Source organism: Rutidosis leptorrhynchoides, chromosome 4, assembly GCF_046630445.1.
Source record: "Rutidosis leptorrhynchoides isolate AG116_Rl617_1_P2 chromosome 4, CSIRO_AGI_Rlap_v1, whole genome shotgun sequence".
Lineage (NCBI taxonomy): Eukaryota > Viridiplantae > Streptophyta > Magnoliopsida > Asterales > Asteraceae > Rutidosis > Rutidosis leptorrhynchoides.
Window position 1 is genome coordinate 217,532,988 of NC_092336.1, and position 72,089 is coordinate 217,605,076.

At 35.8% G+C, this 72,089-nt stretch overlaps 2 protein-coding genes across 3 annotated transcripts; both read right to left on the reverse strand.

The window, feature by feature from the left end:
• Positions 1-34,129: 34,129 nt before the first annotated feature.
• On the reverse strand, positions 34,130-38,130 carry LOC139844500 (uncharacterized). 2 transcript variants are annotated; one of them, XM_071834725.1, is made up of 4 exons: positions 38,058-38,130; positions 37,781-37,936; positions 36,264-36,308; positions 34,130-36,180 (listed from the first exon to the last, which is right to left on the reverse strand). In XM_071834725.1, exons 2-4 carry the CDS (start codon positions 37,788-37,790, stop codon positions 34,130-34,132), a joined length of 2,106 nt encoding a protein of 701 aa, XP_071690826.1. In that variant the 5' UTR covers positions 37,791-37,936; positions 38,058-38,130. The 2 variants fall into 2 exon arrangements, with proteins under 2 accessions (XP_071690826.1, XP_071690825.1); XM_071834724.1 differs by having other exon boundaries at positions 36,264-36,335.
• Positions 38,131-40,847: 2,717 nt separating this feature from the next.
• On the reverse strand, positions 40,848-45,652 carry LOC139843314 (protein MODIFIED TRANSPORT TO THE VACUOLE 1-like). The gene is made up of 5 exons (XM_071833389.1): positions 45,256-45,652; positions 43,943-44,668; positions 43,178-43,336; positions 41,385-42,239; positions 40,848-41,268 (listed from the first exon to the last, which is right to left on the reverse strand). Exons 1-5 carry the CDS (start codon positions 45,460-45,462, stop codon positions 41,227-41,229), a joined length of 1,989 nt encoding a protein of 662 aa, XP_071689490.1. The 5' UTR covers positions 45,463-45,652; the 3' UTR covers positions 40,848-41,226.
• Positions 45,653-72,089: the final 26,437 nt, after the last annotated feature.

The following is a 72,089-nucleotide window of genomic DNA, read 5'->3' on the forward strand; positions in this document are numbered from 1 at the left end:
ACATTAAGAATCCTATAGAAACTGTTTGTTTCTATATCCTGTAAACTTTCGAGCTTAAAATATGAATGTTATTGAAGTAATGTTAGGAATTAATTCATGAGTTAGTATAATATAATGACACTTGATCAACGTGATTATATTACAGTAAGTCATGCTGAGTTTCTAATGAAACGTGATGATTCACGGATCATAACGTCATCATGTGCCATGTTACACGACTCTTACATTCTACTTAATCTCTAAACATATCAAGAACATAGCTTCCTGATAGTTCTATCTATTCTCAGTGATTCTGGTAATTTGACAAATCAAATCGTGCTATTACGTTCTTTCTCGTTTAGAACGTTAAGTTTATTCGAAACTCCATACTTACGAATTCTGGACCATTACTCGCTTTACTAGAGATCGAGAGGATAATAAAAAGGCAAAGAGCTCCAAAATATAAGAGAAAATATAAAGCCCAATAACAACACGAAGGTTACAAACTACGGATATTAATACGAATAGCAATATAAAGAAACAGTATAATTAAGAATAGTATCATTCCAAGGTAATAGTATAAGTAAACATATTTTTCTGGTGGAAGATTGAAAAGAAGGATGACAGAAAAGATAATTAGAAAATATTAAGGATTAGAACTGGATTAAGCATTTTCACAATCTTTTGGATGTATGAACTAAGAAGGAAAGTATAGGAATGATGAGGATAATGGAATAAAAGAGTTTAATTTATAATGAAAATAGCAGACAGAGTAATCGAGGCAGATCACCGTATTAAATAATAGAGATCTTAATCTCCTTATTAATCTCCTTATTCGCCGAAGAATCAAATCTTTTAGATTTCGAAGATTTTCTTTAAATCCCTTGAATTTCGGAATTCAACCAAGACAACGTCAAAAAGACACACCTTATTTTCTAAATTCAACCATGGCTAGTAAAAAGGTTATGATGAAACTTATCTTTCTCATTTCACTATTAAGTGATAGCTTCACTTGTACTCTTCGAATAATCGAATTATTTTATCTTTATTACTCAATGATGATAAAACTCTATTTATCAACTCATATTCGTCATGAAAACATTTTTATTGTTAGCCATGACCACCTCACTCAAATTTCGGGATGAAATTTCTTTAACGGGTAGGTAATGTGACAACCCGGGAGTTTTCGACCAAATTTAAACTAAATCTTTGAATGATTCCGACACGATAAGCAAAGACTATTAATTTGAATCTCAAAAATTTTGAACTTGTGTTCATGTACTCAATTACCCTCTGACTATTCCCGACGATTCATGAATAATTATTTGTAAATAAATATATACAGGTGTATATATAAATAAATGTAAATAAATATAATAATTGGAAATAATAAAATTTAATCAGTTGAATTAAGAATTATTATTATCAAGTATTGTCATTAAGAATTATTATTATTATTATTATTATTATTATTATTATTATTATTATTATTATTATTATTATTATATATATATCATATAACTAATAACATGTAACATTAATGTCTGATATAATGAATTTAATTATAAATTAAACTATAATTGTTATAGTAATATTATTATTACTTTCAATATTAACATTTACATTAGTATTATTAAAAATTATTATGAAAATGAATATAAATATAAATTGTTATATTATTATTACTAATATCATTGTAATTAGTATTATTATTAGTATCATTAATAATATTATTATTATCATTTTTATAATTACTTAATTTCTTATTAATATTAGTATAATTTTGATAAATATATTATTAATGTTATTATTAATTCTATTATTATTATTATTATTATTATTATTATTATTATTATTAGTATTCTTATTATAATTATTAATAAAGTTATAATATTAACACTATAAAAGTTCATAAAATATATATGTATAAACAGATATATATATATATATATATATATATATATATATATATATATATATATATATATATATATATATATATATATATATACAATCATATAAATGCAACTATATAAATATATAATAGATATATAAATAGATATAAAATCCGGATATAAATATACAGATATATTGGTACGAATGCAACTGAGATCATTGTGTTGATTTATAGAATGCAACTTTATATATAAATATTGATATAAAAATTATATATATATAAATAAATATGATAAAATACAGAAAAAGATGAGAAGTAGAGTCCAAAATCTGTTTTGCATCTTAATCGAGCTGTAATAGTTTTTGTTTTGTGTCTAAATCCGTTTCACATCAGAATCAAACGTATCATTTTAGAGTCAATCACGATTTACCTTTATTTTATTTATTTATTTCTGTTGTACGAATGCTTACTGTCAACCAAATTGATTATAAATCAAGTAAATTGTACAATGTTTGGATTAACTCATTCGACTCCTTCGTCCTCTATATCAAGTATCACCTTAATCAGTTTCTTTTATTTTATTTTATTTAATTAAATGTTTTTTTAAAAAGAAAACAGAAGTTAAACTCTGTTCTTGAGTCAAATTGTAAAAACTCAGAATTCGAATTAAATTTGAAAAATTAATAATGCAATTCTATTAGTAATCGTCTATTTATGCTTTCTGTAAAGATTCAAGGTCCAATTTCATCTATATAATTCTAATTCACGAGTCAAAGTTTTGGTGACAAAAAGTCAACTATTGTTCTTCATCAAAATTCGAGTTCAATTCAATGTATTGGATCCAATTGAGGTTACATAAAGTTTATACGTTTGATTTAAAACCATTTTTATGTAGAAACCTTGAGCTAAAACTTTTTAAAGTTTAAAAATGGATTTACAGTTCGTCGTTGGATATAAATGCTGTAACAGTCTTTTTTTATTTTTATTTTTTAGTTCCGTTTGGTTCAACAATTTTAATATATCCCAAAATCGTTGTTACAGCTTTTGTAAATCCTAAAAGAAGAAATTTAAAATGTTTATTAATGTTACTAATCTCTGGTCGAAGTTCCAGTTTGAAAGGAAGGATACAGTTTATAATTTTATAAAGATAGATTAGAATAGATAAAAAGCTACGGTGGAATGGTTAAGGGGTGTATAGGTGAACGGAAGGTCTCGGGTTCGAGCCCGGCTTTGGGCAGTTTTTTTTTTTTAAGTGGCTTTTGAAAGGTAGTTTCTATTTTAAAATTTATATTATTATTATTATTATTTTTATTATTATTATTATTATTATTATTATTATTATTATTATTATTATTATTATTATTATTATTATTATTATTATCATTATTATTGTTATAATTGATTATTGCTATTATTACTAAGTATTATAATTATTATTAGTATTGTAATCATTATTATTATTATTATCATGATTATATGTATTATAACCATTATTATTCTTATAAGTATTAATAACACACTTATTATTGTTAATTTATCATTTAAATATGATTTTTATTATTATTAGGATTAGGATTATTATTACTACTATTGTCATTTTTACTAAAATTTATCCACTGGTTATCATTAAAATTAGTTTTAGTACTAAGTTTCATTATTATAAATAGTTAGTATTAAAATTATCAATTAACAGTAATATTTGTAATATGATTAGTAAAATTTCTATTAAAAAGCATCATGTTTAATAAAAGTACCATTATTGTTAAGAAAAAATATTATCTTTATAAAAACTATCATTTTATTCTATCATTATTGTCAAAATTGTCATCTTTATTAAAGTTATTATTATTATTATTATCATTATCATTATTATTAGTACTATAACTATTAACATCCTTATTCTAGTACAATTATCATGAATATTTTCAAACAAAAGAAAATTTTATAAGAATATATTTATTACCTAAGTATACTAATATTGCATAATATTACGTTTTAACTAATATAGTGTCATCTATATTGATATAACATTAATTAAATTATATATCAACTGAACATTATAATATATAATAAGTATTAATAAAATTATATATATATATATATATATATATATATATATATATATATATATATATATATATATATATATATATATATATATATATATATATATATATATATATATATATATTAATCTTAATACAAAACTAAAGAAATATAAATTCGATTACAAGTAGATGTATTAATGAATATACAAATGATATAGGTTCGTGAATCCAAGGCCAATCCTGCATTTTTCAATGTCGTCATATGTATTTTTACTACAATATACAGTATTGTGAGTTTCATTTGCCTTTTTACACTTTATATTTTTGGGCTGAGAATACATGCGCAATTTTTATAAATGTTTTACGAAATAGACACAAGTAATTGAAACTACATTATATGGGTGAATGATCGAAGCCGAATATGCCCCGTTTGCTTGGAAACCTAAGAATTAGTAAACCGATCTACTAATTGACGTGAATCCTAAAGATAGATCTATTGGGCCTAACGAACCCCATCCAAAGTACCGGATGCTTTAGTACTTCGATGTTGTTTTTATCATGTCCGAAGGATTTCTCGGAATGATAGGGGATATTCTTATACGCATCTTGTTAATGTCAGTTACCAGGTGTTCACCATATGAATGATTATTTTTGTCTCTATGCATGGAACGTATATTTATGAGAACTGAAAATGAAATCTTGTGGTCTATTAAAAATTATGAAATAATTATTTCTGATAAACTAATGAACTCACCAACCTTTTGGTTAACACTTGAAAACATGTTTATTCTCAGGTATGAAAGAAATCTTCCGCTGTGCATTTGCTCATATTATAGATATTACTTGGAGTCATTCATGACATATTTCAAAAGACGTTGCATTCGAGTCATCGAGTTCATCAAGATTATTATAGTTGGATATATTATGAAAGAGTATGCATGCCGTCAACTTTCGATGTAAATGAAAGTTTGTCTTTTAAAAATGAATGCAATGTTTGTAAAATGTATCATATAGAGGTCAAGTACCTCGCGATGTAACCAACTAGTGTGAATCATTTGTAATCGATATGGACTTCGTCCAGATGGATTAGGACGGGTCTCTTCATGTAAGAATGATGTGTGTGTGGAATGGAGTTTACACTTGCATATATGTAACAAAAAAAAATTGAACTCCCTCCCCATGCTCCTAAGCCGTCGGCCTTTAGGCTCCAAAAGAGGATAGTCAAGTTTGTTCTTTCATGTGTGGAAGGGTGGTGAATGCTAGGAAGAGGTATAAAGTTAAATACATGGGAAGGTGGTCATGCATGCTTGAAACATCTTTGTCTCCTCACTTAACTAATTAATCTTTTTTATCCTTGATAAATCACTTGCATAATAATGGGCTCACTAGTTATTCAATTAAGTAATGTAGGGTGGGCCTTGATAGCTCAAGTCCAATAATAAAAGCCCATGTATAAGTATGCAACAAATTAGTAACAAGCTCAAGTAATTAACTACTTACATTAGTTAATTAGAAATAATTAATAATAATTAATTATGAATGTAAATAATATTCAAAATATTATTTGTGAAAAGCACGTGTCGAAAAGACGAGTCGGGGCATGGAAAGTCAATTACGGTGACAAGGAAAATGTATAAGAATACATTTATTAACACGCAAGTATTAATAATAAATATTAATAATATAAGTTGGAAAATTTAGGGTCGTTACATATATGAAGATGTTAATTGATAATTATTTGAATATATTTATTCACAAATTTGCATATGTGTTATGCATGAGAAAATAATTATAAAAATAGTTTGATTTATCATGAAAACGTTTTTCATGTTTTTGTATTAGTTATAATTAATATATGTTTCATTATGAATTTTAATACGACTTTAAAGATTTTTGTACTCTATGTAATTCATTATTTGTTATAATGAATTTGATTAATGATTATATAATGAATTGAAATAAATACATCATAATGAGTTTATGTAACTCTAATGAATATTATATTAAAACACGAAATGAATTCATCGTTAGTGTATTAGCTACATTAATATTAATTCATGATATATGATGAATCTAAATAAATACACAATTTGCGTACTTTATTGACTCTTGCGTTTTGTAAGACAGAGTCATATAATTATTTTTTATATAACTAATGTGTATTAACGATGATTTATTAAACGAACTTGTAATAATTAAAATAATGGTTTTTGATCAAATTAATTATTTATGTGAAAATTGTTACATCATTTGGTTTATTTCTATATGCGTTATAGAATTATGAGAAAAAGAAATCTCGCTCAAGGATAAAAAACTTTTCATATGCTCGAAATTTAATTTCATTTATGAGGAGTTAAGGATGTGTTATCTAAATAAATATGTAATAATGAAAATAAATTTTCACTCAGTTTGAAGGTTGTAATTTGTACTTTTATTTAAATTATAAACGTCCTATTTGGTTAATTATTTTTTGTAATAATTTTAACTCTGTACTTTCTTTGTGTTAGAAAGTTGTAATTTCTTTGATAATGATCAATCATTTTTGTGATGATTTTGATCAACTTTCTGTTTTGTTTGAAAGTAAATATTATATCTTGAATCATTTTTAAAGGTATTGTGAAATACTGAACATATTCACCAATTGTTGGTGTAAATAAACATTCAAATCGATTCATGTATGCTTGGTTGTCATAATTCTGTATTTGTTATAGAAATTAAAGAGAAAATCAAAGAAAAATTTATACGGGGATCAAATTTATTTTATATTTCTTTGTGAAATATTTAGCATATGAATTATTACTTAGTGTCAAATTTCTTGAAGAATATGTGCTATAATTTGATAACTTTGCATGATTGGATATGTTAGTTGTAGTTTCATAATAAGATTTGTGGACGATAATTGGAAACATAGTGAACTTTTTCTTCACGACCTATTGTGAACTACAATTTTGACATAATTTGATAATAGACAAAGTGTTTTGTATATATGAGTAGATATTAGTTAGTCTTGCATAATTGTCTACACATTAAACATTAGTTTAGTTGGACTTTGTGTTCAATAATGGCTTTTACATCCAACAATTTTATTGTTTAACTTAACTAAGATTATGAGTTAAACGTGAACAATTTCATAATAGAGCATAAATAACCAATGTGTTTGGAAGAGCAAAAGGCCCGGGATACTCTTACCGCATTTGAGATATGTATATGAGGAAGAAAATGAATCCATAATTAAGTGGGAGTGTGAAGTGTATGTCACTTGAAACAAATTAAATTATCACTCACGTTGAGTAATGCTTTGACTTTAACAAGTAATTATTGTTAAATATACACTGTAAACAACGGTTGATATACGATGATCAAAGTCTTACGCATGAACATTGGTTCAAGCTTTAATTATTTTCTTACCTCAAAGTTTGGAGCATCTGACGTTGCACCCCACTAATAATGAAAACATTAAGTTTCGTTTTGGATTGTATATGGTTATCATGGTACGTAAACTTTGTGTTTGCATCTTGTCCTCTGTGGATAATAGGTTTGAACATGAGAAACCATTTATTAAAGGATAACGAAATTTTTGTAGAGTTTTGATGAATTTCACTTTTTTAAGTGAAAATGGATATATGTGAAAAATAACTCTTTAGATGGAGTTGTAAAGGACGGTTCATACAAGTTATACTTGGATGATGATCGAATTTAGACCCTTACATGATTGTTCATTAAAACAATTCATCAAAACAAATATCTACGTGATATTGGTTTTCATTATTAATTTCACAAAATGCGGTTGAATTCTCTTTAAGAACAAGCTCATTTAATATTAGTTTTATTCTAAATGATTTATCGTTATCTAAGTGATAACTAAATAAAATTTCTTCACTTACAACTTCAATATGTTTGAATGAAGTAAGTATGGCATGCTAGTTAGTCATATTGACTAACAATACTTCTGCTTAGTCTACTATTCTTTTACTGGCTAGATAGTGATAAAGCAAAAATGTGCACTTGTAAGCATCGCCAAGGAAAAATCTACGAAAAATCATGTAGAAAGTAAACTAAATTGTTTATTCCATTGCACTTGACTCATTTGAATTATGTGGTATAATGAACGTTAGAGAAAGACAAAGGACATATTGTTAATAATTTCCTCGTGTTAGTTGATTTCTTGAATATCCAAAGCATTGGATTAAATTTCAAAATTATGTGAATTTTGTGGAGAATTAACTTCCGCGAAAAATTATTAAAAATATATACTCCGTATAAAGGTCCAATCGATGATGTGAATATCTTGTGATTAGTTCATAGCACTGTGTGATGCTAAAGGTATTACTCTAATAACTCTACAACAAAACGATGTTTTGAAAAGTTGGAATAAACGCTCCTCAAATTGGTTAGGGCAATGAAGGGGTAATGTGAAATCCCACAATCATACCTAATTGAATGTCCTAGAAAACTAGTAACTTCCACACCATATAAGTTATGGAAAGATTATGACTACAATTACAATGTCATAGGACATTAAGGTTGTGAAACATATATATTAAATTTATCAAATAATTTTTGGAAAATAGGTCCAAGAGGTGGAAATTTGTTTTCACCAAGTACGTTAACAATCAAGAAATTATATGTTCATACGTAAACACGTCAGTGGGAGTCTAACTCAATTTAAAACATGAGAATTGAGTTTCCAAAATCTCTAGATATAAATAAAGATTCATCTTTAATTAATGCCACATAATTATCTCATTCGAGTGGGAGAAATTTGAGGAATAATGTTATAGAATTTGTTTATCTATGCACGATTCCTCAAACTATTGCGAATGAGAATAATTCTAATTTGAGTGGAAGATTATGAGATACCAAGAATTAGTTTCAAAGAAATCTCAATTAAGTCAAAGAAGTTGTCGTTATAAACCCTATTCGATATGAGATTGAATAATAGAAGCTCTAACATGATATCTAAAAGACAAATGGATCAAAAATAATGGAATAAGAATTGGAGTGAGTATCCTATAGATACAAAGGTAAACATGTGGCAAAAGGCTACAACCAACAAGAAAAGTTTACTTTGTGAGAACCTCGTATCTTGTTATAATTTCACCAAGTTAGGTTGATTCTAGCCACAATGACAAACAATAGACCATGAATTACATTATATCATTGTAAATAATCTTAACTTCTCAATGAAGAACTGTAGCAAGAAATCAATGTGTAGATTTCTTCAACAATGGCCACAAACATATGGTTTGTAGATTTTTTGAATTAATCTATGGCCTCAAACAGTCTTTGAGAAAAATGATATATGTACTTTCACAATGTAATCATATCGAATGATTTCATTATGATCAACAAGGATCATGAGTATGTACTAATAGGTCTAAATGTTTATTTTATCATTATACGTTGATGATATTTTTGTGTCTTGAATCAATAAGAAGAGTGTTAGTGTGAGAGAATTTCACGCATTCTTGAAATTAGAATTTCAAGAGATTACTCAAGGAAGTTAATATCTCTTTCACAAGAGCTTATATTAACAAGATCCTTTCACGTGTTAAATAATCTCACTGACAATCTTATGGTGAATATTGAGCATAACCTTTTATCCTTAGACTCCAATATGAAATGAGCAAATGAAGTTTGTTGTTTATGCGAATAAGGTTGGAAATGTAGCGACCCGACCAAATCATGTTTGACGGCGCCGTCTACGTAGGTCCCATTACATGGTCATAAGTCTTTAAGACAAAGTTTGATCGAAAATATATCGCATTCATTTCATAAGTGTGGATGTTTCAAAGTTTACAAAAGTAGTTTCCATAACTAGTACATAACGATGTTTAAAGTACAAATGAAACACGTGCGACACAGTTTAAAGTAGTCAAAAGACGCTCCACATATGAAAGTATACTCGACATCCAAGCAAGTATCAAAAAGAATGTGCGGAAGCATGTATCACCTAAAGATCAAGGACCTGAGAAAAACATAGGGAATCTGTCAACGAAAACGTTGGTGAAATCATAGGTTTAAATAAGTAAGTGAGTAAATGTAAGTCGAACCACAAGATTTGCACATTGATAAAATAGTAATACATTCTAAAAGTTAATATTCACGAGCACCCAATTATCAAGGCTTAACATTCCGTCCGTTGAACCCCATTAATAGTACTAGAACAACACTGTTTCTCGAAAATATATTTCATCCGTAGACGGTAGCGAACCGTCCGAGATGAGGGTTTGTCAAACCCATATGGCCATACAACATAAGTTCACGCCTACACTTACACACTGCAAGAGTAACTAATGATAATCGAATTGAGGATTTTGTTCTAAACTCGTATGTAGAATGTTTGTTTTCCTCCACTTGTGTTCACTTAGTTCAAAAGAAATGTTTATGTTTTCTCATCCCAAATGTAAGTTCAAAAGAGTAAAAGTGGGATTATGATCTCACCTTGAGTGCACGTATGAAAAGTACTTCACAAAGTAACGTGTGCAAAGGATAATGCTAGTCTTGACCTAAACAAATAGGTCGTATCAATAACGGTAAACACGATAGGTCAAAGATATTCAATTAGTCCTATGGCTCGTTACGACTCGATTATGTAGCATGTGAATCAATTTGTCAAGTTTCATGCAAGATACAAGTATAGAAACAAGTTAGGAAGGTTGCATAATCATTTGGTTAAGTTTGATAAAAATCAAACTTTTGTCGGTCAAAGTCAACGAAAAAGTCAACACGTTCGGGTCGGGTCCCGAACTATTTTTCTGAGGTTTTTATTCATATATATAAGCATGTTAGAATAAGTCTCCTGTGAATCGGAGGTCCATAGCGTGCCAAACATTTTTATTATTTTGACCAAGGAGGTCAGAATCTGAACACGGCTTCGGTCGCGCCGCGACCCAGGATTGCCGCGCCGCGGCATTGGTCGTGTGCTGGTACCTGGTCAGTCTCAATTGTTCAAGTCCCAAATCAAAACTCTTTCAAGCATATTTTACAAACCGCTAACACTTAGAACTCGCACCTTATATCGTTAGAAAGCTAATTTGACAAGGAACCCAACTAAACACATTTCACCAACCGAAAACATTATTTGCAATAATCAACTTTTCAAATCAAATGATCAATCAATGCACACATTTAATGCTTCAAATTTTACAAGTGCACATTTATGATTCGGGCATTTAATGCATACATAAAACACGCCGTTTTGTAGATAATCAAGCATACAATACAACTAACTACTTACTAACAATAATTCATGGCTTTCAATGCATTAAATGTTCACATTCAATTCTATCAAACCCTAACCAACAACATCAAAATCACTAATCATGTTTATGAAGTTTTCTAAAACAACCTACACATCAAATTGAAGCTAGTGATGTTAGAAACACATTTAATACATGCATTTATAACATTTAACATCATTCAAACAACCAAATCACCAAATCAAACACACCAAAGTTTATGTTCATGCTAGTTACTTCAAATAACAAAATCGAACATATAAATCATATATTCATGTTAGACTTGAGCCATAGACACTAATTAACAACTTTATAAGTTAAAAACATCAAGAACACAAAATCTAGTGATTTTAGAAAGTTATCCAAACTTTATGAAATCAGTATGGAATCGAAGAGGAAGTTGCAAGGATTCCAAATATGTAATTTATTTTGTGAGACACCCGCTAGCTTGGATTTAGATGATGATTCTTTTGTTTGGAGAATTGAAAGAAAAATGGAAAGTATGAAGAGAAAAGGAAAAATGAAAATGAAAAAGATGAATGGATGGGAGTGGTTTGACCACTTTGACCTAGTCAAAAGTTTGGTCACGTGGCAAGATTGGTCCCTCAAGTTTTAATCGGGTGCGTGAATTACCTAAACGAGATAATTTAAAACGCGTATTAACGGAAGGTGTTATAAACATATAACGGACTTTAAATAATTAAACGAAAAAGTAAACGGAAAAAGGCGGGATGTTACATTACCTACTCCTTAAAATAAATTTCGTCCCGAAATTTAAGTAGGCGTAGTAGTCGTTGTTTCTTCCTCGGAATCTTGCGTTTTCGGAACCGGGAATAGATGAGGGTATTTCCTTTGCATTTGATCTTGCCTTTCCCAAGTAAACTCGGGTCCTCTTTTGACGTTCCAACAGACTTTAACAATCAGAATTCGGCTTTGTTTCAATGTCTTGACGGAGGTGTCCACAATTTCAAACGGTTCCTCCACAAAATGAAGTTTGTCATCAATAGTAAGTTCCTGGAGAGGGATGACGATATCGGGTTCGGCAAGATACTTTTTCAAGTTAGATACATGGAAGGTAGGATGAACGGAGCTCAATTGAGGTGGAAGATCTAAACGATAAGCAACGGTTCCAATACGCTCCAAGATTTCGAAAGGACCAATATACCTTGGATTTAGCTTCCCGTGTTTCCCAAAACGGATTACACCTTTCCAAGGTGCGACTTTTAACATTACTCGATCATCGACTTGAAATTCGAGGTCGTTGCATCGTTTGTCGGTATAGCTCTTTTGACGACTTCGGGCCGTCCTAAGCCTATCTCAGATTTGAACGATTTTCTCGGTGGTTTCGTGAATGAGTTCGGGTCCGGTGATTTGCACGTCGCCTACCTCGGCCCAACAAAGAGGAGAGCGACACTTTCGGCCATATAACGCTTCAAAAGGTGCGGCTTTTATACTCGCGTGATAACTATTGTTGTAGGAGAATTCGGCGAGAGGTAAGTGCTTGTCCCAAGCTTTCCCAAAATCGACAACACAAGCTCGTAACATATCCTCCAAGGTTTGTATTGTACGTTCACTTTTCCCATCGGTTTATGGATGATAGGCGGTGCTCATGTCTAAACGCGTTTCCAACGCTTCTTGCAAGGTACGCCAAAATCTAGAAACAAAACGGCCATCTCGGTCGGAGATAATCGATAAAGGTATACAGTGTCGGGCTACGATCTCCTTAATATAAAGTTGTGCAAGTTTCTCCATTTTGTCCGTTTCTTTCATGGCAAGGAAGTGTGCGGATTTGGTGAGACGGTCAACAATAACCCAAATAGTATCATAACCGCCCGTCGTTTTTGGTAGTTTGGTGATAAATTCCATCGTTATCCTTTCCCACTTCCATTGCGGGATCTCGGGTTGTTGAAGTAGTCCGGACGGTCTTTGGTGTTCGGCTTTGACTTTGGAACATGTCAAACACTTGGCAACATAAGTAGCTACGTCCCTTTTGATGTTCGGCCACCAATATTGTTCTTTAAGGTCATGGTACATCTTATTGGCACCGGGGTGAATCGAGTATCGTGACTTATGGGCTTCATCTAAAATAAGACTTCGTAGGTCCCCATAACTAGGCACCCAAATCCTTCCGGCAAAATATCGGAGTCCGGTTTCCTTAGTTTCGAATCGAGAGACGAGAATGTTCAAGAGCTCGTGTGAAATGTTTTCATCCTTGAGAGCTTCATCTTGGACTACCCGAATTTGGCTATTAAGGTTTGTGTGGATGGTGATGTTTAAGGCTCGGACACGAAGAGGCACCGCTCTTTCTTTTCGACTTAAGGTATCGGCTACTACATTTACCTTTTCGGGATGGTAATGAAGCTCGCAATCGTAATCGTTTAAGGTTTCAATCCACCTTCGTTGTCTCATGTTTAGTTGCTTTTGATCGAATATGTGTTGGAGACTTTTGTGATCGGTAAAGATAGTACTCTTAGTTCTATAAAGATAGTGTCTCCACATTTTAAGTGCAAAGACAACGACTCCGAGTTCGAGATCATGTGTTGTGTAGTTTCGTTCATGAATTTTGAGTTGTCGGGAAGCATAAGAAATGACTTTCATCATTGCATTAACACACATCCAAAACCATGTTTCGAGGCGTCGCAATACACAACAAAATCATTGTTGCCTTCGGGAAGTGACAAGATAGGAGCGGTGGTTAGCTTCGTTTTCAAGATTTGAAATGTGGATTCTTGTTCGGTTGCCCAAACGAATTTTCTTCCCTTATGAGTTAACGCGGTTAGAGGACGAGCGACCAAAGAGAAATCTTTGATGAATCTACTATAGTATCCGGTGAGACCCAAGAATTTACGAATGTGAGTAGGAGTAGTAGGAGTTTCCCATTTACTAATGGCTTCGATTTTTGATGGATCGACTTTAATACCTTGATCACTTACAACATGACCAAGAAATTGAACTTCCTTCAACCAAAATTCACACTTGGAGAATTTGGCATAGAGTCGTTCTTGTCTTAAAAGTTCAAGCACAAGTCGGAGATGTTCCTCGTGTTCTTCTTCGTTTTTAGAATAGACCAAAATATCATCGATGAACATGATAACGAATTTGTCGAGATACGGTTTGCACACGCGGTTCATAAGATCCATGAACACCGCCGGTGCGTTAGTGAGACCAAATGGCATGATAAGGAATTCATAACTACCATAACGAGTTCGGAAAGTGGTTTTGGAGACATCTTCCCCCTTAACCCTTAATTAATGATAACCCGATCGGAGATTGATTTTCGAATATACACAAGACCCTTGTAGTTGATCAAAGAGGTCATCGATGTGAGGAAGAGGATATCGGTTTTTAACCGTCAATTTGTTTAGTTCACGATAATCAATGCACATTCGTAGGGATCCGTCTTTCTTTTTAACAAACAAAATCGGAGCGCCCCAAGGTGAATGGCTAGGTTGGATAAAACCACGACCAAGTAGTTCTTGGATTTGACTTTGCAATTCTTGTATTTCGGATGGAGCGATTCTATATGGTGCACGTGCTACGGGTGCAGCTCTCGGAATAAGATCGATTTAGAATTCAACCGGTCGATGAGGTGGAAGACCCGGCAATTCGTCGGGAAATACATTGGAAAAGTCACTAACAATTGGCACATCATCGATATGCTTCTCATCGAACTCGACTTTCTTAACGTGAGCAAGGATCGCAAAACAACCCTTACGGAGTAGTTTTCTAACTTTAATGCACGAAACGAGGTTGAGTCCGGTGCAACTCTTATCGCCATAAACAATCAAAGGTTCACCATTCTCGATAGGAATTCGGATTGCGTTAAGATCACAAAGAATGTGAGATTTCGTTTTGGCTAGCCAATTCATACCGATTATTACATCGAAGCTTCCTAGTTCCATGGGTATCAAGTCAATTTCAAACTCATTACCCAAAATGTTTAACGTACACCCCCGGTAATATGTGTCGGCACTCAATAGTTTCTCGTTGGCCACTTCAATGGTATAAGTGGTATCTAGTGGAAGTGGTGGAGTGCTAAAAGAATGAGTCAAAGTCTTGGATACAAAACTCTTATCGGCACCCGAATCGAATAAACAGGTAACATAAGTGTTGTTGAGAAGAAACGTACCCGTGACTAGTTCATTGTCATCCTGGGCTTCCTCGGTGTTAATGTTGAAGGCTCGGCCGCGTGTGTTGGGGTTGGCCTTCTTCTTCGGGCATTCGTTCATATAATGGTCCGTTTGGCCACATTCATAACAAGTGACCGTTTTTGGAGGATTGGGCCCCTTTCGAGCGACGGGGGCAACACTTGTGCAATTGTTGGCCTTATGACCAACTCCTTGGCACCGGTGGCAAATTAGCTTACCGCATTCACCCGAGTGGTGCTTGTGACATTTGTTGCAAAAAGGTTGAGTTCCGGCATAACCTTTCTTGCCGTCGTTGGTAAAAGGCTTTTTGGTGAAGGTGTTGTTGTTGTAGTTGCTTGATGGAGTGGCTTCCCATTTCCTTTTGTTGCCACCCAATTTGTCCTCGGCCTTAGAAGCCGGCACTACGATTTCATCAACCGTTTCAATCAATTGGCGGGCCATGTTCAAAGCGGCTTGGTGATTAGCGGATTTGGAGGACATCACACCTTGTTTGATGCTCTTTGGAAGACCATCCATATAGAGTTCAACCCTTTGAGATTCGGGGTTCACGAGGTTGGGACACATCAAGGATAGCTCGGCGAATCGTTGATTATAGGCCTTGAGATCGTTTCCGACCGCCTTCAAAGTTCTTAGCTCTTGTTCGAGCTTTCGGGTTTCTTCGCGAGGGAAATATTCAACAATCATCTTTTCCCTTAAATCGGCCTAAGAGAGGGCATGAGCTTCATCGGTACCCACCGATTGTACATAGGTGTTCCACCATGTAAGAGCGACGCTGGCGAGAGTGTGGGTGGAGTACTTGACCTTATCTTGGTCCCGACAACCGCTTATGCTAAAGACGGCCTCCGTTTGTTCGAACCATCGAGTGAGTGTAACCGGTCCCCCGGTTCCATCATAAGTGTGAGGTTTGCACCCCATAAAAGCTTTGTAGGAGCACCCTTCGCTTGAGTTACCGGCCCCTTGATTGTTGTTGTTGTTATTGTTATTGTTGTTGTTGGAGGAGTGACCGGCCATGGCCGCCTCTACGGCGGTGGCCACCATTCGTTGTAGTGCTTGTTCGGGAGTTTCACGGCGTGGCACACGGCGAGGAGGCATTGTTCCTTCAAAACAAAAGAATACCGTTGGTTAGTATTCTAAATAATACTAACTGTGATATGGAATAAAGATAGAGAGAAAATTTTCCTTGACTCGCCTTAAATTCTTTATGTCATAATGTCGGAACGTTCATATGAGTCACCGTAATATAATCTCGGAAATTATATTACCCTAATTCATATGTGCATTTGACATTAATTCATATAGTCAAGGTGGCGTGTCAATCAAATTAGTCAACGTGAGATTAAGGTAGAATAAGAATAGATATGAGTAGGAGAGTTCGAGTATAAATGCACAAGTAGTCAAGTAATTCCTACGTCAAGTCTATATGCCGGTTGTAGCCTAGGCTCACCAATGCACCCTATGACTCGGGGTCGACACCAATGAACTCTAAATCCCTACAACCAATGCTCTGATACCATCTGTAGCGTCCCGACCAAATCATGTTTGACGGCGCCGTCTACGTAGGTCCCATTACATGGTCATAAGTCTTTAAGACAAAGTTTGACCGAAAATATGTCGCATTCATTTCATAAGTATGGATGTTTCAAAGTTCACAAAAGTAGTTTCCATAACTAGTACATAACGATGTTTAAAGTACAAATGAAACACGTGCGACACAGTTTAAAGTAGTCAAAAGACGCTCCACATATGCAAGTATACTCGACATCCAAGCAAGTATCAAAAAGAATGTGCGGAAGCATGTATCACCTAAAGATCAAGGACCTGAGAAAAACATAGGGAATCTGTCAACGAAAACGTTGGTGAAATCATAGGTTTAAATAATTAAGTGAGTAAATGTAAGTCGAACCACAAGATTTGCACATTGATAAAATAGTAATACATTCTAAAAGTTAATATTCACGAGCACCCAATTATCAAGGCTTAACATTCCGTCCGTTAAACCCCATTAATAGTGCTAGAACAACACTGTTTCTCGAAAATATATTTCATCCGTAGACGGTAGCGAACCGTCCGAGATGAGGGTTTGTCAAACCCATATGGACATACAACATAAGTTCACACCTACACTTACACACTGCAAGAGTAACTAATGATAATCGAATTGAAAATTTTGTTCTAAACTCGTATGTAGAATGTTTGTTTTCCTCCACTTGTGTTCACTTAGTTAAAAAGAAATGTTTATGTTTTCTCATCCCAAATGTAAGTTCAAAAGAGTAAAAGTGGGACTATGATCTCACCTTGAGTGCACGTATGAAAAGTACTTCACAAAGTAACATGTGCAAAGGATAACGCTAGTCTTGACCTAAACAAATATGTCGTATCAATAACGGTAAACACGATAGGTCAAATATATTCAATTAGTCCTATGGCTCGTTACGACTCGATTATGTAGCATGTGAATCAATTTGTCAAGTTTCATGCAAGATACAAGTATAGAAACAAGTTAGGAAGGTTGCATAATCATTTGGTTAAGTTTGATAAAAAGTCAAACTTTGGTCGGTCAAAGTCAACGAAAAAGTCAACACGTTCGGGTCGGGTCCCGAACTATTTTTCTGAGGTTTTTATTCATATATAAGCATGTTAGAACAAGTCTCCTGTGAATCGGAGGTCCATAGCGTGCCAAACATTTTTCTTATTTGACCAAGTAGGTCAGAATCTGGACACGGCTTAGGTCGCGCCGCGACCCAGGATTGCCGCGCCGCGGCATTGGTCGTGTGCTGGTACCTGGTCAGTCTCAATTGTTCAAGTCCCAAATCAAAACTCTTTCAAACATATTTTACAAACCGCTAACACTTTGAACTCGCACCTTATATCGTTAGAAAGCTAATTTGACAAGGAACCCAACTAAACACATTTCACCAACCGAAAACATTATTTGCAATAATCGACTTTTCAAATCAAATGATCAATCAATGCACACATTTAATGCTTCAAATTTTACAAGTGCACATTTATGATTCAGGCATTTAATGCATACATAAAACACGCCGTTTTGTAGATAATCAAACATACAATACAACTAACAACTTACTAACAATAATTCATGGCTTACAATGCATTAAATGTTCACATTCAATTCTATCAAACCCTAACCAACAACATCAAAATCACTAATCATGTTTATGAAGTTTTCTAAAATAACCTACACATCAAATTGAAGCTAGTGATGTTAGGAACACATTTAATACATGCATTTATAACATTTAACATCATTCAAACAACCAAATCACCAAATCAAACACACCAAAGTTTATGTTCATGCTAGTTACTTCAAATAACAAAATCGAACATATAAATCATATATTCATGTTAGACTTGAGCCATAGACACTAATTAACAACTTTATAAGTTAAAAACATCAAGAACACAAAATCTAGTGATTTTAGAAAGTTACCCAAATTTGATGAAATCGGTATGGAATCGAAGAGGAAGTTGCAAGGATTCCAAATATGTAATTTGTTTTGTGAGACACCCGCTAGCTTGGATTTAGATGATGATTCTTTTGTTTGGAGAATTGAAAGAAAAATGGAAAGTATGAAGAGAAAAGGAAAAATGAAAATGAAAAAGATGAATGGATGGGAGTGGTTTGACCACTTTGACCTAGTCAAAAGTTTGGTCACATGGCAAGATTGGTCCCTCAAGTTTTAATCGGGTGCGTGAATTACCTAAACGAGATAATTTAAAACGCGTATTAACGGGAGGTGTTATAAACATATAACGGACTTTAAATAATTAAACAGAAAAGTAAACGAAAAAATGCGGGATGTTACAGGAAATCCTTTGTACATTTTGAAATGTACAAAGTTGATTACTTTCCATTTAGAATGGAAAGCAATTAAAAAGCCATGAAAAGGATACTAAGGAATCTAAGTAGTAATGTTAGCTTATTGTGCTTTGACAAAAATTATTTGCAAACAAAAGGCTATACAGATATTGACTAGGTTGTTATCTCATGGAGTAACAAGTAGTAGTCATATGAAGCCTTATTTACAATGAGGGCTGATTTTTAATGTCAACTAAGGTTCAATAAGCTGTGTAGCTTAACCAATCTTTTGTGAAACTTGGAGTTTATAACAAAGTTATCAATTGAGTAATAGTTTACTCAAATATTTAGTACTTTGTAGTTAATGAACCTGATTTCAAGGTCCATTGTAAGTCAAGCACATAGTTATAAAATGCAACATTGCTTAGAGACATGGTTGCAAGAGTTTTACTAAATATGTAGTACATATCTATGAATGAAACGGTTGCAAATCATTTGAGAAATCCTTGCCTAGATAGATATGTTTATGTGACATGTCACATCTCAGGGGTTGCGTAGATTTTGAGATTGTATTGAGTTTTATTTTTCCCAACATATTTAGTGTTTAATATCCATGACAATGTGTTTGTCAAAACTTATATACAAAGTATTATTGTGAGAAAAGTATGTCGGACAGATTAGAGATCAGCCCACTCACATGGGTGATCGGGTCCGTCACTTTAGTAGTGACTGGTGAAGTAGCGCATTTTAAGTATATTGTCTGGGTGACAACTGAGCACAAACTTAAAATATTTGATGCTACAGTTGTAACGTTTACAACAATATGTGAATTATTTAAGTTTCACAGTATCTGTCTTTAATATCCAGATGTGAGTTCTTGTGAGAAAAATAAGTTTATATGAGTAGATGAGTGAACTCGAGTTTGAACATTGAGTATGTTTAAACTATCATCTGTGCAACATTGATTTGAAGACATACATCCATTGGGAAAAGAGAAATGTTGCAGCATGTGATTCATACCACATGTGATCAAGATGACCAATAAGGGAAATAGAAGAAAAGATCTCTACTTCTGTGTAATGTGAGTCCCTTGAGGTATTAGTAACCTCAATTAATGTCCTTATGACTTTTTCTTGTCTCTTGAGGCTTAATTTGATGTTTGCTATCTTAAGACGTTGCTTAAAGGTCATGTGTGATTCGACCTGGCAGGACGTTCTTAGAAAAGCAAGTTGGGTTAAGGCCAAAAGATTCTAAGAGAAAGGAAGATCATTTGAAGTTCACATTAATTAGTATTCACCGGCCGTCCAATTATCCCGTCTCAGTGACAAGTCTTAGTGATAAATGATATTTGGGAATACAATATGGTTTTATGAGTAAAACTGAGATCATGTGAGTTAGTAATGTGATTAATGATCTAGGATATTGCGTACTAAATCTACTCTTGTCACTTTGTTTTTGAGGCGCTATATAATTCTGACAGATGTATAGCATGTGTGCTCTCAATGTATGCTGGTCGCACGACCTATTTTTCTAGTATGAACTGTTTGCAAATTACACGTCTGTTCTCTCGAGATATAATGAGCATATCAATTCAGTTTGTGTGCGAGTGGGAGATGTTGGAACTTGGATCCATTCCGCCCACTAACTTCCGTAGTACTTAATACCATTATGTCGGTATTTATTTAGAATTAAGTACTCATTTATGCTAGTGTTTAATTACAATTAACCATCCATTAATATGTGGATTAATGGTGACTTTTCACTTGCTAAGTGGTTATATGTAATCACTATATAAAGGAAGTACATGTATACTAAAAGTATGATCTAACACAACTAGTATAGAGAGAAATTGACAAGGCAATGTTCTTGTCATGTTCGTGTATATTTTGGGGCAAACGAGATAAGGGAATCTTAGGTTGTGAATCTCGAAAGCTTTCTGTTTGTGATTGATTTTCTTCGACCGGTGATATAAACGACGATCCTATCCACTTCCGCTACTAGTTTTCGGGTATGTCTCGATTTATATTTATACTTTACATAATATAATTGATATCTATGGTTGTTGGGTTGTAAGTATAATTAAAAAAACTGTATCACGTAAGATGCACGCAAGGTGTTTGATGAAATGTCTGAAAGAAAACATTGATTATGGCATCAAGCAGGAGTAAAAGGCTTGCGTCCCCGGAAAGTAAGGTCGCAAGAGGCACCTTGCACCCTTTCGTCCACCGGGAAGCAAGGTCGCAAAATAGGCACCTTGCGCTGGCAAATTGTCAATGTTTGCTTTTTATGGGTTCTTAGTCAAAAAAGAGAGAAAAAATTGGCATTTTAGTGATAACCCCTTAATTTTAATTATAGAATTTTAATTTTTAATTATTATATTTTATATTATATTTTATATATATATATATATATATATATATTATATTATTATAATAGTAATAATAAATATAATAATAATAATAATATTTTTAACGTTTGAGAAATTTTAATTTTATGTATTTAAAGTATAAAGCGAAATCATTTTGCGGAGTGTGCAAATATATGCAAATTATAATTATATAAATACGGAGCGAAACGGGCAACGTCCGAGCTACCCCACTCGTTAGTTTAATTAAATAGCTCATACAAACTCTAAACTTAACTTTTTTACTAGATTTTAAATTTCATATGTCCTATTTGTGTCACAAAGTTTTCTTATTGTATAGTCTTACAAAGAACTTAAGTCTAAAACAAAAATAGTAACGTTTTATAGTTCTACACATGCATAAACATACAAATATAGATATATAGCACCAGTGTAAAGACCCTAATCTTACGAATGCCGATACATATAAATAAAGGTAACTTAAAAGATAAATGAGTGTTATTCTTATTCGAATTCAAACCATAGTTCAAACCAAAGTTGACAAACTTATTCAAAAGTACTACTAAACCAAAATAAGCTACTAAATCTTGAAGGAAATCTCTAAGGCAAGGTGCTAAGTTCACTCCACTCTACACTCTTCCCTCGTTCCCGACGCCCCCTTGATTACCTGTCGTATAAGAAGGAAAACAAAGAATACGACTGAGCCAAAGCCCAGTGAACGGATATAATGAATAACAGAGTATAGTATGACATGCAAAATTTAATTTCAAAACAAACTTATTTTCAAAATAACTTAGTTGCAAAACAAAGTGCGAATATGTATAGATCCACAATACCATATGTCATGATGCAAATTTCATAAAATAATGCACTAAGAGTCAAAACAAATAGGTAACAAAGTATCAAAATGAAATCATAGGGTAATTACTCCACTAATCATCCATATCGGTGACGTTTCGTATGACACTACGATGAACGTACACCGTCAAAACAAAATCCTAGGATCGATCCATACGCCTCCTATCAAAATATAATAATAAAGAGCTCGTACCAACCACCGGGTAATCAAAAGGAGACGCCGTAGATATAACAAATACACCGCTACGGTCGATGCCACGTTACCGGTGTCACAATAACGCGCCCATGGGACCTCCATGGATAGGTTACTCTTAGGCATATCTTAAAAAACCGTTTTAACCGACTTATTAATTATAAACGTTCAAATATTTTTAAAGTGACCAACAAACTTTAAATTATGTTTTAAAAAGGGTTAACGAAATGACTTAAATATTTTACACTTGACCAAACACATAAAATGTATATACCTTGTATGTCGTATTATTTTAAAATCACGTGCCAACTCAACCATTCGGTCTAACTTTTGTCACGAGTCATGTTACATAATACTTTAGCCCTTTACATATTAACAACTTAAACGGGACAAAACGGGACATGTAAAGCCACGTGGAATGAGGGACACTCGATACGAATCACCATACCACTCGTCACACACACACACGTTCTTTACTGGGATGTTTCTAACCTTTTCGGGACTGTTTTCGGGTTGTCCGGGACTGTTTTAGGGGCTGAAATTACAGCAGTTTCGGGACTGACTTTTAGCGACACTTTCTGGACTGTTTAGTGACAGTTTCAGCATGTTTTGCGACAGTTTCAGGCTAATTCGCGACAGTTACTGAGCTGAATTTTGGGCTGAATTCTAGACTGTTTTGGTTGAGGTTTTAAGACACGGTTTTGACACAATTTCCAAATACCAAAATACTATGATTTCCTCAATTAACAAACATAGGCAACCTCGTTAGTACATCCAAAATGAGAAAAACATAACACGATATATAGACTAACAAATATAACGAATTTTCAAAGAAGCATGTCATACCAATAATTTTATACACAAATCGAAACAAAGTTTTAAGAGGAAGATTTACCGAAGCGATCCTAAAACCACCTAGAATATCCGTACCTTATGTTGAATGACGAAATTTCAAGGACAACAAAATACCACCAATGATGCGATCACCGAGCCAAATCTAATGAATAAACACGTAAGAGCACAAAACGCATTCAGATAGGGAGTATGTAATATCCTTTATTTAAGTTGTGTTACCACATGGTTTTTTTTTTGTTTTTTTATTTTTTTTTTATGTGTTTATCTCTATTTCTTTTAAATATTACCCAAATACATCCACCTAAGTTCGTATTATCTTATACTTAAATTTGTTTAGTAACCTACATGTTATAAGGATTTAGTGAGTTAATAATAATAGTGACTACATGCAATTTAATTCAATTGCATCAACTGTTCGTCACCTTTTTGGCTAGACCTTAATGCCTATTTGTCATAATTTTATAAGTATACCCATATTAATATCTACAAGAATAGTCAGTAGCACAAATTTGTAAACCTTAATTTTATCAGGTTATAAATCAAGATACTCTTTTTTTTTTTTACCGTCCATGAAAACTATTATTCATACCACAACTATATCAACATACAAGTATATGTGATTTAGTTATACTACTCTGTTTTTAGACATATATATACAATTTTAGTCACAAATTCTATTTCTAATTAATAACACGACTTCTACATCCTTTTATGGGCTAGAAAATTTAAGTATGTTCTCAAAGATAGTCCCAACAATTTATATCAAAAAATATAGTCCGACACAATACAACTTTAAATTGTAATACACTTGGAACATATGAAAATTTTATACAGAATCTTGGGGAGGCATAAATAAAAACACCTAAATCCATTACTAAACATGTGACTACCATTTGCTTAAGATCAATATTTACAAAAGATACCTATTTTGTACCCAAAATCTTAACATCTCAACTTTATTATAATCAAAGCAATATGTAGTTAATCTAAACCAATAAGTTGATTAAGAAGGCCAATAAACAAATTATACATCAATAATAAAGATAGTGATTAGTAGTTACCTCTAAATTATATTCGTGTTATGACCGAAATTAGACCCGCAAATATTGTATTTCTTCAAAAATGCCTATATTCTCCTCCTCTTGATATTATAGTAGATTGTAGTGAGTAGTATGTCTATTGAGTTAGTAAATTTTTCATCTCATTTGATTTAACTAAGAGTGTATCAAATGGAATACTAGTTGGATATATAGTTAAATGAGACTTATCACATACCCTTCTAGTAAATGTGGCCAAACAACTTCCATCTACCCGATGGATTGACACTTCTCATTTAGTAATGAATTTATTAACTTGGTTTTGAATTTGGTACAGTGCAAGTGATTAGTATTTAATTTTAGTTAGTTTATTTCTAGCATGATACCAAGTTAAGTTTGTTTAGTATATATTTCTCACGTTCTTAACACTACTAAACAAGATATTTATGTAAAGTAATTTAACAATTGACTATTTATCCATTATCACTTAAGTATCTATCTTAGATATTTTATTTATTTTAGTAAGAGTTATTATAATTTGTAAGTAATAAACACTAGTTATGAGTTTTATATTCTTTAAGTTTTATAGGATATTACAACTCCACCTACTTAAAAAAATTTCGTCCTCGAAATTGAAAGAAGTTATAGAATCGAAACGCACCAATTAGCAAACAAATGAGGGTGCTCGGCCCGCATGGTTTCCTCGAGTTCCCAAGTTGCCTCGCTAGCAGAATGATTTTTCCATTGAACTTTAACGAAAGGGGTGGAGCTTTTACGAGTTACTCGCTCTTCGCGTTCTATAATAGCCTCGGGCTCCTCAACATAAGAAAGATCAGCTTGAATTTCAGAAAAAGGATATTGCACCACGTGCAATGGATGATAGTTGTAACCCCGCAACTGAGATACGTGAAATACGTTATGAACATGAGATAACTGTGGCGGTAATGCTAAACGATAAGATACTTCACCAACTCGATCCAATATCTCAAATGGGCCAATATATCGAGGACTGAGCTTTCCTTTCAAACCAAAACGTCGTATACCCTTCCAAGGTGACACCTTTAAAAACACCTTATCACCCATAACAAACTCTAATGAACGTCGGTGTTTATCGGCATACACTTTCTGTCTCGATTGGGCTTCCTTCAGTCGATTCGTAGCTATAGCGACCTTTTCATTAGTCACTCTAACCAACTCAGGTCCTTCAATCAGTTTCTCTCCCGTTTCATTCCAACAAACTGGCGCTCTACACTTTCGACCATAAAGCATCTCAAATGGCGCCATACGGATACTAGCCTGCCAACTATTATTATAGGCAAACTCCACCAAACATAAGTACTCATCCCAATTTCCCTTCCAATCTAGGGCACACGCTCGAAGCATATCTTCCAAAATTTGTATCGTACGCTCAGACTGTCCATCAGTTTGTGGATGAAAAGCAGTACTAAGCTTCAATCGCGTACCCCAAGCTTTCTGTAGCCCCTTCCAAAATCTAGATGTAAATCGAGGGTCACGATCGGATACGATGGACGAAGGGACCCCGTGTAATCTCACAATTTCTTGCTGAAAAAGCTCGGATAGCTTACTTACCAAATAATCCATACGAATAGGCAAGAAATGTGCCGATTTGGTTAATCTATCAATCACCACCCAAATAGCATCGTGCCTTTTCACAGTCTTCGGTAAACCACATACGAAATCCATTGAGATATCATCCCACTTCCACACGGGAATGTCCAACGGCTGCAACAAACCACTAGCACGTTGGTGCTCGATCTTTACTTGTTGACAAGTAAGGCACTTCCCAACATATCTAGCAACGTCTTTCTTCATGCCACTCCACCAAAAGTGCTGCTTTAAATCCTGATACATTTTGGTCGAACCAGGATGTATAGAAAAAGGTGAGTTGTGAGCCTCAGACAACAGAGCCTCACGAATAGCATCATCATTAGGAACACATAATCGATTCCCACACCAAATAACCCCATCATCATCTTCTCTGAACTCTTTCACTTTACCCTCTTCCAAATTTTGAAACACTGTCCACAAATCACCATCATCCAATTGAGCCTCTTTTATTCTAGTAATTAAATCAGACTCGAATTTTAGATTTGCCAACATCCCCGATGCTCCTCTTTTACTCAATCCCATATCAAGTCTTTCGAATTCTCGAATGTGAGTAACCAAACATGAGATACTACCAAATGACTTTCTACTCAATGCGTCGGCTACCACATTCGCTTTTCCAGGATGGTATTGAATGTTTGCATCATAATCCTTCAATAACTCGAGCCACCTTCGTTGTCTCATATTTATCTCTTTTTGCGTGAATATGTATTTGAGACTCTTGTGATCGGTGAAAATATCACAAGTTTCTCCGTAAAGATAATGCCTCCATATTTTCAACGCAAAGATCACAGCAGCTAACTCCAAATCATGAGTAGGGTAATTAACCTCATAGGGTTTCAACTGTCTCGAGGCATAAGCAATTACCTTACCATGCTGCATCAAAACGCAACCCAAACCATGCTTAGAAGCATCACTATAGATTTGAAAACCCCCACTCCCTGATGGCAATGCAAGAATAGGAGCTGATACAACTCATCGAAACTCTTTTGTCATTCCTCGGTCCACACAAATTTTTCCCCTTTCCTCAATAACTTGGTAAGCGGCAAAGCAATCGTCGAAAAACCTTCAACAAATCGTCGATAATAACCAGCTAAACCAAGAAAACTTCGAACCTCAACAACAGAAGTAGGTCTTGACCAATTTATAATAGCCTCAATTTTCGCTGGATCCATCATTATACCCTCAGCCGATACAACATGACCCAAGAAGGCAACCCGTTGCAACCTGAATTCACATTTAGAGAATTTCGCAAACAATTTCTTACTTCGGAGGGTTTCAAGTACAACACGAAGATGATTCTCATGCTCTTCTTTACTCTTTGAGAATACCAAGATATCATCAATGAATACGATCACAAACTTATCCAAATACTCATGGAACACACGGTTCATTAGATCCATGAAAACCGCAGGAGCATTAGTTAATCCAAACGGCATCACTAAAAACTCATAGTGCCCATAACGAGTGCGAAAAGCGGTCTTAGGGATATCTTCTTCTTTAACACGGAGCTGATGATACCCAGACCTAAGATCAATCTTAGAAAAATACTTCGAACCTTGAATCTGATCAAACAAATCATCAATACGTGGAAGCGGATAACGGTTTCGAATAGTAATTCGATTTAACTCGCGATAATCAATGCAAAGTCTCATGCTACCATCCTTCTTCTTGACAAACAAAACCGGCGCACCCCAAGGGGACACACTTGGTCGAATAAAACCACAATCTATCAACTCTTGCAATTGCTCCTTGAGTTCTTGCAACTCGAGTGGTGCCATACGATAAGGAGCTTTTGATATCGGTTGGGAACCCGGAATCAAATCAATCGAAAATTCAACTTCACCAACTGGAGGTAAACCCTGTAATTCGTCAGGAAATACATCGGGAAACTCTCGAACAACATCGATATTTTCAAGGGAAGGACTCTCGATAGACAAATTCTGAATCGAAGCTAAATAACCAACACAACCATGTGAAATGAGCTTTTGCGCCTTAAACGCTGAGATAACCTTGATAGACTTTACAGGAAGATCTCCATTAAAGACACAATCTGGTATAGAATGATTTCCAAACAAAATCCTCTTAGAATAACAATCGATATTCGCATGATGGCGAGATAACCAATCCATGCCAAGAATAATGTCAAAGTCATGCATGGTCATAGGAAAGAGATTTGCAGGAAACATGCAATCATTGAATTCTAAACGGCAGTTTTGATACACGCGATCTATAGTTTCAACACTACCCATTGGGGTAGAGATCGTAAATGGAGTAGACAACCAAGTTGGAGACACTTTCAAATATTTCGAGCTCTTAACAGACACAATCGAGTGCGTAGAGCCAGAATCAAACAGAACGAAGAGGGCGCGATGGTGTACAAATACATGACCAGTAATAGTACCTAATAACATCAAGAATGAATGAACAAATAACTCGAAGGAAATATTTTTAAAATGAATAGGGATCGGAATATACCTGTAGCGTCAGCAGCCTGAGCAGCAGTCATGGCAAAGACGCGTCCACCAGGAGCTGGCGGAGGAACCTTCGGAACAAACCCAGGTCTAGGATTCTTGCAATCCTTAGCTAAGTGACCAACCTCTCCACAAGCAAAACATGAACCCGCACTACGATAACAAACTCTTCCCGGATGATTCTTTCCACAAGTCCCACACGGTGCGTTGGCATTAACACCACCACTTCCATTACCCCTTTGCTGCCCTTGGGGACGGTACACTTGTAATTGACCACGGTTATTATTATTTGGCTCGTTGTCAATCCTTTGCTGATTTCCTCTATTATTCCAATTATTACTACGATACCCTTGGTTCCCAGATTGTTGACCCTGTTTGGTAGTCGGTGTAGGCACAGATCGTAGTGGTTGTGCAATCTTAACCCTCTTGTTTTTACCATCCTCATTTTTAGTAGCCAAATACTCAGCTCGCTCCATCTCCAAATTCCGAGCATAATCGGCTGCCTCAGCGACATCAAAACATTTCAGATTAATCATTTTAGAGCGGTAACGCCCATGAACAGCCCATTTGTACTTACGGGCTTGGTCCTCAGAAGACCCAGCAGCAGCACCAATCAAACCCACAAGCCTCAAAAACCTCTTAGTGAAATCATTAATAGACTCATCATTCCCTTGCTTAATATTCGCATACTCCCGAATCACAGCTTCTTTCTCCGCCTCAGAAAAGTACTGACGGAAAAACAACTCTTTGAAATCAACCCAATCTAATGAATCCTCAAAATCGATACCCCCTTTCGCTTGTCTCAAAGCGATCCACCAGCGCTGAGCATCCCCCTCTAGTTTATAAACAGCTAATGGCACCCAAAACCTCTCTTCACAACCAAGCACTCGGTATATCTTCTCAATGTGAGTGATCCAATTCTCAGCTTCCACGGGGGTACTAGCAGTGCTGAATGACAAAGGACGTTGTTTTTGAAACCGTCCTAACCAAACATGAATAGCATCCCCCGTTACAGCTTTCTTCTCCACATACTCATCCTCGTCTTCATGCTTAAAAGTCTCGCCACCTTGATTACGCATAGCATCAATAGCTTGAGCTATAATGTTGGGTAACAAATTCGTGATAGTTTGGTTAATCTTGTTATCTACCTCCTCCTCGGACATTCCCTTTTTTTTCGGTGCCATCTATGAACGAGATGGGGATATAACGGTTACGATTAGTACGAAGAATAAAAGAGAATATTCAAAGTGGAATTAGAATAATATAGCGGAAGGAAAATCCTAACCCAAAAGTCTACCCAAATCTCACAGGCCATAACTTAGGACTAAAGTTTCTACAGGAGGGAACCTAAGCTCTGATACCATCTGTAAAGACCCTAATCTTACGAATGCCGATACATATAAATAAAGGTAACTTAAAAGATAAATGAGTGTTATTCTTATTCGAATTCAAACCATAGTTCAAACCAAAGTTGACAAACTTATTCAAAAGTACTACTAAACCAAAATAAGCTACTAAATCTTGAAGGAAATCTCTAAGGCAAGGTGCTAAGTTCACTCCACTCTACACTCTTCCCTCGTTCCCGACGCCCCCTTGATTACCTGTCGTATAAGAAGGAAAACAAAGAATACGACTGAGCCAAAGCCCAGTGAACGGATATAATGAATAACAGAGTATAGTATGACATGCAAAATTTAATTTCAAAACAAACTTATTTTCAAAATAACTTAGTTGCAAAACAAAGTGCGAATATGTATAGATCCACAATACCATATGTCATGATGCAAATTTCATAAAATAATGCACTAAGAGTCAAAACAAATAGGTAACAAAGTATCAAAATGAAATCATAGGGTAATTACTCCACTAATCATCCATATCGGTGACGTTTCGTATGACACTACGATGAACGTACACCGTCAAAACAAAATCCTAGGATCGATCCATACGCCTCCTATCAAAATATAATAATAAAGAGCTCGTACCAACCACCGGGTAATCAAAAGGAGACGCCGTAGATATAACAAATACACCGCTACGGTCGATGCCACGTTACCGGTGTCACAATAACGCGCCCATGGGACCTCCATGGATAGGTTACTCTTAGGCATATCTTAAGAAACCGTTTTAACCGACTTATTAATTATAAACGTTCAAATATTTTTAAAGTGACCAACAAACTTTAAATTATGTTTTAAAAAGGGTTAACGAAATGACTTAAATATTTTACACTTGACCAAACACATAAAATGTATATACCTTGTATGTCGTATTATTTTAAAATCACGTGCCAACCCAACCATTCGGTCTAACTTTTGTCACGAGTCATGTTACATAATACTTTAGCCCTTTACATATTTACAACTTAAACGGGACAAAACGGGACATGTAAAGCCACGTGGAATGAGGGACACTCGATACGAATCACCGTACCACTCGTCACACACACACACACGTTCTTTACCGGGATGTTTCTAACCTTTTCGGGACTGTTTTCGGGTTGTCCGGGACTGTTTTAGGGGCTGAAATTACAGCAGTTTCGGGACTGACTTTTAGCGACACTTTCTGGACTGTTTAGTGACAGTTTCAGCATGTTTTGCGACAGTTTCAGGCTAATTCGCGACAGTTACTGAGCTGAATTTTGGGCTGAATTCTAGACTGTTTTGGTTGAGGTTTTAAGACACGGTTTTGACACAATTTCCAAATACCAAAATACTATGATTTCCTCAATTAACAAACATAGACAACCTCGTTAGTACATCCAAAATGAGAAAAACATAACACGATATATAGACTAACAAATATAACGAATTTTCAAAGAAGCATGTCATACCAATAATTTTATACACAAATCGAAACAAAGTTTTAAGAGGAAGATTTACCGAAGCGATCCTAAAACCACCTAGAATATCCGTACCTTATGTTGAATGACGAAATTTCAAGGACAACAAAATACCACCAATGATGCGATCACCGAGCCAAATCTAATGAATAAACACGTAAGAGCACAAAACGCATTCAGATAGGGAGTATGTAATATCCTTTATTTAAGTTGTGTTACCACATGGTTTTTTTTTTATTTTTTTATTTTTTTTTTATGTGTTTATCTCTATTTCTTTTAAATATTACCCAAATACATCCACCTAAGTTCGTATTATCTTATACTTAAATTTGTTTAGTAACCTACATGTTATAAGGATTTAGCGAGTTAATAATAATAGTGACTACATGCAATTTAATTCAATTGCATCAATTGTTCGTCACCTTTTTGGCTAGACCTTAATGCCCATTTGTCATAATTTTATAAGTATACCCATATTAATATCTACAAGAATAGTCAGTAGCACAAATTTGTAAACCTTAATTTTATCAGGTTATAAATCAAGATACTCTTTTTTTTTTTACCGTCCATGAAAACTATTATTCATACCACAACTATATCAACATACAAGTATATGTGATTTAGTTATACTACTCTGTTTTTAGACATATATATACAATTTTAGTCACAAATTCTATTTCTAATTAATAACACGACTTCTACATCCTTTTATGGGCTAGAAAATTTAAGTATGTTCTCAAAGATAGTCCCAACAATTTATATCAAAAAATATAGTCCGACACAATACAACTTTAAATTGTAATACACTTAGAACATATGAAAATTTTATACAGAATCTTGGGGAGGCATAAATAAAAACACCTAAATCCATTACTAAACATGTGACTACCATTTGCTTAAGATCAATATTTACAAAAGATACATATTTTGTACCCAAAATCTTAACATCTCAACTTTATTATAATCAAAGCAATATGTAGTTAATCTAAATCAATAAGTTGATTAAGAAGGCCAATAAACAAATTATACATCAATAATAAAGATAGTGATTAGTAGTTACCTCTAAATTGTATTCGTGTTATAACCGAAATTAGACCCGCAAATATTGTATTTCTTCAAAAATGCCTCTATTCTCCTCCTCTTGATATTATAGTAGATTGTAGTGAGTAGTATGTCTATTGAGTTAGTAAAGTATCTATCTTCAAAAATGCCTTTATGTAAAGTAATTTAACAATTGACTATTTATCCATTATCACTTAAGTATCTATCTTAGATATTTTATTTATTTTAGTATGAGTTATTATAATTTGTAAGTAATAAACACTAGTTATGAGTTTTATATTCTTTAAGTTTTATAGGATATTACAACCAGCATATGGAGAAAGAAAGGAGCATGAGCAACTAAAAAGAAGTAACCATAAATACCGTATCAAATTCAGTCTCAACCGTATTTCACCATCATGGGTCCCCTCATTTCGGAATGATTCTTACCAAACTATTCTGTTTTCTAGACCTTAACAATAAAGATTTGTATTGTTATAATGTACACGGAGGGCAGGGCATGCTTGATTTAAAAGGGGGAATGAGAATGAAAATGGAAAGGGAATGATAATAGGAATGCAGTGGTAATTCTCATTGCATTGTTGTTGTTTAGTTGGTACTTTATAATGATAATAAATCATAAGTTTGTTCTATTCTACAAAGCTTAAAACCTCAAAATAAATTCTTTAAAATTCCAGAACACGAAAAAGGAAATAATTTCATAGAAACTAATGTGCATACAAACAATAATTTTTACCAAATAAAAGTTAGCAAAAATACATACAAACGCCAAAGCAAAATTATATAAAAGCTTTTAGTGTCGATATAAACCTTTAACCATCTCTTTTATAACTTCTTATAAATCTGCTAATAAAAGTGTGTAAACATGAAAAACAAAATAATAACCAATCAATCACACACACAATCCAATAGGATTCTATTAACGTTAAATCGTTAAACAATAAAAAAAAAAAAAAAAAAAAAAAAAAAAAAGGACATTAATTTGTGAAACGACTTGATATCTGGCTGAATTTTTCTGACTAGTTAAATTTCCAATAGTACTATAGTAGTTGCTGTATAATATAGAGATGAAGAGAACGAATTTTTTTTAAATGTTCATGAAATATGTATGGTGGATAAAAAAAAGGAGATGTGCAACTAAAAAGGAGGAGGACATGTGAGAAAAATAAGTACTAGGAATGCATTCCTCACATTTTAGAGGGAAAATGACCCATTAACTACTTTAATGCAATGAGTAATCTCATTATAAACAACCAACCAATCTCATTTATTACCATTATCATTCCTTATAGTCTATAACCCCTTACCAAGCATGCCCGGAATTTATGTACTAATTAAACCAAGATGTTATTGTCTATTTTTATGTTGACCAAGCCGCAAGTCCTGATCGCAAACCATCCTTGCGTACCTTGCAACTTGCGACTGTCCGAGTACACATGGCAAGTCGCAAGGTCTGTGTGACCGAGAAACACGGGCATAACCGCATGACCGATACACGTTGGGTCACGACCTAAAATTTATCGGTCATGACCGATAAATAATAAGTCACAAGGCTGCAAGACAACCTCGAATCATTACATTACGTAGAACAACAATGGTTAGAACAATAACACTTCAATTAACTAAAAGAGCTCATAACACTAATCCAAAAGAATCGGTTTTTACACAAATTTTAAACATCACATTAATCACCAATTTCAACAATCCCAGAACTAGAAGACTCACCAACATCTTCAAATCTCACCATTTGTTCAATCACTTTTCCCCTGTTCCCAGCACCATCAACCACTTTATTAAACCGTTCGACCCAAACATCATAATCAACCGTATACGGTGTTCCAACAATCCCAGCAATATAATCAGCAAACGCTTTCAACAACGACGAAACTTCACCCAAGTACTGTTGAATCACCCTTTTCCGCCACCATCTTTCCCGCCACTTCAACGCCGACTCAATCGAATCAACCTGCTGTTGAGTCGCCATTTTCCCGCCACAAATGTAGAAAAGAAGATAAACTAAGCTCTCTGCATCGGATGAGGGACACAGTTTACCGTGTTGTAAAGCATGAGCTGACGAAAACTGTAGATTCACAGCTGGACACGTGTCTTTATCGTCTAAAACTGCACGGCCCCACGAAACTAAAATATACAAACCATTTCTAGTTATAATATTTTCAGGACAAATGTCGCCATGCTGGACGTTTGCTGACTTGGCACTTTTTAGAGCCAACAAGCAGTCGCGACAACAACGAATCGCTTCCTCTGAAGTAAACGGGACACATTTCGTTGATACCGGCTCGCCTACAGGGTGTACAACTAGTATCGGTGTACCGCATAACGGATGATCACACCTCCCTTTCGGGCTCTGTCGCGTGCAACTACCCGAATGTAAGATTCTTCCATTAGCAACAATTTGAGGAACGTTTTTGCTACAAATTCCTTGATCCCTGAAAATATTCAAGACTTTCGTTTGCCGTTGAACTTGATACCATAAACTCATATCTTCCCATGAAGGTTCTAATCGGGTCGGGTGGGCCCCCACGTATAACATCAACGGTTCAGTAGGAAATTCTAACGAAAAAGCTTCGAAACAACACCCATTCCATCCTTGTAACAATTCATGTATCTGAAAACGATCTTGAAGATCTTCAAGCTCCAAGATTTCACCTTTTTCGAGCTTCAACCGGTGATCTTGATCATGTTTGTTTTCAACTTCAACAATTTCTGAATCATGGGTAAAGGGTATAATAGTCTTTTCACCCTCACCAACTAAACGCCGCTCGATCCTCCGTTCTTGAAGCCGACGGTTGTGATCTGTTGCTAATGAAAGTATCGATCTTTTTGATTCCCCACTCCATTGAAAAACAGAGTAAAATGTTGCTAAAATTATCTGCAAACATCCTAAATCTTTCCAATTTGCATTTCCCAATTTGTTCCATATTCGATCCACTTGAGAAACGTTAACTTCCGCATGGTTTCGAATCCAACTCACCATCGACAAATACGGATCACCCGACACTAATTCAAGTTTTCCCAAATCGCCCTTGAGTTTAACGACCCCACCAAAGTTGGAATCAAGAACTATAACATAAACGCAATCGCAGCTACCAGTTGCATACTTGCTTAATGTTCTTGAAAGCAATATACGTGCACCATAAAATATCGCTTCACATATAGAAGACGCTGATAATGTCAACTCGTTTTCGTCAGTAATTTGAGGTCTAAAAACCGAAAACTGAACCACCTGGTCCCAACGTACATGTGGGTCAGACTCATTTCTCGACACTAAAGCGGCCCCACATAGAGAATCAACTCTTCTTCTCAAAATTGTTTTTTCAACCGTATAGAATTTGGATCCCGAATATCGAGGACAGTATACAGAAAATGGTGATGCCCCATTTTCGTCCCATAATGTATGCCATAAAGAATCAGAAATCGCGTGCAAAAAATCTTCGAGTGCTAAAAATTCTTGTTCTTTTGAGTTGTAATTAGATTGAGGGGAGCAGGGCATACGATGTAATTGTTGAAACAAAACAGATTCTAATGCAAAATCGAGGTTTTGTAATTCGTCAAGTAGAAACGGTGATTTGAAACCGTGATTAATGTCATGTGAATTTTCTAAGATCCATTCTTCAAGGTGTTGTGTGAATAATTCAACGTTGGTGAGGTTTCGTGCGCATTCTTTAGTACCTTTTAATGTTTGTTTTGAGCTCGATGCGCTACGTGAAGAAATAACTGCATTTGGAAGCATTTTTAATGGATTAATGAAAGTTATAACTTTAATAGATTATATAACTATTTTGACTAATCAAGCAAACCTGATTCAGTCTTTCTGAAACTTCCATCCAAACTTTGCCCACTACCTGAACCCAAATCGTATTGATGTGAACCTAACAAGAAATAAAATTATCAAACAAAGATACTAAAACACCGTATATATGTCTAATTAGGGGACATGAATACGGCCGAATAATATGTTTACGCCGATAATAGGTCAAGCTATGTTAGAATGTTAGATTGTTACATACATTGTGCTTTTTCACATGTTAGTTGTAATGTTGTATACTCTTCAAAAGTATCAAACTGTCCTTTCTCCAATACATGTTGATCTATAGACAAATAGGTTCCAGAATAACTACTAAACTAGAAATTTAGTGATTACGAGAACATCTTAAACATATATCGGTCCCACTGACTTTCACAAACACATTTGTGGGGATGATGAACCTCAACAAGGTACAGTAAAATCCAGTGGCGAAAACAGAAATGTTTTTCACCGGGGGCAAAAAAAAAAAATTTGGGTCATGAGCTTTTGGGTTGGGGGCAAAATCTAGAAGCTTTTGGGCAAAATATGAAGCCTTTTGGGGGCAAAATCAAATTTTAAGCCTGAAAATTTCAAATCCACTGGGGACAAAATCAAAAAATTCGAAATTTTAAGCCTGAAAAAGCCGAGAAATTTAAAATTGACAGGGGGCATCTGCCCCCCCGCCCTATGCTGTTTCCGCCACTGGTAAAATCTCTGACCCGTTATGCATTTGACCAGAAATAATAAAGTCTTCAAGCATGGACGGCCCAAAGCTGGATCAGTTTTTTTAAGGGCCTAAGGGCCTTTTTTCACCTCGTTCTAGGTACTTAAATTCTCGGGACCGGCCATGTCTTCAAGTTTAACGCGCTACAAACCTTATCTGTTTACTTAACCGTTCCAAGATACTCTGGTGATTGGGGTCCTTATATCCTAACAAGAGGTCTCATGTTCAAACCTTACTAGCAACATATCTTGGGTAGCCACGGAAAGGGTCGGACACGGTCCATGTAACCCAATTAGGTTGCGTACATCTGAGCACAAATATTTGTCTCCATGGATAACGTGAACAGAGAACTTTATTTGTTCGTTAGAACTATTGGATATCTTATCAAGAATAGCATTTTATTATTCCCATATTGCACAAGATCAAAAACCTGAAGTCACTTTGTTTCTAAAGTGAGTGAAAATGTAAAATGACATTCTGAATACTTAATTTCACTTGCAATTTAAACTTGGACACTGTTCACTTGACCCCCTGAATACCAAAGTGACATTTTGAATACTTATTAGGGGTTGTTACAGTATCCCTTTAATGATGCAAATGAGCCATTGGAGCAATAAATGTGCATATTACCTAGCTTACCCAATCCACTAGCATTTAAAAATATGAAAGTAAAAAACTATAGCTATCAAGAAACTGTAATAATAAGCTGAAAACCAAGTTGCTTGCATTTAACAAACAGATAATAAAAAGTAAAAATCCTCAACTTGTTAAGAACCCAAGTGGAAGTAAGCTTGCTAAGAACTGACCTGAATGCATATTGGTGTCTGAAAATGTGAAAAAGTTTCAAGATTTGCAAACCCCACAATGGGTTTGGTTGTAATTGCAGTACTACTTGGCATATTCACCCAAAACTAGATGTAATGAGTCACCATGGAGCCCAATGAGGCACAAACAATGAACCCCTGATTACATAGACAGATAGATATATATTATGATTATGAGTGGTAGAAGTAACATGCCAAAAAAGAAATATATAAATGAAAATGAAAAAGGAACAAAAAAGAACACAAGGCAACAGCTTACAATGATGAAGATGATGATGACAGTGATGGTGCTTCCCACTCTCAAGTCCACCTACAGTCACACCCACATTAGGTTTTTGATTTTTATTTATAAATATAAATTATTATAATTATATAATTGTATGAAAAAGGGTTTTGATGGGTTTTATTTGTGTTTTTCCTTGTTAAAATTTTAGCATCCAGATGTGGTTGGTGGTTGTTTGGTTTTGTTTGTAAGATCCTTGTAGCTTGTATGTTTTTTGTTCTTTACCAATTTTTGAATCTTTCTTTTTAAGCTCTCTTGATTCCTATAAGACCCCATTTTCAAAGATAAATTTTAAAGTATTTTTAGTCACAGTTTTCAAGGTTTGTAAAGATTGAGAAGGTTTAATTATTTTTATTTTTTTATTTATAAATAGATTAGATTTTCTTTATAAATATGGAGATCTCTTGTGGGTAAAAAATGCACTCAATATGTGTGATTGTGGTTGTCTGGTATTATGTTTCAACTTTTTAAGAAAAATAGATGAGATTTTTTCGCATTAACTAATTGTTGTATACTAGAGAAAAACTACACTTGATTTTCAATTACAAAAAAAAAAAAAAAAAAAAAAAAAATTTAAAAAAATGTGGATAAAGAGGGATAAAATGCATATAAATTATGTTCATGTTTTTCCAATTTTCTGATATACTTTACTAAAGTTAAGCATGTGCATCCAATCTAATATAAGTGCAAATAAATTTGACATTTTAATATTAATATTAATATTAATATTAATTAATATTAAGATAATTAGAGATTAGAGAATGGAGGTGGATGTAATTGGAACAAAAATAAGTTGACTGTAAAAACTTGATTGTTTATTTGTGAAACTTAAATATACTTTTAAATTAATAAAATCGGAATCTTTAATTAAATAACTACCAATATTTTGGATTTATTTTGTAATTGCAATGTTGAAGATTGAAGATGAATACAAAGGAATATATTCGTGCTACTGGTATGTTTTGTCCCTATGGAACCTTGTTGACCGACGAAATTTCTGTGTATAAAGGTACTAGTAAATTTTGTGTTACTTTAGGTCTATATTATTTTATATATTTTTTAAGGGCGAACATATGATATAAATATAAAGTTTTCTAACGACATCTCGAACTGTATTTAAAAGATTCAGAAACGTTTCTTTTGTTTGTACATAAAAGATAATCGCTCACTTCGTGCAGATAACCACCATAAATTAACAAATTATACAACTTCTTTATGCTTCAATTTTTCTTTTAATGACAGTTTTAAAGACTGTTATTAGAAAACTTCTATTAATAAAACATAAAAACTTACCAAAATAATTACAAAAGCTTAACAAGTCAATCGTTTTAACCAAAATTAATTCTACCTATATGTTTATGCCAAGAAAAAAGAAAAAAACTGTATGGTATCAGAAATTTGGTCTTTTTTATAATTTTTCATTGAAAGGAATGATATTTCGATGACGCCACAACATTCATAAAGAAGCTACCACAATCGTAAGCAATCACATGTTCATACCTTGATCCGTGCTGTTAGAACTCGTCCATTCCTTCAACTGGTTCCAAACATCAAACCATAAGTTCGTAGATATACGCACATCAATCCATTTCTGAACCATTCTCCGCATATTTATTGCAACTGAACATTGAAAGAAAATGTGATCATTATTCTTCACTCTTTCGTTCCACCCCGTACATAAAATACAATTCATCTATCTCAAGACCTCCAAAAGAAAGATATATAACATCAAAAACCTCTATATGATTGTCTAACCAAAACTTAAGGGCCCGTTTGGTAGACGAAATTCAAGTGATTCCCATAGAATTGGAATTGAATTTCATTTTATAGCAATATAGCATGTTTGGATCACATATTCCAAATAATTAAATTCTTTATAAATCTTTACATTCCATCATTTCAGGAATTTCTTTCTTTTAAAAGTATGATGAAATTTAATTTCATTATTTGCTTGAATCTCAAAAAGACTATAAATTAAAATATATGTTATACAAAGTTTCGTGTTTCGGTTTACGATTTCGCGTTACGCATTTTCAGTTCTCATTTATGTTGTGCGTTTCAGTTTAGCGTTTCAGTTTCGCATCATTTGATTTCTGCAACCTTCAACTTTTCATGGAAATATTCTACCTTCCTGTGAACCTATAGTCACAGCCTCTTGAACAACATCATCAAATCCCGGATGCTCCATCCATAAAATAAAACAGTTTGATGGTTTACCTTTATAGGGAGTCTACATTAAACATTTCAAATTAATCAAGAACCTTTTGGGTTACTAGAAATCAATCTAACTTTCTCTTCTTTGTACCCGTCTTATTCATCCAAATGAACCTTTGACCCGAAATTAGAACTTTAATCATACTTAAATCCGCGATGTAGTTAATAAAATAATCAGCTTCAATACTATCAAAAACAGTACCACGTCTTCTTTCTCGAAATCAAAAGAAGAGCCGATTCCACAACGAGTACCAGAGTTCCTATTTAAAAGAGAGAACCTGCTGCCTTTTATCAGAGACGGTTGGAACTCATAAGCTTATATGTTGTACATGTTGGAGGACCTAAAATGATTGTCATGAAGCATTGAGGACCTGAACCGACACTGCCACCTGTTATCATCACTTTCACCACCGTATGTCACATGTATTTATAACAGTATGTTTGAATGCTTCTACTTGTTTCGTTCGAAAAATATACATAAAAAGCACATATACCATGTATTAAAAAAAAAAAAATACTTGGTTTTTTTCCCTGGCATATAAACAACACAAAGAAAAACAACACTGTAAAACATTTGAACTCACAACGCCTTCTTCAAATGCCAAATCCAGAATAGTTGGCACACTTGTGTGCATTATTGAGTCATTATGTCCTGTTTTTAACAATTGAGCAGACTCTAAAGTAATGCAGGAAAAATTAAGGTCAACTTCTTGATACATATTCAAATCCGAAAATGAAAAATGGGATCAGTTCACAACATATCATTATAAAAAAAATGCAACACTCGCCCACTACTGAATCTTTAACCACGATTACAGCATCAATCCATCAACTTTGACTCCGACTCAGCCAGTTACAATATCTATACGAGAATACTCGGTATATACTTTTCCCAATTAACACCATTCGGGTATAAGAAATATCAAATCTTTCAGTTTACCCTTTTTGGGTCACGAGCTGCTGCAATATGATCCTGCAAGACCCACAAAGAAAAACATGAAAAAAAAAAAAAAAAAAAAAAAAAAAAAAAAATCTTGATTACTGCCCTAATCAGCTTGAATGGGAAATTTCAAGAGAGCAAAAGCTTACGGATATAAAATCAAACGCTTTGGTATCATCTTTCTTAGAACTATTCATAGTTGAAGTAGGAGCTTGACTTGCAATAATCGGGTTAAAAATATCCGGATGAGCTGAAGAACCAATTGTTGGATCAATATTATGAGATTGTAAATGTAAATTTAAATTCCCTGTTTGTTGCAAATTTGATAAAAATTGCTGTTGCTGAGCTAATAGGTTGTTCATTGCAGCATAATTCATAGGTTGAGATGCAAATGCAGGATTAAACATTAACCCCGAAGATATAGCATTATATATATTAGCGTCCATCGGTAGTAACGGATTTTGACTCATCCCTTGTGCCTGAAATTGAAGCATGTTACTAAAAACATCATTTTGATTCGTTTTGAGTGTAGAATCCGAAAGTAGTGTTTCGAGTGGTCCCGTATTCGAGGCACCGTTTTGCAACGGCGATGACTCGTTCCCGTTTACAGACAAACCAGCCATCAAGTCGTTAACGTTATCGGTTGACCCAAATATATCAAATGGGTCTGGTACACTTTCACTTGGTTTGTCAATAGTAGCCATTCCTGAAAAGATATCAGCTGACTCGTGTTGTTGTGTATTGGTTTGATCAAGAAAGGACACATCAGCAAACGGGTCATCATTGTTTGTAGGTTGATTGGTGTCCACGTCAGCATCATTAAAAAAATTATCCATCAGAGATGTGGTAATCTTGTCACTTGTTTGAACAATGTTTTCGTTTTCATTTGGATCATTGGTGTCTATTAAGTTTGGCATCTCGATTACAGGTTTCACGGTTTCCGAATTTCTTTCTTGTTGACTAATCCTGCCACCGCTTTGCTCTCCATCAAGAAGGCTCAACACCTGACCATCCGAATGAAAGATGAACGGGTCAAGCAGGTTGTTTAACAGATCCAAAAGATCCATTTTGTAATCCGGGTCAAAATAGGCCGGAACAGGGTTTGTTCATGTCGTTAAAGTATTATAACTAATGAACGATGATAAGCTAATTCTTAACGTAGGTGATTGTATGCATTAGAATAGACTTTGGATGATTTCAGCCCATCTATAGTTTCTATTAAAATTCTATAATGATGATGTCATTATTAGGCTAATTACTTTGTTAAAAGAAAATCAAAAATCAAAATAAAAAAATCTAAGCATGGTGAGTGATGTCATTAATCTAAATAATTTTGATTAAAATTAAATCTTATTAATTAATTAATTATTAATTATTATTATTAAATCTTACTAATAATTATTTTAATTATTAAAATTAAATAATTTTAAATTATTTTAATTAATTATTTTGAATTGAGTACGGGAAGGTATAAAAGCTAGGTCCAAGAAAACTAATTCTAAATTTATATTTTAATATACACTTTTAAAATAAAATGACAACCAATATTATCTCTTATGATTGGATGTGGATTGTTTAACATGCATTTTAGGTGTTTGATGAAATGTCCAGCTGACGAGTTTCTTAGTCGGACTCTGTGGTTTCACGGGTCATTAAACTAAATGACTTTAGCGTTTACGTTCACTTAATATCTAAAACATATCATTAAACTATTTCGTTTAAACAAACCCGTGGTTCCACGGATCATTTCACTAGTTTAACTTGTTTCACATTTAGCTAAGAAAAAGATTATTTGACCCATTTAATATATGACATAATCCAAATTGACTCATTCATAAGTAAACAGATAAAAAATGGCAGCTCCGATAGAAGTAAGGTAAGCTGCATGAATAGTACCTGATATATCTTATTAATTACTATAAAGTATAAACCGACACCATACCTTGTTCGCCTTTTCGCGCACAGAAGATTGGGGAGATTCAGTGCATTTTACCACGTCGTCTATATTCTCACTGAAGTAGGAAGCAACAACAAGAAAATGGTCGTCCTCATCCTTTTTTCTCAACATTGCCTCAAGAACGCATAATCCTCTCACACAGACCTGACAAAGTTATCAACCATGAACGGATAACAAGATCGTTAATTTGATGAAGATAAACATTTATTTTTTAAAGGAGACAAAAAGGACAGAAAAAAAAGGACTGATGGGTAAACAACCCATTATACAAAATTTAAGTCAAAGAACGAATGTAAGAAAGCTAATTTATAACATGACCATTGTTTAGAATAAACATGTCATTTTACCTCAATTAGAGCAGGCAGTTTCGACCCATTTACATATGAACGGGTAAATACCAATATATTAAACAGGTATTCTAATTTTTTGTTAAAAAAATTAGGCAAAAAAAACTAAAAGGTCGAACAGGTTGAAAGGTGCCCAAAGTGTGATTTAAATGCATAAACCTCCTAAATCATTTTTACTTATAAAAATAAATTACTCTTGAAACCAGATAAATATTGTAATCATATATGATATCATTTATAAGCATCTTAAATTTATAAGCACCTTAAAGGTTGGGCCAAAACAAATGTTTGGACTTTAGGGTAAACCCAACCTGTAATGACCTAACCTGCCTTACCCAGTTATCCATCCCGCCCATTTGGCCAACTCAAAATAATCAGTTATAAATTTTAACAGCATGTATACCTGCCACATATGTGACTGCAGCTTCGTTTCAAGTACACGGCTTAAAACTAAGGCATCCAATTTTGCGGCCTCTAGCAGAAACGCTTGAATTGCATCTCGTGTGGGCTGTAAACGGATGCCACCCGTTGTTACAATCGTCTCTAACAACCTCTCCTCACGACTCTTTTCACGCGAATAACTTGAACCCGAACCGGAACCCGACCCGGTTGTAACATCAGTATGACTTGTTTTAACCTCTTGACCCCAAGGTCCAGACACATCTCTTGACAATCGTTCACTGCTACCATTATAACTTGTTTCATTAGTCAACGATGTCATATTCGAACTCCTATAAGAACCCGTATTAGTTCTATTTGAGTTTTGACCTTGGGTCAAACTATTCAAACCCTGCTTAATTGTTGCACTTCCAATACCAACGACCTCACTAAGAAACGACTTATTATTATTATAATTAGATGACGGGTCAAAGTTTTTGTTTCCGAACCCTTGTATTCTCTTGGTCAAACCTTCATTAGGTGGCGGTTTACTGGTGTCTTCTCCAGAGAATATAGCCGATAACGCTTCTTGTGCGGTTTCTCGTACTGATTTATTTAGGGAATCGCCCTTTAATGGGTCGGGGTGTCCTTTATAGTGTATTAGTTGGCGAATAGCTACGGAGTTTCGTTGTATTTCTCTCTTGAAATCTGCACCAGACTTACCTACTGCATACTTGATCACTCTCAAAGCCTACAAATCAAAATCACACAAAAAAGATATGTGGATTATTTTTATCTATTTGTTATTTTTCATGCATACAAGTTTTTATTTTTATCAAGTTATTTTTTTCTATTTGTTATTATTCTGAAAGCAGTTTCTCTACCTCTCTACCTTGTATGACTGTCTACATCCTACCTCCCTATACCCTACTATCAGCAAGATTGGGTATTGTTGTTGTATATATGCATTTGACCTCGTATAATGTGTAAATTAATGACGTGGAATGAGTTAGGATAAAAAGGTCATCAGTTACATACATTAGCATGAAATGGAAGTTTATTACACTTGTACACCATTTATAAGTACCTTACATACTAGGGGATCACATTCATATAAGTCTCACATTCACATAACATGTTAACGTGCTTTATCTATCATTCCTCAAACCCATTCCCATAGTGATCCACAAACACTAACCAAACAGACCCTAAAACAAAACGGATCTAGAAATGAGCTTATCATCTTTCTCAAATTCCAAATATAACTAATCCAAATACCCAGTAACCAAATCATAATGCATATATATTATCTCAATCTCAGTAGTTACAATTGAGTACCTTTTGTTTAACAATGGGAGATTTATGCTGAAGACGTTTGAATATAAATTCAGAAACTTCTTTAACAATTGAAACATGAGATGAACGAAGAAGCTCACAAATTTCTTCTAATTTATAAACAGGAGTGATTTTATCTTCGTCTGAAGTTGCAACATCAATCATCTTTGACCTCCAGTACGATTCTACAGCTCTCCTGCTTGTATCCATATCTCTACACGATGTAATAAACCCTATAAGAATCAAACCCCTGATTAATTGATAGATCAAATTCCTAAAAATTAGGGTTTTGTGAAGAGATTGGAGGAATGATGAGAGGATGATCTGGTTGGTTGTAAAAATTAGTGGAACAGCTGGTCAGGGCGGTGAACTGATTGTCCTGTCTATGGAAGAAATGATAACAATTTTATTTGTTTTATTATTATTTTACTCCGTATTATTTACTTTTATTTATATCTAAAATCTAAATTATTTTATTTATTTTTTGCCGAATATACATATACATAAATTGAATTAAAATAAATTAAAAATATCTAATTATTTAAACCAAGGTTGAAAAAGACGTGAAACGGGGCCGAAACGTTAGCGACCTCAAAATGTCGCAACGGAAAAAACGGGGCCGAGACGGGGTCGAAACGGATGTTGACTAATGTTGACTTTTATATATATAAATATATATTTACACATATTTTAGAGCTAAAAAACCTTCGTTGACAAGTTTGTATCTATAATTGCTATTAAAGTTAATATAATACAAAATGAAATACTAAACTAAGTCAATTTTGATTGATTTGACCGACTTATGACCGATTTTAACAGAATTTCTGACTTTTGACCGGCGTTGACCCAATTTTTTCTGCATTTGACCTGACTTTTAACCGTTGACCGGCTTATAAGAAAACGGGACGGGGTCGAAACGGTTTAGTCACCAAAACGCCGCAACGGGCGTCGCAACGGACGCAACGGACGCCGTTTACAACAGTGATTTAAACTACTCTCAACCATACACCTGTCATACAACCACATTAATGCCAACTCAGCGCCCCTTAGGCATGTCAATAGATCAGATATGGATCGGGTGATGCCGTATCCATATCCATTTATTTTTTATTCATCCATATCCATTTAATTTCAGTTCATTCATCCATATCCATATTCATTGGATTAAGCGGATTAATGAATATCCATTGGGTATTGAAAAAATGTTATAATATTTTCTAATATACGATAAAAATGAAACGCAATATAACAATAATATATATAACATTACATAATTAAAATCTATCATCAAAAATGTGTAATCCTTATCGAAGATACTACACAATTTTTTGAATTTGGTATTATACATAGATTATGAAAAATTAAATATATAATTTTTTTTATGTTCATTTTATTAGAAATACCTGGTTTATTGTAATTAATCAATTTGTTTTATTGTAATATATCAAAGTAAAATGTAAAGTTAATGATAAATGCATTTGTTATAGTAATTATGTAAGTATATATCTATATTTATGTATTTGTATGTATTTCGGGTGTTAATGGATATATCCATGGATGAAACTTTTCATCCATATCCATTTAGGTTCATCTACATCTGTATCTATATCCATTTAGGTTCATCCATATCTATCACGAATCGGATGGATCGAATGGATATCCAATAGATCGGGTGACCATTACCATCTCTAGCACCACCTTAGCAACTTCTTCCTAAGACTTAACCCATCACACTCCCTAGTATACATGACATCTATTTTTTAGATGTTCATATGCTGAGATCTGGAAAGCGGTAAAAGTTAAATTGTTGCTTGAAGGATTGCCTACCAGCCCCAGGGTTTAGACTATCAGTGCTTTGAGTGTCATCTCATATATGATATCGTGAATAGACTCTCTGCATATTCATATTCAAGGTGTGACGATCGCTCCAAATCCATATGGACGAACACGTCATTCATCGATTTCATTGCGAGGTATTTGACCTCTATATGATACGTTTTGTAAACATTGCATTCTTTTGAAAAGGCACACCATAAATGAATATTTAAATCAAAGGTTTTCGACATCTGATGATTTCTACATGTAGACAATCACCGTAAATAATAGTTTACAATAGTACTTCCATTGACAATGCAGTCAAAATAAGATACATGGTGATGATTTGGTGAATGCAACGTTTCCTTGATAAATATGCCATGTAAGACTCCATGCACATAGCTTGTCTAACATATAAGCAAACAGCGGAAGACTTCTAGGAACCTGAGAATAAACATGCTAACAAGTGTCAACACAAAGGTTGGTGAGTTCATAGTTTTAGTGTTTCGCATAATCTGTATATAAAGGTGGACCACAAGATTTCAGTTTTTTCATCCAGAAACGTTTATCAAAATATCCTACAAGATTGAGCACCCTGGTAACTAAACTTAACGTATATATAATTTGTACGCTTTGTATAATCATCTTAATAATACACGCAAACCAACGTGTACGCTTCTCAAATAGCATACGTCCGTTAAAAGGCTAGTGCTCTAGCTCGGACGGGGATATCAAGCCCTATGGATCCATATACTACTACTCGCGCCCACCAGTTCTTATAACTGGCAGTTACTAGTTACCAAAGCTAAGGGATTTTCGGTTCAAACTCAGTGTAGAATTAAGTATGTACTTGTATCCATTGCGTTTAAAATAAATTGCATGTTGATGTTAAAGCGAAGGGGTACAAAATAGTAGTATTTTTGCTACGAAATACTATTAAATACGATACAATTTTACACAAGTTATTTATTTATTTATAGAGTGGATATACCTAAACCTTGCTACAACACTTATAGGCAATGTACCTAATCGTAGAGTAGTGTAGTTTTTAGTAAGTCCGGTTCGTCCACAGGGAACTAGCCAAGTTTAACGCTATATTTTTAAAAAATTATATTTGTATATATATATATATATATATATATATATATATATATATATATATATATATAAGTCGTATTATTATTATTATTATTATAAAAAGGGGTTTTTTTTACCGTTTAATGACCGGTTTGTCAATTTTAAATAAAGCGTAAAGATAAATGACGATAATATAAATGACAGAATTTAAATTGCGATAAAGTAAATTGCAGTAATTAAAATTGCAGTAAATAAAGGTACGATGAAATATGAAATAAAAGTATTATGCTTATTTAAACTTCCGTAATCATGATGTTTGACGTTTTGATTTTAATTAATTGTTACCCGGGTTAATTGTCCTTTGTCCTGGTTTATTTGATACCTATTTGGTTTTTGTCCATAATAGTCCATCGGTCATAATTATAAAATGCTCGTCAAATTAATCTTATTTCCGAAGTCAAATATTCCAACTAATTAGGGATTAAAACTGTAACAAGGTTTTAATACTTTGTTTAATGATTACACCAGGTTATCGACTGCGTGTAATCCAAGGTTTTATTACTTTGTTAACAATTACATCAATTATCCTTGTATGTAATCCACCCCTATTTTAATGAGATATGAATATTAATTTACCCACTTGATCAGAATGAATAATCAATTATCCAACCCGAATAATTAATTAAATGATCGTAAACGATGTCGTATAAACGTCACTAAATAGGATGTAGCGACCCCGACAAATCGTCAAGTGACGGCGTCGGCTACGTGGGTCCCATTACCTGATTATAAGTCTTTAAGATAACGTTTGACCGAAAATATGTCGCATACAATTCATAAAGGATGTTCCAATGTTTACAAAAGTAATTCCCAAGACAAGTACATAACAAAAGTTATTATTCATATGAAACACGCGCGACATAGTTTAAAATAGTCAAAAAGACGCTCCACGTATGCAAGTATACTCGACATCCAATGCAAGTATCAAAAAGTATGTGCGGAAGCATGTATCACTTAAGTTCAAGGACCTGAGAAAAACATAGAGAATCTGTCAACGAAAACGTTGGTGAAATCATAGGTTTAAGTAAGTAAATGAGTAATAGTAAGTTGAACCACAAGATTTGCAACATCGATAAAGCCATAGTACATTCTAAAAGTTAATATTCACGAGCACCCAATTATCAAAGCTTAACGTTCCGTCCGTTGAATACCCCATCAATTAGTGCTAGAACAACACTGTTCCCGAAAATATATTTCATTCGTAAACGGTAGCGAACCGTTTGAATGAGGGTTTGTCAAACCCATATGGCCATATAACATAAGTTCTCGCTTACACCATCTGATGTAACTAATGATAATCGGATTGAGGATTTTCGTTCTAAACTCGTATGTAGAATGTTTGTTTTCCCGTTCTTGTGTTCACTTAGTTCAAAAGAATCGTTTATGTTTTCTCATCCCAAAAGTAAGTTTAAAAGAGTAAAAGTGGGACTATGATCTCACCTTGTATGCACGAACCAAAAAGTACTTCGACAAGTAACGTGTGCAAAGAACAATGCTAGTCTTGACCTAAACAAATAGGTTGTATCAATTACGGTAAACACGATAGGTCAAAGATGTTCAATTAGTCCTATGGCTCGTTACGACTCAATCATAATAGCATGTGAATCAAATTGTCATGTTTCATGCAAGGTACAAGTATAAAAACATGTTAGAACGATTGCACAAATATTTGGTTAAGTTTGATTAAAAGTCAACTTGGTCGGGTCAAAGTCAACAGAAAAGTCAACGGGGTCGGGTTGGATATCCGACAATTTTTCTAAGTTACATAATCATATATGAGCATGTTGGCCAAGTTTCATGTTAATCGGAAGTCCGTAGCATAGCAAACATTTTCATGTCAAATGACCAAGCGAACAGCCAGTTTTAGCTATATGGGACGGCGTCCTGGGAAGCTAGACGGCGTCCCGGTTTGAAGTCTGGGACGGCGTCCCGATAAGCTAGACGGCGTCCCGGCTTGAAGGCTGGGACGGCGTCCCCAGATGCTAGACGGCGTCCCGGCTGTTTTCCAGGCCCTGTTGTTTGCTGCAACTCTAAGTGCACGAACCAACAATCAAACCAACCCAAATTACAAACCGCAAACAATTAGAACATGTATTTTATATCACCGGAAAGGTAATTTGACGAGGAAGACACCTAGACACATTTCATCAAGCAATTCAACGCTTACACACCCCAAAATCGCATTTAAACGTTCATAATCAAGGTTCAAGTTCCAAATATGCATTTCATGATTCGGGCAACCAATTTACATGTATGTTATGCCGTTTCGAAGGTAATTAAACACACATTGCAACAAAACACTTAACAACAATATCTCATAGCATTTGACGCATCAAAAGTTCATGTAAAGCTCATCAAACCCTAATCCAAAATCACAAATTCAACAATCTTGCATATGAAACTAATCCATGTCAACCTACATACCAATTTGAAGCTAGCGATGTTAGGAACACAATTAAAACATGAACTTTCATCATTCAACAACATATGAACACCTAAAACTCAAGATTAAGCAAGCATTCTTTCAATATGAACTAGTTACACCAAAATATCAAAAACGAGCTTACAAATCATATAAACAAACTAGACTCGAGCCATAGACACTAATTAACAACCTTATAACTTAAAAATCTCAAGAACACAAGAATTAGTGATTTTAGAAAGTTACCCAAAATTGATGAAATCGGTATGGAAACGAAGAGGAGATCACGAGGAGTTCAAATATGCAATTTGTTTTGATTGAATCCTTCTTGAACGAATTTAGATGATGATTGAAGGTTTGAGGGTTTGAGAGGAAAAGGTGAAGTATTATTTTGGGGAGGTGATAGAATGAATGGAGAGGAAAGAGTTGACTAGTTGACCTAGTCATCTCTTTCTCCATTTGACAACTTTAGTCCCTCAACTTAGGAAACGGGTACGGGAATTACCTAAACGAGATAATTCAAACGCGTATTAACGAGATGTGTTATAAACATATAACGGAACTTAAATAGTTAAACGGAAAAGTAAATGGAAAAAGGCGGGATGTTACATTACCTACACCTTAAAAGAAATTTCGTCCCGAAATTTAAGTAGGCGTAGTAGTCGTTGTTTCTTCCTCAAGATCTTGGGTTTTCGAATTCACGAATAGATGAGGATACTTCCTTTGCATTTGATCTTGTCTTTCCCAAGTAAACTCGGGTCCCCTTTTGGCGTTCCAACGGACCTTAACAATCGGGATTCGGCTTTGTTTCAATGTCTTGACGGAGGTGTCCACAATTTCAACCGGTTCCTCCACGAAATGAAGTTTGTCATCAATGGTGAGCTCCTCGAGAGGAATGACGATATCGGGTTCGGCAAGACACTTTTTCAAGTTGGATACATGGAAAGTAGGATGAACGGAGCTCAATTGAGGCGGAAGATCTAAACGATAAGCAACGGTTCCAATACGCTCCAAGATTTCGAAAGGACCAATATACCGCGGATTTAGCTTCCCGCGTTTCCCAAAACGGATTACACCCTTCCAAGGTGCGACTTTTAACATTACTCGGTCACCGGCTTGAAATTCAAGATCATTGCGTCGTTTGTCGGTATAGCTCTTTTGACGACTTCGGGCCGTCCTAAGTCTATCTCGAATTTGAATGATTTTCTCGGTGGTTTCGTGAATGAGTTCGGGTCCGGTGATTTGCACGTCGCCTACCTCGGCCCAACAAAGAGGTGAACGACATTTGCGGCCATATAGCGCTTCAAAAGGTGCGGCTTTAATACTCGCGTGATAACTATTGTTATAAGAGAACTCGGCGAGAGGTAAGTGCTTGTCCCAAGCTTTTCCGAAATCAACCACGCAAGCTCGTAACATGTCTTCTAAGGTTTGAATTGTACGTTCGCTTTGTCCATCGGTTTGAGGATGATATGCGGTGCTCATGTCTAAACGCGTTCCCAACGCTTCTTGCAATGTACGCCAAAATCTAGAAACGAAACGGCCATCTCGGTCGGAGATAATCGATAAAGGTACACCGTGTCGGGCTACGATCTCCTTAATGTAAAGTTGTGCAAGTTTCTCCATTTTGTCCGTTTCTTTCATGGCAAGGAAGTGTGCGGATTTGGTGAGACGGTCAACAATAACCCAAATGGTATCATAACCGCCCGTCGTTTTTGGTAGCTTGGTGATAAAATCCATCGTTATCCTTTCCCACTTCCATTGCGGGATCTCGGGTTGTTGAAGTAGTCCGGACGGTCTTTGGTGTTCGGCTTTGACTTTGGAACATGTCAAACACTTGGAAACATAAGTAGCTACGTCCCTTTTGATGTTCGGCCACCAATATAGTTGTTTAAGGTCGTGGTACATCTTATTGGCACCGGGGTGAATCGAGTATCGTGACTTATGGGCTTCATCTAAAATAAGGCTTCGTAGATCCCCATAACTAGGCACCCAAATTCTTCCGGCGAAATATCGGAGTCCGGTTTCTTTAACTTCGAATCGAGAGGTGAGGACGTTCAAGTGTTCTAGAGAGATGTTTTCATCCTTGAGAGCCTCATCTTGGGCTACCCGAATTTGGCTATTAAGGTTGGTGTGAATGGTGATGTTTAAAGCTCGGACACGGAGAGGCACCGCTCTTTCTTTTCGACTTAAGGCATCGGCTACTACATTTGCCTTCCCGGGATGGTAACGAAGCTCGCAATCGTAATCGTTTAGGGTTTCAATCCACCTTCGTTGTCTCATGTTTAGTTGCTTTTGATCGAAAATGTGTTGAAGGCTTTTGTGATCGGTGAAGATAGTACTCTTGGTTCCATAAAGATAGTGTCTCCACATTTTAAGTGCAAAGACAACGGCTCCGAGTTCGAGATCATGCGTCGTGTAGTTTCGTTCATGAATTTTGAGTTGTCGAGAAGCATAAGCAATGACTTTCGTTCGTTGCATCAATACACACCCAAAACCATGTTTTGAGGCATCACAATATACAACAAAGTCATCATTGCCTTCGGGAAGTGACAAGATAGGAGCGGTGGTTAGCTTCGTTTTCAAGATTCGGAATGCGGATTCATGTTCGGTCGCCCAAATGAATTTCTTTCCCTTGTGAGTCAATGCGGTTAGAGGACGTGCAACCAAAGAGAAATTTTCGATGAATCTACGATAGTACCCGGCGAGACCCAAAAATTGACGAATGTGAGTAGGAGTAGTAGGAGTCTCCCATTTGCTAATGGCTTCGATTTTTGTTGGATCGACTTTAATACCTTGGTCACTTACAACATGACCAAGAAATTGAACTTCCTTTAACCAAAATTCACACTTGGAGAATTTGGCATAGAGTTGTTCTTGTCTTAAAAGTTCAAGCACAAGTTGGAGATGTTGTTCGTGCTCTTCTTCATTTTTAGAATAGATCAATATGTCATCAATGAACACAATAACGAATTTATCGAGATACGGTTTGCACACGCGGTTCATAAGATCCATGAACACCGCCGGTGCGTTAGTGAGACCAAATGGCATGACAAGGAATTCATAACTACCATAACGAGTTCGGAAAGCGGTTTTGGAGATATCTTCCCCCCTAACCCTCAATTGATGATAACCCGAGCGGAGATCGATTTTCGAATATACACAAGACCCTTGTAGTTGATCAAAGAGGTCATCGATGCGAGGAAGAGGATATCGGTTCTTAACCGTCAATTTATTTAGTTCACGATAATCAATGCACATTCGTAGGGATCCGTCTTTCTTTTTAACAAACAAAATCGGAGCGCCCCAAGGTGAATGGCTAGGTTGGATAAAACCACGATCAAGTAGTTCTTGGATTTGACTTTGCAATTCTTGCATTTCGGATGGAGCAAGTCTATACGGTGCACGTGCTACGGGTGCGGCTCCCGGAATAAGATCGATTTGGAATTCGACCGGTCGATGAGGCGGAAGACCCGGCAATTCGTCGGGAAATACATCGGAATAGTCACTAACAATTGGCACATCATCGATGTGCTTCTCATCGGACTCGACTTTCTTAACGTGAGCAAGGATCGCAAAACAACCCTTACGGAGCAGTTTTCTAACTTTAAGGCACGAGACGAGGTTGAGTCTGGTGCAACTCTTATCGCCATAGACAATCAATGGTTCACCATTCTCGATAGGAATTCGGATTGCGTGAAGATCGCAAAGAATGTGAGATTTATTTTTGGCCATCCAATTCATACCGATTATTACATCAAAACTCCCTAATTCTATGGGTATCAAGTCAATTTCAAATTCCTTACCCAAAATGTTCAAAGTACACCCCCGGTAATATGTGTCGGCACTTAAGAGTTTTCCGTCGGCCACTTCGATGGAATAAGTAGTATCTAAAGGGTGTGGTGGAGTGCAAAGGGTAGGAGCCAAAGTCTTAGACACAAAACATTTATCGGCACCCGAATCGAATAAGCAAGTAACATAAGAGTTGTTGAGAAGAAACGTACCCGTGACTAGTTCATTGTCATCTCGGGCTTCCTCGGTATTGATGTTAAAGGCTCGACCTCGGTTGTTGGGGTTGGCCTTCTTTTTCGGGCATTCGTTCTTATAATGGCCCGTTTGGCCACATTCGTAACAAGTGACCGTTTTTGGAGGGTTGGGCCCCTTTCGAGCAACGGGGGCGACGCTTGTGCAATTGTTGGCCCTATGACCAACACCTTGGCAACGGTGACAAACTAGCTTGTTACATTCACCGTGATGATGCTTGTGGCATTTGTTGCAAAAAGGTAAGTTTCCGACATAACCCTTCTTGCCGTCGTTGTTGAAAGGCTTTTTGGTGAAGGTGTTGTTGTTGTAGTTGGTTGATGGAGTGGCTTCCCATTTCCTTTTGTTGCCACCCGACTTGTCCTCGGCCTTAGGAGCCGGTACTACGATTTCGTCAACCGTTTCAATTAATTGGCGAGCCATGTTCATAGCGGCTTGATGAGTAGTGGGTTTGGATGACATCACCCCTTGTTTGATGCTTTTTGGAAGACCGAGCATGTAGAGCTCAATCCTTTGAGATTCGGGGTTAACAAGATTAGGACACATCAAGGATAGTTCGGCGAAGCGTTGATTATAAGCCTTAAGATCGTTTCCGACCGCTTTCAAAGCTCTTAGTTCTTCCTCGAGCTTTCGGGTTTCTTCGCGCGGAAAGTATTCGACAATCATCTTTTCCTTCAAATCGGCCCAAGAGAGGGCATGAGCTTCATCGGTACCCACCGATTGAACATAGGTGTTCCACCAAGTGAGAGCAACACCGGAGAACGTGTGGGTGGAGTATTTGACCTTGTCTTGATCCCGACAACCGCTTATGCTAAAGACGGCCTCGGTTTGTTCAAACCAACGAGTAAGCACAACCGGTCCACCGGTTCCATCATAAGTGTGAGGTTTGCACCCCATGAAAGCTTTGTAGGAGCATCCCTCGTTTGAGTTACCGGCCCCATTGTTGTTGTTGTTGTTGTGGTTGTTGTTATTGTTATTGTTGTTGGAAGAGTGACCGGCCATGGCCGCATCTACGGCGGTAGCTATCATCCGTTCGAGAGCTTGTTCGGGAGTTTCATTGCGGCGTACACGACGAGGAGCCATTGTTCCTTCAAAACAAAATAATACCGTTGGTTAGTATTCTAAATAATACTAACCGTGATATGGGATAAAGATAGAGGGAAAATTATCCTTGACCCGCCTTAAATTCTTTATGTCATAATGTCGGTATGTTCATATGAGTCACCGTAATATAATTTCCGGGAATTATATTACCCTAATTCATATGTGCATTCGACATTACATCATATAGTCAAGGTGGCGTGTCAATTAAATTATACAACGCAAGATTTAGATAGGATAAGAGTAGATATGAGTAAGAGAGTTCGAGTATAAATGCACAAATAGTCAAGTAATTCCTACGTCAAGTCTATATGCCGGTTGTAGTCTAGACTCACCAATGTACCCTAAGACTCGGGGTTGACACCAATGAACTCTAAATCCCTACAACCAAGGCTCTGATACCAACTGTAGCGACCCCGACAAATCGTCAAGTGACGGCGTCGGCTACGTGGGTCCCATTACCTGATTATAAGTCTTTAAGATAACGTTTGACCGAAAATATGTCGCATACAATTCATAAAGGATGTTCCAATGTTTACAAAAGTAATTCCCAAGACAAGTACATAACAAAAGTTATTATTCATATGAAACACGCGCGACATAGTTTAAAATAGTCAAAAAGACGCTCCACGTATGCAAGTATACTCGACATCCAATGCAAGTATCAAAAAGTATGTGCGGAAGCATGTATCACTTAAGTTCAAGGACCTGAGAAAAACATAGAGAATCTGTCAACGAAAACGTTGGTGAAATCATAGGTTTAAGTAAGTAAATGAGTAATAGTAAGTTGAACCACAAGATTTGCAACATCGATAAAGCCATAGTACATTCTAAAAGTTAATATTCACGAGCACCCAATTATCAAAGCTTAACGTTCCGTCCGTTGAATACCCCATCAATTAGTGCTAGAACAACACTGTTCCCGAAAATATATTTCATTCGTAAACGGTAGCGAACCGTTTGAATGAGGGTTTGTCAAACCCATATGGCCATATAACATAAGTTCTCGCTTACACCATCTGATGTAACTAATGATAATCGGATTGAGGATTTTCGTTCTAAACTCGTATGTAGAATGTTTGTTTTCCCGTTCTTGTGTTCACTTAGTTCAAAAGAATCGTTTATGTTTTCTCATCCCAAAAGTAAGTTTAAAAGAGTAAAAGTGGGACTATGATCTCACCTTGTATGCACGAACCAAAAAGTACTTCGACAAGTAACGTGTGCAAAGAACAATGCTAGTCTTGACCTAAACAAATAGGTTGTATCAATTACGGTAAACACGATAGGTCAAAGATGTTCAATTAGTCCTATGGCTCGTTACGACTCAATCATAATAGCATGTGAATCAAATTGTCATGTTTCATGCAAGGTACAAGTATAAAAACATGTTAGAACGATTGCACAAATATTTGGTTAAGTTTGATTAAAAGTCAACTTGGTCGGGTCAAAGTCAACAGAAAAGTCAACGGGGTCGGGTTGGATATCCGACAATTTTTCTAAGTTACATAATCATATATGAGCATGTTGGCCAAGTTTCATGTTAATCGGAAGTCCGTAGCATAGCAAACATTTTCATGTCAAATGACCAAGCGAACAGCCAGTTTTAGCTATATGGGACGGCGTCCTGGGAAGCTAGACGGCGTCCCGGTTTGAAGTCTGGGACGGCGTCCCGATAAGCTAGACGGCGTCCCGGCTTGAAGGCTGGGACGGCGTCCCCAGATGCTAGACGGCGTCCCGGCTGTTTTCCAGGCCCTGTTGTTTGCTGCAACTCTAAGTGCACGAACCAACAATCAAACCAACCCAAATTACAAACCGCAAACAATTAGAACATGTATTTTATATCACCGGAAAGGTAATTTGACGAGGAAGACACCTAGACACATTTCATCAAGCAATTCAACGCTTACACACCCCAAAATCGCATTTAAACGTTCATAATCAAGGTTCAAGTTCCAAATATGCATTTCATGATTCGGGCAACCAATTTACATGTATGTTATGCCGTTTCGAAGGTAATTAAACACACATTGCAACAAAACACTTAACAACAATATCTCATAGCATTTGACGCATCAAAAGTTCATGTAAAGCTCATCAAACCCTAATCCAAAATCACAAATTCAACAATCTTGCATATGAAACTAATCCATGTCAACCTACATACCAATTTGAAGCTAGCGATGTTAGGAACACAATTAAAACATGAACTTTCATCATTCAACAACATATGAACACCTAAAACTCAAGATTAAGCAAGCATTCTTTCAATATGAACTAGTTACACCAAAATATCAAAAACGAGCTTACAAATCATATAAACAAACTAGACTCGAGCCATAGACACTAATTAACAACCTTATAACTTAAAAATCTCAAGAACACAAGAATTAGTGATTTTAGAAAGTTACCCAAAATTGATGAAATCGGTATGGAAACGAAGAGGAGATCACGAGGAGTTCAAATATGCAATTTGTTTTGATTGAATCCTTCTTGAACGAATTTAGATGATGATTGAAGGTTTGAGGGTTTGAGAGGAAAAGGTGAAGTATTATTTTGGGGAGGTGATAGAATGAATGGAGAGGAAAGAGTTGACTAGTTGACCTAGTCATCTCTTTCTCCATTTGACAACTTTAGTCCCTCAACTTAGGAAACGGGTACGGGAATTACCTAAACGAGATAATTCAAACGCGTATTAACGAGATGTGTTATAAACATATAACGGAACTTAAATAGTTAAACGGAAAAGTAAATGGAAAAAGGCGGGATGTTACATAGGACATTCGTAATCAATTTAATAATTATTAGTTTAACTAATTTGAAGATAGGTTCGACAGGTTCTAATGAGTTGTCGTTCAATTATACAATACCACCTACCTATTAATAGTCAATAGTCCAATGTCCACAAGTGTCGGTCTTTTGTCCAAACTTTAATTATGGTACAAAATCCAATAACCCCGTCTTAATATTTTAGTCCAACATCACGATTACTTCGGCTCAAATAATCATAATAATAACTTAGTTACGAGACATTAATTTAAAAAGGAAGAACATAACTTACAGTGATTATTTATCGCGTAGCGTTACCCGGACAGAGTTCCGACTTTAAAACCCGTAAAACATTTCTTACAATAACCCAATTATTTTAATTTAAATTAAAATTATAATTAAAATATAAATATAAATATAAATTGAGAGATAAGAGAAAGAAAATAGAAAAAGATGTATTAAAACTCGCAGAAAATTGGCGAATTTATAGGATGTGGCCTGCTACAGTAACTCATGCGGTCGAATGAGATTTTAGTGCAAATCTCATGCACTCGCATGGGCTCATGCACTCGCATGAGTTTTATGCCTCTTTCCCATGCGATCGCATGGCCGTTAGTGTAAGACCCAAATATTTATTGTAGATAATGTATTTATGGTGTACTATGCATGTATGAAGTGTACGAAGCATGTACGTGTTGCTTGCTCGAACGTTGGAGGAAACTGGACATTGTCTGAAGTGACAAGGAGTGTACGTATCTTTTCAACCCCAAATAAAGTTGGTGTTAATGTTTCAAAGCCTTACCATTGGAAAGAAAATCTTATTACGTTTCCAACGATATTTGATTCATCGAAAACGGAGCTACGGTCAAAAAGTTATGGCCAAAACAAGTTTCTGAAATCTGACCTGCAGAGTGGAGCGGCGCTCCACAATGTGGCGCGGCGCGCCGAATGGGTCAGAAGCAATTTTCAGCCTTTTTAAAGGCTTTAAATGAAGGGTACTTTGGTCTTTTCACTTGGGGTCGGTTTAGGGTCATCAAAACTGATCCTTTGATCAGTTTGGATCAAATTCTCACCAACCAAAAACACTCTCAACCATTTTTAGAGAGAGAGTAAGGGTTTAGAGAGAGAGGGCTTGATTTGGGGAAGAAGGAGTCGATTTCTCACCAAAGCTCGGGTTCTAAAGTTGTTCCTTTCGTTCTCGGCTACGCGGTGATAGTATTGGTAAGCTCAAACTCCGAATTTCATTTATTTAATTTGATATTCAAGTTAGGGTTTTGAGTTAATTTGTCGTAATACCCTTTTAGGTGATGAAATGGGTTTAGTGATGCTAGTAATCGGGTTTATTGTTATTGTTGGTGGATTTCGGTTTGGTGAACAAATTGGTTATGTTTAGAACTTGAAATTGGGTTTAATCACTAGGTTTAGTGATTGTGGAAGTATTGAAACCTATTTAGGGTTATTTGGTTGACTAACTTTGACTTTGGGTCAAATTAGGGTTTGGTGGTGATTATGACCCAATTGGCGATTTAACAAAGTTTATAAACTTAAAATGGATTAAGTTGAAGTATAGAACCGAGTTAAATGTGTTTTGGTGTCAAAACTTGTAAAGGATGAGATTTTGACCTTTATGGGTCAAAATTAGGGTTTAAGTGTCAAAATGGGTATGACACGTGTTTGGCACTTGTGTTCGGGTTTAATTGGCATATTAGGACCATTCTCACTTGTGTTAGTGATTATTGGTTAGTTTGGGTACGGTTTGTGCTTGGAAGTGCATTTGGGTCGAAATGGCACTAAGTGACGAATTGGGTTAATTTGTGAATCCAATCTAATTGTGTTGTGGTATTTGTGATAATGGATTAGGTATTTTCCATCGGCGAGTTGCGGTTTACTTGGAAGCTTTCTTCAAGACTTCAAGGTGAGTGTTAATATCCTATATGCATATGTATGTGTAGGATGGGTGCGGGTCGGGTGAAGTGATTCTCGGCTATAGAGCTCACTTCACATATAGGTGGATTTGATGGACTTGTGCATAGGTCCAATTGGCACGGTTGTGCGTTTTGGTTGACTACCTTTGGCAAAGTACACATTTTGGGTGTACGTTATCACACGTGGTTGTGAGTGGAATAATTATGCGTATGTGTATATAATGTATTTATTTGTGTCGTATGAATGTGGCATTGTCGCGTTGCTTAAGACACCACATTGTAAAGAAGTGGATGTCGCGTTGTTTAAGACACCACATGGTAAAGAAGTGGATGTCGCGTTGTTTAAGACACCACAATGTAATGGAGGGGATGTCGCGTTGTTTAAGACACCATCCATCGTATTGAATGGCATGTGGAATCGTCGCGTTGTTTAAGACGCCACATTGTAAAGGGTGAGTGAGTCGCGTTGTTTAAGACATCACCCGGGGGATTAGTGACTACGCGTTGATTAAGTAGCACTAACGGATGTTATGAACTCCAACGGTCTTGTATGTACCGTTTCCCTTGTTCGAATTGGTTAACCATGGTTGTATGAGTTATGTATTGGCATATTTAATTATGAACTATATGCTTCTGGTATTGCTAGCTATTGTGGACTTGCGGTTATTGGTATATGCACGATATGTTGCATGATTGTCGAATTGCTAATTTGTGATTAATGTTGTGTTGTCGTGATGTAGTTAACCCTCCGGGGGTAGTTATTGGCGTTGTTCACATTGACGTTGGTGAACCTACCTTATTGATGGTATTATTAGCTTGTTGCTTAGTGATCGTATGGTATACTTAGATTAGCTTGCCTTTAGGCTTGGACGCTCCGGTATGCGGTATTTGTTTATTTATGTGGCGTGTCCATTTTATGCATATATATGTATGTAGTATATTATCATTCACTAAGCGTTAGCTTACCCTCTCGTTGTTGACTCTTTTTATAGATTGCATGCGGATTGGTGGCTCGGGTAAGCGCGAGGACTAGAAGACTTGCATAGTTTGCTTTAGAGACTTGCTTTTGGATTGTTTAGGATTGGGTAGCGTATCCCCAATCGCCATGCTCGGCTTCGTTTTGTATTAAAAGTCTTATGGTCAAATATTGCATTTTGGTACTCAAGGGGTAATTTGGGTCGATGTGGGACCCGCTTCGTAAATTTGATTTTATTAATTAAACGTGCTAGTTTTTCATATATGAAGTCATGGTTAAAAGCGTTTTAGCTAAATGTGTCGGGAACACCTCAAACATTTTTACAATTAAGTAACCCGGGGACAGCCCCCTTTTGCGCGCCGCGCAAGGGGGAGTGCGCGCCGCGCAGGTAGCCCCAACAGCAATTTTTTTTTTTAGTCACGAATTTAACGGGGTTTTGTCGCGGTATGGTTTGGGTTGTTACAAGTGGTATCAGAGCATGGTCTAAGGGATTTAGGTGACTTGAGATAGGTGCCTAGACTTAGACTTTTGTGTGTGCTTAAATTGTTGCGGGACTTGTAGGATTTCGGGTCGGAATGGGTTTAGTTAGTGCCTTGTTTATAGGTCGACTAACGTATATATTAGTAATGCGGATATTATTAATATGCTTTTGTGTTGTGGTAATAATTCTCGCGTGTGTTTGTATCGCGTAGAATTTTGGTTGTGTTTGTTCTTATCATCGAGCGAGGCGGTCGTTGTACTAACGAGTCGATGCGGCGTGTGTGCGTAATAAGAACTTGCAAACCTTATTACGGGTGCAAATCGTGTCTAACAAGTGATGTACGACGAGTGTTTAGCAAGATGGGACGGTGTTGTGCGTGCGGTTTTATACGTTCGTGGACTAATCGTTTTGCATTCTTTTGAATGACGACGCGAAACGAGACCGAGGCGAATAACGCGGAGTTTAACGCTAGAGTTGCGGCCGCCGTTGCGGAGCAAATGGGTGCGTTGGAAGAAAGAATGGAAAGGAGGTATTCCGAACTTCAAAGTACTGGCGAAATGAAGCGTATCTTAAGAGCTTCATGAGGACTAAACCACCGATGTACGACGGGAAACCGGATCCATTGGTAAGCACAACTTGGATTTCGGATGTCGAAGGGCGTTTTCGCACGATTGATTGCCCTCCCGAGAAGAAGACGAGGCTCGCAACTAGTTTGTTGCGGGGTAGGGCAAGGGATTGGTTGGATGGTAAGATTGATCTTGTTGGTGGTGAAACGTTTATGGTCTTATCGTGGGACGAGTTTAAGGAGGAATTCTTCGAGGAGTTCCGGACTTCGGCCGATTTGTGGGAATTGCGTAATGAGTTGCGAAACTTGCGACAAGGATCTATGGATTTGAGTACTCTCAAGACGACCTTTATGGCGAAGGCTCGTTTTTGTCCGGAGTATTTGGGAAGTGATCGTTTATTAATGGGGGATTTCTATCGGACTTTGAATGACGACTTGAAAAGAAAAATTTGACGTGGTCAAGCGAAATCGTTTTCGGAATTATTCGACTTGGCTAGGGGTTTCGAGTCGCATACACGATCGAAGAAGGGTGAGCCTTCAAGGGATAGAAGGGTTGTTTCTTATGGTGCTCCGAGTAAGAGGACTAAGGGTCCGAGTGTGAGCACGGGTGGTACACGGACGAGTATATCGAATTCTAGCGCGTCTAGATGTTACAATGGTGGCATGAGGGGTCACAAGTCTTGGGAATGTTCGATGCTGTTTGAGTTTGAGTTGTTAATGCCTTGTGTTGTGCATATTGTTGTTATGGGTGACGTTCCTAATGGAAGTACCCTTTGGTGACGTTTGATTGTCGGGTGAAGGGCGTAAGACTTGGTGCAACCAAGCATTCCTTATTGTTTGGGAAATGTTTCTACCAAGCCACGGAAATGGTTTTGGTGTCCGATTGTTAAGCGCGTGTTCGCTTTTATGTTGAAGTGATGAACCATGAGGTTCGCCGGGTGATTGGAACCCTTGAGATCGAGTGTTTGAAATCTCGATGTATGTTGGTAATGGAGTCATTATGACGCGACATTAGGTGCCTCTTTTATACCTGCTAGCGTGGTGTTCGACTCCGACTAGGTTATGGTTGTGGTTGCATTGTACTTAGGGTACCGGAGTAAAACCCTTAGTTACATGAGTGACTAGGTGGAATTTGACAAACTAATGAAATTGGATGATTGCGAGGGTATAGTTTGGGTATTTGTGGTACACTTTTCGTTCGAAGTGTTTAAGGATTGGTCAAGTCCTTCGTGTGCTCAAGGTTTGGAGCAAGGTATGGTAACGGGTCGTGTGAACCCAATTGTTTGTAAAGTCTACCTTTGGTAGCATTGTACGGTTGTACGAGTTATGGATATGGAACGTAGTTCCAAGTGGGGGAGTTACACTCCCGCACGAGGAAGTTTTAGGGTGAGATTTCGGATAGTGCTTATGGTAGATCCGAAACTTGTGTTGAGACCTAGTTTTGGTCAATTGGTGGTAGAGTACAATTTTTGGCTCATTGGTACTTATGATATTGGATTTGTAAATTACCACCGAGGTGGTAAGTTTGGTGAATCTCGTCGAGAGATAATGGACGTGTTTTGGCGAGCAAGGTGAAATCCCTCGGTTAAGGGATGTGCGTATCGGATTCTCTTCTAGAGAAATATTGTTTTGTGCCTATGTTTGATATAGGTGGTTCTTGCTCGATAGTGTAGACGGTTAGCGGTATCCGTTAGGGTTCACTATAGTGTAGCGGAGCGCGATGTTGCACTACTCGTTGTGTGAGGTATTGTTATAGTGGTGAAGCATGACTCTCGGGGTCCGCTGACTTCATCATGAGGTATTGTGATATCGGTGAAGCATGACTTTTGGGTCCGCTGACTTCATCCGGTGTTGAGTGATCTATCAGTTGTTTTATACTCCTATGGTGGGATCGTGAGGACCGTATTGTGTGATTACTGATGCGATAGCCGTATTTCGCTCACATGTCGTTACGGGCGTGACAATGGTCGATTTTGTACGCCTAGGGTTTTAAGTTGTTATAGTCGATTGGACGCTAGCGGTTCTAGTCGTTCGCTTATGATGTTACGGTAGTTGCGTATTGGTTATATTATGCGCTACAAGGGATGTTAGTGATTAATGTTATCCGTAAGGATTTGTTTGGTTCGGTCTTCATCGTTTCGGATTGTTGACTTTTAGTTGAAACTTGGTTGCTTTTAGCGTTGTCCTTGGTAAAGGTACGCTAAGGAATTGATATCTCGGTACGAGATGGGTCGAGTTTTTCCCGATATGGGAAATTGAGCAGGTTTCAGTGCTCGGATTGTAGTTTTGATAAATCACGGTTGACGACTTTAGTTGTTGAAAGTGATCCATTGGGAAGAATGGTCTAGGAAAGTTCGTATTGGGACTTGAGTGAGGATCGTTAAGCAGGTCCGGATTGTTTAAGTGGAGAAGATCACGAGGACGTGATCGAGTTTAAGTGGGGGAGAGTTGTAAGACCCAAATATTTATTGTAGATAATGTATTTATGGTGTACTATGCATGTATGAAGTGTACGAAGCATGTACGTGTTGCTTGCTCGAACGTTGGAGGAAACTGGACATTGTCTGAAGTGACAAGGAGTGTACGTATCTTTTCAACCCCAAATAAAGTTGGTGTTAATGTTTCAAAGCCTTACCATTGGAAAGAAAATCTTATTACGTTTCCAACGATATTTGATTCATCGAAAACGGAGCTACGGTCAAAAAGTTATGGCCAAAACAAGTTTCTGAAATCTGACCTGCAGAGTGGAGCGGCGCTCCACAATGTGGCGCGGCGCGCCGAATGGGTCAGAAGCAATTTTCAGCCTTTTTAAAGGCTTTAAATGAAGGGTACTTTGGTCTTTTCACTTGGGGTCGGTTTAGGGTCATCAAAACTGATCCTTTGATCAGTTTGGATCAAATTCTCACCAACCAAAAACACTCTCAACCATTTTTAGAGAGAGAGTAAGGGTTTAGAGAGAGAGGGCTTGATTTGGGGAAGAAGGAGTCGATTTCTCACCAAAGCTCGGGTTCTAAAGTTGTTCCTTTCGTTCTCGGCTACGCGGTGATAGTATTGGTAAGCTCAAACTCCGAATTTCATTTATTTAATTTGATATTCAAGTTAGGGTTTTGAGTTAATTTGTCGTAATACCCTTTTAGGTGATGAAATGGGTTTAGTGATGCTAGTAATCGGGTTTATTGTTATTGTTGGTGGATTTCGGTTTGGTGAACAAATTGGTTATGTTTAGAACTTGAAATTGGGTTTAATCACTAGGTTTAGTGATTGTGGAAGTATTGAAACCTATTTAGGGTTATTTGGTTGACTAACTTTGACTTTGGGTCAAATTAGGGTTTGGTGGTGATTATGACCCAATTGGCGATTTAACAAAGTTTATAAACTTAAAATGGATTAAGTTGAAGTATAGAACCGAGTTAAATGTGTTTTGGTGTCAAAACTTGTAAAGGATGAGATTTTGACCTTTATGGGTCAAAATTAGGGTTTAAGTGTCAAAATGGGTATGACACGTGTTTGGCACTTGTGTTCGGGTTTAATTGGCATATTAGGACCATTCTCACTTGTGTTAGTGATTATTGGTTAGTTTGGGTACGGTTTGTGCTTGGAAGTGCATTTGGGTCGAAATGGCACTAAGTGACGAATTGGGTTAATTTGTGAATCCAATCTAATTGTGTTGTGGTATTTGTGATAATGGATTAGGTATTTTCCATCGGCGAGTTGCGGTTTACTTGGAAGCTTTCTTCAAGACTTCAAGGTGAGTGTTAATATCCTATATGCATATGTATGTGTAGGATGGGTGCGGGTCGGGTGAAGTGATTCTCGGCTATAGAGCTCACTTCACATATAGGTGGATTTGATGGACTTGTGCATAGGTCCAATTGGCACGGTTGTGCGTTTTGGTTGACTACCTTTGGCAAAGTACACATTTTGGGTGTACGTTATCACACGTGGTTGTGAGTGGAATAATTATGCGTATGTGTATATAATGTATTTATTTGTGTCGTATGAATGTGGCATTGTCGCGTTGCTTAAGACACCACATTGTAAAGAAGTGGATGTCGCGTTGTTTAAGACACCACATGGTAAAGAAGTGGATGTCGCGTTGTTTAAGACACCACAATGTAATGGAGGGGATGTCGCGTTGTTTAAGACACCATCCATCGTATTGAATGGCATGTGGAATCGTCGCGTTGTTTAAGACGCCACATTGTAAAGGGTGAGTGAGTCGCGTTGTTTAAGACATCACCCGGGGGATTAGTGACTACGCGTTGATTAAGTAGCACTAACGGATGTTATGAACTCCAACGGTCTTGTATGTACCGTTTCCCTTGTTCGAATTGGTTAACCATGGTTGTATGAGTTATGTATTGGCATATTTAATTATGAACTATATGCTTCTGGTATTGCTAGCTATTGTGGACTTGCGGTTATTGGTATATGCACGATATGTTGCATGATTGTCGAATTGCTAATTTGTGATTAATGTTGTGTTGTCGTGATGTAGTTAACCCTCCGGGGGTAGTTATTGGCGTTGTTCACATTGACGTTGGTGAACCTACCTTATTGATGGTATTATTAGCTTGTTGCTTAGTGATCGTATGGTATACTTAGATTAGCTTGCCTTTAGGCTTGGACGCTCCGGTATGCGGTATTTGTTTATTTATGTGGCGTGTCCATTTTATGCATATATATGTATGTAGTATATTATCATTCACTAAGCGTTAGCTTACCCTCTCGTTGTTGACTCTTTTTATAGATTGCATGCGGATTGGTGGCTCGGGTAAGCGCGAGGACTAGAAGACTTGCATAGTTTGCTTTAGAGACTTGCTTTTGGATTGTTTAGGATTGGGTAGCGTATCCCCAATCGCCATGCTCGGCTTCGTTTTGTATTAAAAGTCTTATGGTCAAATATTGCATTTTGGTACTCAAGGGGTAATTTGGGTCGATGTGGGACCCGCTTCGTAAATTTGATTTTATTAATTAAACGTGCTAGTTTTTCATATATGAAGTCATGGTTAAAAGCGTTTTAGCTAAATGTGTCGGGAACACCTCAAACATTTTTACAATTAAGTAACCCGGGGACAGCCCCCTTTTGCGCGCCGCGCAAGGGGGAGTGCGCGCCGCGCAGGTAGCCCCAACAGCAAATTTTTTTTTTAGTCACGAATTTAACGGGGTTTTGTCGCGGTATGGTTTGGGTTGTTACAGTTAGATCCAGCTCACATATTTTTTGTTTGCTAGTTTGTCGACGTTATTTAATATAATATATAATATATAAATAATTTATATAATATATAAATAATTTATATAATTATTTAAATATTATATTATATTCTTGTGCATAGTTGACTTGTAATTTTAGCTCCGTTGCGTCGCGCGTTGATAGTTGGCTCAGGTCCCGGTTCCGGTTTTGGTTTTTCGAATGTCCTTTCGTATAATTTAATATCTTGTACTTTGCGTTTTGCGGCTCGTACTCTTGTAATGTTGAGACGTTTCTCATCAATAAATTGAACCACTTGAATTATATCTTGTACATTTGAGCTTTTTGGTCATTTGCGTCTTCAAATTGTCGTTTTCTTCTTTTGTCTTCGCACTTATTTATTTAAACGAATATTACATAAAAATAGAACAATTGCAACTAAAAGCTTTACATATTGGAAGGATATTGATACTAAATATATGTTCCTTTTTAGCATTATCAAATATCCCCACACTTGAACGTTGATTGTCCTCAAGCAATACAGAATTTGAAATTAAATCACACTAATCACTTCTTTATTCTTCACACTTTATACATTAGTGATTTTGATACGGCGGTATAAACAATGATAGTAACAATGTGGTTTACAGTCCCACATGACTATTAAAAATTTAGATCCTTTAAAGAAATTGGATCTTTATGAAAACATTTGATCTTTTGAAAATTCATTCTAGATTTTACCCTAGATAAGTTTTCCGGAATAACCCTTCACCGGTGTTTGTGAAATTATTTTTGTGGGTTTTGTGGGTTTCATATTTTCAAATTTTAGCTCAAAACTTGCTGTTTTGTGTCACCCACTTGCTAACCTTGTTTTAGGAAAGCAACACGTCCAGTATACTTGCTCCGTATATTACCTTTTGGTAAACTACCGTCCGGTTGTAAAGGAAAGCGTTGAACAAGCAACTGTTAAGGCAATGTCTAATGACATGCTTTTGATTATGGTCCACAACGTGTCGGATGCAATTATTATCCTTTGTAGGAGCAATAGTAAAGATCATCCTATAGTTTTTCGGTCTGGCACAAGGTCCTGTCTTCGACCATGCTATGCAACCATCGTTCTTACGGTTGACACCCGATTTGGTTCAGGTGACCTAATGAATTCCGGTGAATTCTTAGGATTTTATGTTCAATGGTAATGAACGCATTGAAAATAGGTTTTCAGAAAACAAATCGGTTTTAATTTGATCAAAATATTTTCTCGTTCAAGCTCGAGTTTAGATATCATTGAATTCTATGAGTTTGTAATTCTCAATCTTTAAAGTCAATCTCAAGGATTGAGTAATATCAGTCTTAAAAGCTGATTTTTAATCTTTAAGGAGATTATCCTTTTCTGGGGGTCTGATTCATTAGTCTTATCAAGATAATTTGCACGGCGCCCTCCCCATTTTACGAGACAGATCCTCTCATGGTTAGGATAAGTCTGACCACTTGACGACCCCGTTTGATGCTAAGGTCCGTGGATTTCCTGCTGATTTTAGAGATGACTTTTTTAGATTTTTCGTCAACCTACAGCTGGTCTGGACGACAACTTCCTGACCTAAATCAAGAAACGCGTGTCTTTTTCGGAAGACTTTACTTCCTTTTAATGATGGAATTGATTCATCGTGCAGATCCATCTTTCTTTCAAATATATATTACAGTAAATTAGGTAAAACTGATTAGTTTAGTCCAAATCAAAAGTACCTGAAATAATCTGTACCAAATATGTGATATGTGTTTTAAAGAAATTAGTAAATTCTTCCCACACTTAGCTTTTATTTATTATTTTCTTTGCCTTTTTATTCTCCTCTATTCCATTTTAAATGAATTCTAACATTTTGAGTTGTTTCTCCATTTATGTTCTCTCCGAGGTAACAATAATTTCGGTATTATAACCTAGTTTTATCGTTCATAAATATGTATAAACATGATTTTGAATTCATTTAGTTGAAAATTTTTCAAATTTTCACAAAATTTGGCAATTAAACTAAGTGTAAACCAGAGAGAATTTATAACCCTTCCCCACACTTGAGATCATGCAATGCCCTCATTTGCATGAAATCAGACTATAATTATAAATTCATTAGGGTTATTAGTGTAGAAAAGTGATTAAAAATACCGAGTTTGCAAACATATTATTTTATATCACATTTGATATTTTGTGTCTTGTCGTCAAAATTAGTAGCTTTTGCTGAACTTAATGCCAATCTTTGAAAGTGCGCTGTTTTACCCTGTTTTACATAAGATAAACTACAAACATATACATATATTATTATTAATTTTTTTTAAACCTTTATTTATTAAAACAATTTAAATGAATAATTTTTTTTTTAAATTTTGTTTCCTTTTACTTTAGGTAGTTTCGGTATGTTTACCTAGTCCGCCCCTCGACAAAATTTAAAATTTGTCGTTTTTAAAGCGATTGTTTTAAAAACAAAGCTTTTTGGGTTTTTTTATTTTTTTTAGTATACTTTAGATCAATAAAATTAAAAATAATGATAACAAAATTTGTCGCCCTACCCTCGGGTAAAGCAATTTCGGTTCCATGACCTAGTCTTTAACTTACGATGAACTTTAGAAATCATTTTTTAAACTTAATGAAATAAAGTAAATTTTTGTTTTTTTAAAATCACACAAAAATTAAATTTAAAAAAAATGCAAATTAATTTCATACAAAACCTACAAAACAAAAATTCAGAATGGGGGGAGAAAACTAGTTCTTTAGTGTCTGCTAGTGAAAAAGACCAATCGGATTCTATTCTCGGAACTACACGAGAACAGAACAAATAACTCTAGACATCATTATTTCTTAGAACATTTGAATCTCCCCACACTTAGGTAGTTGTGGTTTTGAAATTGTGATTAACTTCATTGTCAATTTCTCTTGGACTATAATCAACTTGCATATCTGTGACTTTTGCTTTAAGCCATTGGTCGGATTCCTGTGTAATTTCCACAAATTCAACTAGTTTCACCTTTTCTTTAGGCGATAGATTGGATACTAACCGGTTACATAACTTAAAGTTCCCCATGGTTCTAGCATCGCGAATCCGTTTAATAAGTTTCTTCATTGAACTATTAATAACGGAGTCATTTAATTTCGTATCAACAACGGGGTTCTTTGTTATCAGGTCATCATTAGGTGTTGCTTCATCTTCCCCACACTTAGGCGTTTTATTATTGTTAAGCACTACCGTTGGAGTTGGTAAATCAATATGGTTTTTACCAATCGTTTTTGTTGGTTCAACGGTTTTGGTTGGTGGAGATTTAGACTTCCGAATCACAAAGGTGACCGATTTGTCACCATCACTAAGTGTCATTCTACCTTTTCTTACATCAAATAACGCCCCGGTGGACGCTAAGAATGGTCGACCTAAAATGAGAGGAATGTTTGAGTCATCTTCTATGTCAATGACAATAAATTCGACTAAAAAGGTTAAATTACCCACTTGAACGGGTAGGTTGTCAGCAATTCCAACTGGATGTTTAATAGTTTGATCAAAGAGTCGAACACTCATTTCCGTTGGACTTAACTCACCTACTCCTAATCTTTTATATAATGAAAGAGGCATAACACTCACACTTGCACCTAAATCTACTAGTGCATCATACATGACACAATCACTAAGTAGACAAGGAACGATAAATTCACCCGGATCACCCAACCTGGGTAGAGGTTTCGGTGGAACTGTCTTCACTGGGTTTACTTTTACGAATTTTGTTTCTTGTACTTTCTTATTCTTCTTCTTCTTTCTAGAGGTTTCACAAACTTTATTACCTATTACTTGCTCATGCTCAACTCCTTTTCTTGGAAACGGGATGGGTGGTCTGTATGGTGTCACCACTGGCTTTACATACTCGGGTGGTGGTGGTGTTGTAACTTCTTCATTGTTACTCACATCAAAAACCTTCCCATCTTCTGATGTTGGTTTTTCAGAATTCGTTGAAACCATATTAACATTCTCATTCCGAGGATTTACTTCAGTATTACTCGGTAGCTTTCCTTGTTCCCTCTCACTCATCATGCTAGCAAGAGTACCTACGTGTTTTTCTAGATTCAAAATGGAAGCTTGTTGAGTTCTTAATGATTGATCAAACCTCTCATTCATTTGGGTTTGAGATGTAATAAATTGTGTTTGAGATTCCATTAGCTTTGCCATCATTTCTTCTAGATTTGGCTTTTTCTCTTCGATTTGTTGTGGTGGTTTATACAGTTAGGTTTTTGTTGATTGAAAGTGTTGTTTTGAGTTGGTTGGTTATTTGGACCTTGTGTAAGACCCGAATATTCGTAGTGTACATAGGTGTATATGAGTTACTCAAGTTTGGGGTTTTTGTTGCACATAATTAAAAAGACAAAAGATGCTGAACTGGGAGGGTCGCG

What these genes read in the sequence shown, in the direction of transcription:
- LOC139844500 (XM_071834724.1), bottom strand. An exon ending in TTTCAGAAAGACTGAATCAG is followed by an intron (nt 36,181 to 36,263) that starts GTTTGCTTGATT and finishes TTCCAAATGCAG; the next exon opens with TTATTTCTTCACGTAGCGCA.
- LOC139843314 (XM_071833389.1), bottom strand. Translation starts at nt 45,462, where the DNA reads ATGGATACAAGCAGGAGAGCTGTAGAATCGTACTGGAGGTCAAAGATG. An exon ending in TGCGCGAAAAGGCGAACAAG is followed by an intron (nt 42,240 to 43,177) that starts GTATGGTGTCGG and finishes TCGGATGGTCAG; the next exon opens with GTGTTGAGCCTTCTTGATGG. An exon ending in AAGCGTTTGATTTTATATCC is followed by an intron (nt 41,269 to 41,384) that starts GTAAGCTTTTGC and finishes TGGGTCTTGCAG; the next exon opens with GATCATATTGCAGCAGCTCG.